This window comes from Oncorhynchus mykiss, chromosome 13, assembly GCF_057628025.1.
Source record: "Oncorhynchus mykiss isolate SJ-2025 chromosome 13, ASM5762802v1, whole genome shotgun sequence".
In the NCBI taxonomy this organism is placed as follows: Eukaryota; Metazoa; Chordata; class Actinopteri; order Salmoniformes; family Salmonidae; genus Oncorhynchus; species Oncorhynchus mykiss.
The window spans coordinates 27873671-27945759 of NC_143034.1; the positions used below are offsets into that span (position 1 = coordinate 27873671).

General features: G+C 43.6%; 3 long non-coding RNA genes and 1 pseudogene across 4 annotated transcripts in view; 1 reads left to right on the forward strand and 3 right to left on the reverse strand.

Annotated features, from left to right (window-relative positions):
- LOC110485832 (U3 small nucleolar RNA-associated protein 6 homolog) overlaps positions 1 to 11062 on the forward strand; it is a 16407-nt pseudogene extending 5345 nt beyond the window's left edge. Inside the window, exons 4-18 of the transcript XR_016485460.1 lie at positions 1472 to 1564; positions 1688 to 1735; positions 1825 to 1888; positions 2170 to 2210; positions 2621 to 2702; positions 2842 to 2923; positions 3015 to 3190; positions 5684 to 5763; positions 5935 to 6012; positions 6173 to 6329; positions 7989 to 8069; positions 8431 to 8540; positions 8745 to 8811; positions 10294 to 10366; positions 10696 to 11062. The product of XR_016485460.1 is annotated as a U3 small nucleolar RNA-associated protein 6 homolog (transcript). The remainder of the gene's footprint in view (positions 1 to 1471; positions 1565 to 1687; positions 1736 to 1824; positions 1889 to 2169; positions 2211 to 2620; positions 2703 to 2841; positions 2924 to 3014; positions 3191 to 5683; positions 5764 to 5934; positions 6013 to 6172; positions 6330 to 7988; positions 8070 to 8430; positions 8541 to 8744; positions 8812 to 10293; positions 10367 to 10695) is intronic.
- A 3642-nt stretch (positions 11063 to 14704) lies between these two features.
- Positions 14705 to 18944, reverse strand: LOC149978804 (uncharacterized). The gene is made up of 2 exons (XR_016485780.1): positions 18801 to 18944; positions 14705 to 18098 (listed from the first exon to the last, which is right to left on the reverse strand). It is a non-coding gene; the product is annotated as an uncharacterized LOC149978804 (long non-coding RNA).
- Positions 18945 to 50340: 31396 nt separating this feature from the next.
- LOC149978805 (uncharacterized) lies at positions 50341 to 52747 on the reverse strand. The gene is made up of 2 exons (XR_016485781.1): positions 52226 to 52747; positions 50341 to 50631 (listed from the first exon to the last, which is right to left on the reverse strand). It is a non-coding gene; the product is annotated as an uncharacterized LOC149978805 (long non-coding RNA).
- Positions 52748 to 56435: 3688 nt separating this feature from the next.
- Positions 56436 to 59344, reverse strand: LOC110485834 (uncharacterized). The gene is made up of 2 exons (XR_016485782.1): positions 59279 to 59344; positions 56436 to 57448 (listed from the first exon to the last, which is right to left on the reverse strand). It is a non-coding gene; the product is annotated as an uncharacterized LOC110485834 (long non-coding RNA).
- Between the last annotated feature and the right edge of the window lie 12745 nt (positions 59345 to 72089).

A 72089-nucleotide genomic window follows, 5' to 3' on the forward strand; every position in this document is an offset into this window, starting at 1 on the left:
CACAATTCCAGTGGGTCAGAAGTTAACATACACTAAGTTGACTGTGCAGCCGTCATACCACTCAGGAACGAGACGTGTTCTGTCTCCTAGAGATGAATGTACTTTAGTGCAAAAAGTGCAAATCAATCCCAGAACAACAGCAAAGGACCTTGTGAAGATGCTGGAGGAAACGGGTACAAAAGTATCTATATCCACAGTAAAACGAGTCCTATATTCCTCTGCAAGGAAGAAGCCACTGCTCCAAAACCGCCATAAAAAAGCCAGACTACGGTTTGCAACTGTACATGGGGACAAAGATCGTACTTTTTGGAGAAAAGTCCTCTAGTCTGATGAAACAAAAATTTAACTTTATGGTCGTAATGACCATCGTTATGTTTGGAGGAAAAAGGGGGAGGCTTGCAAGCCGAAGAACACCATCCCAACCGCGAAGCAGGGGGGTGGCAGCATCATGTTCTGGGGGTGCTTTGTTGCAGGAAGGACTGGTGCACTTCGCAAAATAGATGGCATCATGAGGAGGGAAATTACAGTTGAAGTCAGAAGTTTACATACACCTTAGCCAACTGCATTTAAAACTTCATTTTTCACAATTCCTGACATTTAATCCTAGTAAAAATTCCCTGTCTTAGGTCAGTTAGGATCACCACTTGATTTTAATAATGTGAAATGTCAGAATGATAGTAGAGTGATTTATTTAGGCTTTTATTTTTTTCATCACATTCCCAGTGGGTCAGATGTTTACATACACTAAATTAGTAATTGGTAGCATTGCCTTTAAATTGTTTAACTTGGGTCAAATCTTTGGGGTAGCCTTCCACAATAAGTTGGGTGAATTTTGGCCCATTCTTCCTGACAGAGCTGGTGTAACTGAGTCAGGTTTGTAGGCCTCCTTGCTCGCACACGGTTTTTCAGTTCTGCCCACAAATGTTCTATAGGTTTGAGGTCAGGGCCTTGTGTTGGCCACTCCAATACCTTGACTTTGTTGTCCTTAAGCCATTTTGCCACAACTTTGGAAGTATGCTTGGGGTCATTGTCGATTTGGAAGACCCATTTGCGACCAAGCTTTAACTTCCTGCTGACTGATGTCTTGAGATGTTGCTTCAATATATATAAAAAATATATTTTTACTAGGATTAAATGTCAGGAATTGTGAAACACCTTAGCCAAACACATTCAAACTCAGCTTATGTAAACTTCCGACTTCAACTGTATATCCAATCAACACTCACTGACACAAATTTTTTTTTAAATCTAAAATATGTACAAAATATACAGAGCTCTTTTAGGCTGCCTCACAGTGCCATGGCAACCACAGAATCCACTAATAATAATATCCACTTTCATTATCACGCTAGAGTTTACAACCAATGAATGACTGCAAGTCATTTGAAGTTCTATGAAATATGGAAATATTGAATATCTGTATCAGGAGTATTTTTTAAAATATTTGTTCCTCATCATGTTTAATTTATAGCGCATCGGCTATCAGTTCAAAAGAGAGGAGATTGAGTTTTCCATCATCTCGAGGATCAACAACATTTTCAGAAGGGCCACAACTAAATGGAAGGTACCATACAAGCCCTATATGACATAGCTATTAGCTACGGGATGTTGAATATTTCAAACAGCGCTATGCAGAAGGTACCAAAGAAGTCAATGGACAGGTCAATAATAAGTTATCTTTTTGCAGGATGATGTTCAGTTGTGGCTCTCTCACATTGCTTTTTGTAAGAAATGGGTAAGTTTAAGTTATCTTGGGTTCTACGTTGAATAAATGTTGTGTTTGGTTATTTTTTGAAACTGTTATTTTTTTGTCATCTCAAATAGAACACAAAGGGTGCAATCAGCAAGGTGTTCTCCTCCATGCTTGCCATTCATCCTGAGAAACCAGGTAGATTTATCATCATTATACTATGGTGACGTACCACGTCAATGGCATATGTCCTTGTAATAAACTCTGAGTGTACAAAACATTAAGGAACGCATTGTTGCACCCCCTTTTGCCCTCACACCAGCCTCAATTCGTCGGGGCATGGACTAATACAAGGTGTCAACTGGTCCACAGAGATGCTGGCCCATGTTGACTCCAATGCTTCCCACAGTTGTCAAGTTGGCTGGCTGTCCTTTGGGTGGGAACCATTCTTGATACACACAGGAAACTGTTGAGCGTAGAAAAACTCAGCAGTGGTGCAGTTCGTGACACACTCAAACCGGTACGCCTGGCACCTACTACCATACCCCGTTCAAAGGCACTTAAATATTTTGTCTTGCCCATTCACCCTCGGAATGGCACACACACACAGTCCATGTCTCAATTGTCTCCAGGCTTAAAAATCCTTCTTTAGCCTGTCTCCCCCACTTCATCTACACAGATTTTTGAAGTGGATTTAACTGGTGACATCAATAAGGGATCATAGCTTTCACCTGGCCAGTCTATGTCATGGAAAGAGCAGGTGTTCCTAATGTTTTGTACACTCGGTATATAATGTATGCCATTTAGCATTTATCCAAAGCAACTTAGTCATGCATGCATACATTTTACGTATGGTGAGTACACACACACACCTTTTTGAGTTTCTTCTTTTTCTGGACTGGGTCACTGATTGTCCTCTTCGCTCTACAGGGAGGGTACGAGTTCTCCCCTGAGATCGTGAGTGGCAAACTGGCCGAGGTGGTGTACAGAGATGCTACTGGGAAAATCCAAGGTGAGCTGTTTTCCATTGCGTTGTATTTATTCTATGCCATTTGTATTGCCTAACAGTTATCTGTATGTCTACTTTGGTTATTAAGAGAGTAGAGATAGTGTTTTGGAGATGTTAATGGATTTCTCTGTGCTGTCCACAGGAGCTGATTTCATCCTGTCTCTTTTGACCATCGCCACCATCTTTGACTTCACTAAAGATCTACAGGACACCATTATACAAGAGTACGGCTACATTTTGGGTTGCTGATCTCCCTGTGTTCATTTTTCAACATGACACAACACACACTGACCATGCTGAATGTCCTGTCCCCAGCCTGCAGAGCAAATACACAGACGACTCACTGACGTGGGACTTCATGGCCAGGCGGGAGCTGGAGGCGACGGTGGGGGAGGAGCTTCAGACAGCCAAGGGGCGGGCCTCTGACATCGCCAGGAGAGAGGAGCGCTGCTGCCAGGTCTACGAGCAGGGCCTCAACAGCCTCAACACAGGTACGTACACACAACCAACAGAAATGCACACCTCAACACAGGTACATACATACACACAACAAACAGAAATGCACACCTCAACACAGGTACATACACACAACAAACAGAAATGCACACACCAACACAGGTTAGACTGAAACGCAACACATTACAAGCACACGAAACTTAACGTAGGTAGACGCAACATAAGGCAAATAAAGACGTCAACACAGATGGACACGATACAATAGTGACGCGTTGGATGAAGTGTCACAGAAGAGGTTCGAGGACCACGCTCGTGATGGGTGACCTTGCCCGAGACCTGAAAAGTTGCATTTGCTTCCCAAACCTAGGCGGTCTAATGCCGTCATATGGGTCCAGGAGATACTGCTTCGAATCATGTTGGTCACAAACACCTAGGGATGGGCATTTGACCTCTTTTTTTTTTTGTTGTTGTCACTATCCTGTTGTTGTTGTTTTTCTGGTACTCGAGTATTCAAATAAATAAAACAATTTTTAGAACACAAGGTCCTGGAAATGTTTTTTTTGTTTTGCATTTGTCCGTATGCTAACCGTGCACAACACTGCCTGATTTATCATACAGATGAATCCTAATTGCTAAATTGCCCCATATATATCCAGTCAATAAAAGAACAAGTGCCATTTAAGATGTGGAAACCGTAATATCAACTGGTTGTATTATATTGTGGAACACAATGTTAAAAAGGGCAGTAACCTCAGCGGTGGCGCTCAGCGGTGGCGCTTGCTTGTAGAATCAAAAGGACTACGTTAAGATGGGTTGAGTAAATAAATATGAAATTGAAATGGCCCCATATCTATTCAGTCAATAAAAAAAAACAGGCCGTTTGAGAATCATTCATTGAAACAGTAATGAGCGGTGTTAACTGCTCTTTCGGGATCTCACCGGTGCTTTTCAGTGACAGTAGATGCGGTGCAAGATTGCTGCTGCTTGTCCCCCCTCCGAGAATGTTTCTTTGCGCTTGATAAGCACATGATTTCTCATGGCGATAGTTGTGCTATGACAGGAGAGCTTGATAATTGCATTGCAAACTATGCAATATACTTCCAACCCTTACTGCGTTTGGCCACCATGCTGATGGTGCCCTTTTCACGCTATGTGCCTGAACCCCCCCCCCCCTGAAAATGTATTTCAGAAGAACAGAATAGCATATTAGCAGCTGAAAAATCCTCTGCTTTTTGTGGCAACCAGCAAAACTCTGTTTTCACACTGGATTGCATATGGAAACGTCTGGGCTTTTTAAGAACTTTCACTCCACGCATCAACCACTGTTTGAGAAGCATCGTCTCGCTGCGTGACGGGTCATATTTCACTCAAACTGTATGCCATGGTGTCTCCAAACCTGTTTCCTGCCGCTACCCAGTGCTTAATTTGGGAAACCAAGTGAAATCTGTTCAGGAACATCAAGAATCGCGTTTTTCACAACAAAACATATTTCATTAAACTGCCGACGGCTCCTCTCTCTGCTCGCTGGAGAAAGGAATGAAGGAGAGAGGAGGAAATGGAAACGCACAGTGGTGAAATATTCTGTAGTGAAAGGTCATGTGTCTGCCTATTAATTATGAAAATATAAAAAATGCCATATTATTAGGTTATTCAAAATCCTAATAATATCAAATACAGATTCACTATATACTCTGTAAGCTGCTCTGCACAATCAATGAACCAACACATGGCCTCGGCCAGTGTTTCCCAACCGTGGTACCCGAGTACCCCAAACGGTACACATTTGTATTGTAACCCTGGACAAGCACACCTGATTCAGCTTGTCAGCTAATCATCAAGCCGTCAATGAGATGAATATATGGTGTGTTTGTCCATGTGTACTGTTGGGGTTACACAAGGACCAGGCTTGGGGAAACACTGGCCTCGGCCTATACGGTCTGGAGAGTTTGGAGTGTAGCGTAAGGTAACCAGTCCATCCAGTATGCATAATACTGCAGTCCACACTCAAAGGTGATTACTAGAGTTTGTAGCCTACACCAACTATGTACCAAGTACAGTTGAAGTCGGAATTTTACATACATTTAGGTTGTAGGCATTAAAACTCGTTTTTCAACCACTTCACAAATGTCTTGTTAAATGCTTCGAATTCATCACCTTGTTCATCACCTTCATCACCTTGTTTGGCTTTGCAACAAGATCCACCACGACCATGTTTTCCACTCCGTTTCAATCTGCTGTTGAACTTCTTCAAATTGATCGACCCCAGCGAGGTCGAACAACGTAGTATACATTTTGCATTCATGTCAGAGTGATTTAGAGGGACAATGGAGCGCTGAGTACCAGGCCATTGGCGTTCTGACATCGTTAACGAGTTGGGTACGACCAACACATCGGCGCCTTTTCATGCAGTGGGAGCATAGGAGGAGAGTACCGTCAACGTTCCCGTGGAATTTGACTGTGGTCATGACTCATGACTGCCGGTCACCGCAACAACCCTAGTGATGGGTGGTCTCTCTGCTGTGTTCCAGAGGACATGTGGGCGTGCTACGTGTCCTTCTGCCTGGAGAGGTTCAAGAGGAAAACTGACGTCCGGGAGCTGAAGGAGAAGGTTAACATTTCAAACCATGACAATCATTGCTGATGAGCACTTTTTTTTTTGTGAAGAATATTGATAGATTATTGATGATCAAGTGTTAATGTGACTAGTATATTAGTGAAATGAGTGTATGTTTTTCTAAGATTGAAATCTTACCTGTGTGTGTGTGTTGGCATCCCTCAGAGGCAGGAGAGGCTGCTGGCAGTGCTTCAGCGTGCCCACGACTCCTCACTGCTGAAGGAGGACTTCTACAAGAACTGGGTAAGATGATGTCTTATGGAAAGAGTAAATCTAGGACAGCAAGTGTATAAACATAGGCTTTCTAACGTACAAACACACAGCATAGAAACCAATAGGATGCACGAGGTTCACAAACATGTAACGGTTTGCTGTGCCTGTGTCCCTCCATCGGTCGGTTCAGCTGCAGGTCTTACTCTCATCGGAGACTCGGAGCAGACCGCTGCGGTTGCCATGGCAGCCACCCAGCGCTACAGACAATCTGTGGACGTGTGGTGCGTCTGGGGAGTGGCGCCACAGGCAAGCTATTCCAGGACGCCCTGACACATGTGAATCCCAAGGTACACACACACACAGTCACTATGGGCTGCTGTGAAAGTGGGGCAGCTCCAACTCTGTCCCAGATAATTTCCTACAGCATATTAACTTCCTCAAATGACTTCTATTCCCTGCTAGAAACCGGTTCCAATATGACTGGAAGGGCTCAATTCAATCAAACCCACAGTGCAGTATTTACATGGTAGTTCCTTTTCCTGTGGTCAAATGACATGATATAATGGCTTCAGGTACTGTTAAACCCCATTACTTATACCAGGGAGCGTTTCCTTACAGGTAAATTCTTCAGGTACTGTTAAACCCCATTACTTATACCAGGGAGCGTTTCCTTACAGGTAAATTCTTCAGGTACTGTTAAACCCCATTACTTATACCAGGGAGCGTTTCCTTACAGGTAAATTCTTCAGGTACTGTTAAACCCCATTACTTATACCAGGGAGCGTTTCCTTACAGGTAAATTCTTCAGGTACTGTTAAACCCCATTACTTATACCAGGGAGCGTTTCCTTACAGGTAAATTCTTCAGGTACTGTTAAACCCCATTACTTATACCAGGGAGCGTTTCCTTACAGGTAAATTCTTCAGGTACTGTTAAACCCCATTACTTATACCAGGGAGACTTTCCTTACAGGTAAATTCTTCAGGTACTTTTAAACCCCATTACTAATACCAGGGAGACTTTCCTTACAGTAAATTCTTCAGGTACTGTTAAACCACTTTACTTATACCAGGGAGACTTTCCTTACAGGTAAATTCTTCAGGTACTGTTAAACCCCATTACTTATACCAGGGAGACTTTCCTTACAGGTAAATTCTTCAGGTACTGTTAAACCCCATTACTAATACCAGGGAGACTTTCCTTACAGGTAAATTCTTCAGGTACTCTTAAACCCCATTACTAATACCAGGGAGACTTTCCTTACAGGTAAATTCTTCAGGTACTGTTAAACCCCATTACTAATACCAGGGAGACTCAAATTACTTTTAGTTGATTTCATGTTCGTAGGCGTTGAACTGACGTCTGTGCCCAGTGGGTAGTATATAGTGGAGCTGGGATGATAAACCAATCTATTATCGACACCAACCATACCGATCCCTTATCGCAGGCATTTTGCTGATATCGTCATGAAAAGTAGCCTATACTAGAGAAATGTGATAAGATAGTTTGCTAATGTGGGTGATTGTTTATGGGACAATTGATGGCTACAGTCAAACTAGTAGTAGTTCAAAGGAAGAAAAAAAACAAGTGGTGCACATCGTTATAAACGTATCCAATTTATTGTTATTTTATAAATTCAGGCAATTTATTGCAATATGGCTCTTGTAGATCGTCTTTCATTGTTATGACGGGTGTTGCGCAATATAAGGGGCAGCTCACGGGAAAGGGCTGACTGTGTGATGTAATTATGTAGTCACAAAGACATTGTTGATCCGGGGTGTGAGTTGCGAAATAATATGGGCCCAGTGGGATTGTCTCTGGAATGTAAAAAAACATTTTGACTAAGATTTATGGGGGGGGGTATCTTACAAAAATGTTTGGAGCATCAAAGAGTGCAAGCCGTACTTACCGGTAACACATTTTCCAGCCCAGCAACCCATGAATATATTTTATTTGTTAAGAGCATCTTACCTGATGTTAACCACCCTGGTCTTGTCTGTTGACAGTCGAGTTTGCCCCTGTGGCAGCTGCAGGTGGAGTGGAGCATGACATCACAGAGCCCAGAGGAAACTGAAGCACTGTTTCAGGTACAGAACCAAGCCCAACCTCTCAAAAATTACATTAGTTTATCACATTTGAATACAATACCAGTTTGCCTTTGTCATAATTCAAAGCTCTGTCCAGACAGTGCATTGACCAAGCTTTTTCTGGTTCTATGTCGTTCTTAGCCTCCATTGTGTCAGTGCAAAAGCAGTAGTGCCTCATAGGCTGCGTTTACATCGGCAGCCCAATTCTGATCTTTTGACCAATCACATCAGATCTTTTTCAGAGCTGTTCTGATTGGTCAAAATACCAATTTATGTAAACGCAGCCATATTTCCCTACATACAATGTTGTCTAGTTGGATTTGAATTAGTTGTAACAGTTTGTTTTTTCCTCTGCTCTCAGAGAGGTCTGCTGTCTGTGGTGCCTGCCGTTTCCATGGAGATAAAGGAGAAGTACCTTGACTGGTCCTACAGGGCCGGAGGCTACAAGAAAGCCAGGAAGACCTTCACAAGGTACTGAATATTAATAGTAATATTATATTATTCATTTCTCACCAGTTCTGCATTGTGAAGGCCAAATCAGTAAAATGACGATTGTAATTCACAGTACTTATTTTGTACAAGGTATCCTCGTTTAGATGACGACTTATTAATATGCATTTGAGTTCAGCATTTTGAAGAAGGAAAAACAACGTTGGACCTTCTCTTATTTCCCAGTTTGCATGAGAGCCGGCCCTTCTCCAAGGCCTTTTTCACCAGAATGATCCAGATGGAGAAAGATCAAGTGAGTCGAGTAACAATGTATGGGGAAACAAGAACAAATCAAAATCAAATGTATTTATAAAGCCCTTCTTACATCAGCTGATATCTCAAAGTGCTGTACAGAATCCCAGCCCAAAACCCCAAACATCAAGCAATGCAGGTGTAGAAGCACGGTGGCTAGGAAAAACTCCCTAGAAAGGCCAGAACCTAGGAAGAAACCTATAGAGGAACCAGGCTATGTGGGGTGGCCAGTCCTCTTCTGGCTGTGCCGGGTGGAGATTATGACAGAACATGGCCAAGATGTTCATAGGTGACCAGCAGGATCAAATAATAATAATCACAGTGGATGTCGAGGGTGCAACAGGTCAGCACCTCAGGAATAAAGGTCAGGTGGCTTTTCGTAGCCGATCACATTCAGAGTATCTGCCACTCCTGCTGTCTCTAGAGAGTTGAAAACAGCATGTCTGGAACAGGTCAGGATTCCATAGCCGCAGACAGAACAGTTGAAACTGGAGCAGCAGCACGGCCAGGTGGACTGGGGACAGCAAGGAGTCATCAGGCCAGGTAGTCCTGAGGCATGGTCCTCCGAGAGAGAGAGAAAGAGAGAGTTAGAGAGAGCATACTTAAATTCACACAGGACACTGGATAAGAGGAGAAATACTCCAGATATAACAGACTGGCCCTAGCCCCCCGACACAAACTACTGCAGCATAAATACTGGAGGCTGAGACAGGAGTGGTCGGGAGACACTATGGCTCCATCTGACGATACCCCCGGACAGGGCCAAACAGGCAGGATATAACCCCACCCACTTTGCCAAAGCACAACCCCCACACCACTAGAGGGATATCTTCAACCACCAACTTACCATCCTGAGACAAGGCTGAGTATAGCCCACAAAGATCTCTGCCACGACACAACGCAAGGGGGAGCGCCAACCCAGACAGGAAGATCACGTCAAGGACTCAACCCACTCAAGTGACGCACCCCTCCTAGGGACGGCATGGAAGAGCACCAGTAAGCCAGTGACTCAGCCCCTGTAATAGGGTTAGAGGCAGAGAATCCCATTGTGAGTCTTCAGTAAAGACTTAAAGGTTGAGACCGAGTCTGCGTCTCTCACATGGGTAGGCAGACATCTCATAAAAATGGAGCTCTATAGGAGAAAGCCCTGCCTCCAGCTGTTTGTTTAGAAATTCTAGGGACACTAAGAAGGCCTGCGTCTTGTGACCGTAGCGTTTGTGTAGTTATGTACGGCAGGACCGTGCTCAGACAAATATATGTTGCAACCAACCAAGGCATCGTCTCAAACTAGCCTGTTGTTCCAATATTGCCACACATTGTTGTGGCTTTATGTACAACATGTTGCATAAAGGGTTGAACTTTTCACACTAATGTTAGGATTTTTGTAAGTCTGTTCCCAGATCTGTTTGTGCTGCATAGCCAACGGGCTATGGTCATTGGCAAGGCTGTTCTACTAACTGGAATGGTGTGACTGTTCTTTTAGGAGACTCCCAAGATGAGCAACCTGAGGGACTTCTATGAGAGAGCCCTGAGGGAATTCGGCTCCACAGATGATGGTGAGATTCTGAAAAGCTCATTCGAAGCAGCCCATTTTCAAATAAGTCCCACAGGGATTTTTGCATGTCAGTTGCTACACTTAACAACTCAAAGACTTCCAATAGGCCAGTAGAAGAATGAACAAGACATACGTGGTTGGAACTACAGGTTTTGCAGGCTTTTATTCCAGCCCAGCATTAACACACCTGAATCAACAGCAACTTTGATTAGCTGATTTGAGGTGTTTTAGTATGGCATGAATATAAACCTTTACTTCCATGTAGTTTTCTGGGACAAAGTAAGTTGAGATGGGTCACTCAGGACTGTCTGTATGGCTTTTTCCCTCCAGATCTGTGGCTGGAGTACATCCGAGAGGAGCTTGGGCCCAGCGGCCAGCCAGAAAGCTGTGGGAAGATCCACTGGAGAGCCATGAAGCTGCTGGAGGGGGAGAGTGTGGAGAGATTCACTGCCCAGTACACCCTGCTGCAGACTGGACACATCTAGAACACACTTGATATGATCGAGTTCAATTTGTACTTTACATTTCCTTGCATTTTGTATCCGACGTGGTGTTTCATACAAGTTTACAATTTGAATCATTTTATTTTTTGAAGAGTTATGTTAATGTACACGTCAGTGAAAATAACATTTTATTACGTATTTACAAAACATGAATTGTGTTGCTGTTAACTTGAAATGAAAGCATCCCTACAGTCTCCTTGGTCAGGGTGTTTCTACAGTGTTCCATCTGTAGGTCAATATCACACATTGTAGCACATGGGATTATCGTTCTTCTGTTTCAATAACCAGTGCTCTGCAAACCTTTTCTTGATTAGTGTTAACAGATTCAGCTCTATACAAGACATGTATCTGCAGTCAGAACATTGCACTCTCCTGTACCTTAGTAACATTATTCAGACCCCTTGACTTTTTCCACATTTTGTTAGGTTACAGCCTTGTTCAAAAATGTAAATAGTTTTTTTCCTCATCAATCTACACACAATACCCCATAATGACAAATCAAAAACAGGTGTTTAGAAATGGTTGCTTATTTATACAAAATAAAAGTGAAATATCACATTTACATAAGTATTCAGACCCTTTACTCAGTACTTTTGTTGAAGCACCTTTGGCAGCGATTACAGACTTGAGTCTTCTTGGGTATGTTATTTGTCACATGCACCGAATACAACAGGTGTAGGTAGACGTTACAGTGAAATGCTTACTTTACAAGCCCCTAACCAACAATGCAGTTAAAAAAAATATGAATAAGAAATAAAAGGAACAAGTAATTAAAGAGCAGCAGTAAAATATGGGGAGTTTCTCCCATTCTTTTCTGCAGATCCTCTCAAGCTCTCATGTTGGATGGGGAGCGTTGCTGCACAGCTATTTTCAGGTCTCCAGAGATGCTCAATCGGGTTCTGGCTGGGACATTCAAGGACATTCAGACCTGAAGCCACTCCTGCGTTGTCTTTGCTGTGTGCTTAGGGTCGTTGTCTTGTTGGAAGTTGAACTTTCGCCACAGCCTGAGGTCCTGAGTACTCTGGAGCAGGTTTTCATTAAGGATTTCTCTGTACTTTGCTCTGTTCATCTTTGCCTCGATCCTGACTAGTCTCCCGGTCCCTGCCACTGAAAAACATCCCCACAGCATGATGCTACCACTACCATGCTTCACCGTAGGGATGGTGCCAGGTTTCCTCCAGATGTGAAACTTTGCATTCAGGCCAAAGAGTTCAATCTTGGTTTCATCAGACCAGAAGATTTTGTTTCTCATGGTCAGAGTTTTTGGGTGCCTTTTGGCACACTCCATGTGGGCTGTCATGTGCCTTTTACTGAGGAGTGGCTTCCGTCTGGCCACTCTACCACAAAGGCCTGCTTGGTGGAGTGCAACAGAGATGGTTGTCCTTCTGGAAAGTTCTCCCATCTCCACAGAGGAACCCTAGAGCTCTGGCAGAGTGACCATCGGGTTCTTGGTCACCTCCCTGACCAGGGCCCTTCTCCCCCGATTGCTCAGTTTGGCTGGGCAGCCAGCTCTAGGAAGAATCTTGGTGGTTCCAAACTTCTTCCATTTAAGAATGATGGAGGCCAGTGTGTTCTTGGGACTTTCAATGCTGTAGCATTTTTTTTGGTACCCTTCCCCAGATCTGTGCCTCGACACAATCTTGTCTCTGAGCTCTACGGACAATTCCTTTGACCTCATGGCTTGGTTTTTGCTCTGACAAGCACTGTCAACTGTGGGATGTTATATAGACAGGTGTGTGCCTTTCCAAATCATGTCCAATCAATTGAATTTACCAAAGGTGGACTACTACAAAATAATTTGTAGAAACATCAAGGATTATCAATGGAAACAGGATGCACCTGAGCTCAATTTTCGAGTCTCATAGCAAATGGACTGAATACTTACAGTGCCTTGCGAAAGTATTCGGCCCCCTTGAACTTTGCGACCTTTTGCCACATTTCAGGCTTCAAACATAAAGATATAAAACTGTATTTTTTTTGGGAAGAATCAACAACAAGTGGGACACAATCATGAAGTGGAACGACATTTATTGGATATTTCAAACTTTTTTAACAAATCAAAAACTGAAAAATTGGGCGTGCAAAATTATTCAGCCCCTTTACTTTCAGTGCAGCAAATTCTCTCCAGAAGTTCAGTGAGGATCTCTGAATGATCCAATGTTGACCTAAATGACTAATGATGATAAATACAATCCACCTGTGTGTAATCAAGTCTCCGTATAAATGCACCTGCACTGTAATAGTCTCAGAGGTCCGTTAAAAGCGCAGAGAGCATCATGAAGAACAAGGAACACACCAGGCAGGTCCGAGATAAGTTTAAAGCCGGATTTGGATACAAAAAGATTTCCCAAGCTTTAAACATCCCAAGGAGCACTGTGCAAGCGATAATATTGAAATGGAAGGAGTATCAGACCACTGCAAATCTACCAAGACCTGGCCGTCCCTCTAAACTTTCAGCTCATACAAGGAGAAGACTGATCAGAGATGCAGCCAAGAGGCCCATGATCACTCTGGATGAACTGCAGAGATCTACAGCTGAGGTGGGAGACTCTGTCCATAGGACAACAATCAGTCATATATTGCACAAACCTGGCCTTTATGGAAGAGTGGCAAGAAGAAAGCCATTTCTTAAATATATCCATAAAAAGTGTTGTTTAAAGTTTGCCACAAGCCACCTGGGAGACACACCAAACATGTGGAAGAAGGTGCTCTGGTCAGATGAAACCAAAATTGAACTTTTTGGCAACAATGCAAAACGTTATGTTTGGCGTAAAAGCAACACAGCTGAACACACCATCCCCACTGTCAAACATGGTGGTGGCAGCATCATGGTTTGGGCCTGCTTTTCTTCAGCAGGGACAGGGAAGATGGTTAAAATTGATGGGAAGATGGATGGAGCCAAATACAGGACCATTCTGGAAGAAAACCTGATGGAGTCTGCAAAAGACCTGAGACTGGGACGGAGATTTGTCTTCCAACAAGACAATGATCCAAAACATAAAGCAAAATCTACAATGGAATGGTTCAAAAATAAACATATCCAGGTGTTAGAATGGCCAAGTCAAAGTCCAGACCTGAATCCAATCGAGAATCTGTGGAAAGAACTGAAAACTGCTGTTCACAAATGCTCTCCATCCAACCTCACTGAGCTCGAGCTGTTTTGCAAGGAGGAATGGGAAAAAATGTCAGTCTCTCGATGTGCAAAACTGATAGAGACATACCCCAAGCAACTTACAGCTGTAATCGCAGCAAAAGGTGGCGCTACAAAGTATTAACTTAAGGGGGCTGAATGATTTTGCACACCCAATTTTTCAGTTTTTGATTTGTTAAAAAAGTTTGAATTATCCAATAAATGTCGTTCCACTTCATTATTGTGTCCCACTTGTTGTTGATTCTTCACAAAAAAATACAGTTTTACATCTTTATGTTTGAAGCCTGAAATGTGGCAAAAGGTCGCAAAGTTCAATGGGGCCGAATACTTTCGCAAGGCACTGTATGTAAATAAGGTATGTTTTTCATTTCTTTTTTTATTCGCGAAAAATACTAAGAACTTGTATTTGCTTTGTCATTCTGGGGTATTGTGAGTAGATTGCTGAGGAAATGTTTTTATTTAATCCATTTTAGAATAAGGCTGAAGGCACTGTACATTCACACAAAGATCCAGGAGATTATTAAATGTTGTATTGCCATGGAGGCCTTTGTCACATTTGATTTACCTGAAACATTTCACTGAGGCCCATTTTAGCAATCTGAACAAGATGATAGGGCAAACATTGTGTATTCGTCATATATTGTAGCAAGTGTACAATTTAAATGAATTATACAACATTCATGGCTTTTTTTTAAGGCCTACAATGTGTTTAATACCCTTTTAATGATGAGTGCAAGCATTACTGAAACCGAAGCATTTATAAACAATGTACCAAAACATTCAGGTTGATTCACATTTTACAGGTAAGGATGCCTCTAATGACTCTTTCCAGTGACGTAACCGTCACAGCTGTAGCCATGTTCAGCTAACGCCACGGAATGCCACTACAAAGTCTTGCATTACAAGACTATCTACAATTATTTATTTTAGTAATCAAATAAACATGCTTTAAAGTTGTTTTATCAAAGAACATGTACGGTACTAAATGGCATTCATGGCGACCAGTGTATTGACCTTTGAATGCTTCACAGAAACTCTCCTTCTCCTACAGAGGAATTCATAGAACCTTGAGGGAAGTTTTCGACGACAAATAAGGCTTCTTGAGAATACATTGTCCTTCCCATGATGTTCCACTCTCCCTCACTGGGTGATATCATAGTTAACGTCTAAGTGAACGCTTTCATCTTCATGACCAAGACCTCCAATTATAGACTGTTGGGCTGGCACCTCGTACAATCATGGTATTGAAGAGGGAATCCCCAGTTTACAGTTTTCCCATGCATCATACAGGCGGGATAAGCAATTAGAGCCAACATGAAAACCTATCTAACTAATACTGTTATTCCATCTGGGGAGTGAAACCACTTGAGGCATATTAAGGCAGGCAAACCAAATGATAGTTAGCATCCCTTTAGTGCGCTTTTAGATTACAGTCTGCAGGTTGAGGTATCTCTGTGGTTTTAGCATCCCCACATCCAGAGATGGGCAGTATTCCTGTTACATGTGTTTGAAATGTAAATTACTTTAGAATATTTTGTCATTTGCATTTCGAGACCTGTAATTTATATTTTCAAAATGCAAAATCATTTTCTATACTATTTTTTATTTTATAGCAGTTCAACATTTGGTGGCCCCCTTTCACCCTGCATCGGTATCAGAAGTCACGGCACTATGGTGTTATATGAGTGTCTGCTGAGTGAACATGTAAATGTAAAAATGTCCACCTGCAAAGCATGGTGGGTATTATTGATGAGCTCCACCCACAAAATGAGGCCAATAATAATACCCAGTGTGCTTTGCAATTGTTCATTTTTATATTTAGGTCATTTAGCAGACATTTATCCATAGCGACTCACAGTCAGTGCATTCAACCAAGGTAGATAAACAACCACATATTACAGTCATAGCAAGTTAAATGTTGTTGTTTTTGTTTCAGTTACTAAGACTATTGTTGTAGTGAAGGCGTGTACTTGCAAATGTATTTTGTATTAAAAAATAAATAATTCTAAATAGAATACTTTGCAAAAGTATTTTGTATTTTAGTTTGATACATTGGTCTTTAGAGTAGAGGCCCACCGATTTAATTAGGGCCAATTTCAAGTCTTCATAACAATTGGTAATCAGCATTTATGGACGCCGATGACATTGCAATCCACGAGGAAATTGTGTGTCAGGCTGACCACCTGTTACGCGTGTGCAGCAAGGAGCCAAGGTAAGTTGCTAGCTAGCATTAAACTTACCTTATAAAAAACAATCAATCTTCACATAATCACTAGTTAGCTACACATGGTTGATGATATTACTAGGTTAACGAGCTTGTTCTGCGCTGCATATAATCAATGTGGTGCCTGTTAATTTATCATCGAATCACAGCCTACTTCAACCACACCAAACGGGAGATGATTTAACAAAAGCTCATTGCCGAAAAAAGCACAATCTTTGCACAAATGTACCTAACCACAAGCATCAACGCCTTTCTTAAAATCAATACGCAGAAGTATATATTTTTAAACCTGCATATTTAGTTAAAAGAAATTCATGATAGCAGGCAATATTAACTAGGGAAACTTGTGTCACTTCTCTTGCGTTGTGCAAGCAAAGTCAGGGTATATGCAACAGTTTGGGCCGCCTGGCTCGTTGCAAACTAATTTGCCAGAATTTTACATAATTATGACATAACATTGAAGGTTGTGCAATGTAACAGCAATATTTAGACTTAAAATATGGAACGGATCCGTATTTCACTGAAAGAATAAACGTTTTGTTTTCGAAATGATAGTTTCTGGATTTGACCATATTAATGACCAAAGGCTTGTATTTCTGTGTTTATTATATTATAATTAAGTCTATGATTTGATATTTGATAGAGCAGTCTGACTGAGCGCTGGTAGGCAGCAGCAGGCTCGTAAGCATTCATTCAAACTTTGGAGGCACAGCGCTGTTTATGACTTCAAGCCTACTCCCGAGATTAGGCTGGCAATACTAAAGTGCCTATTAAAACATCCAATAGTCAAAGGTATATGAAATACAAATGGTATAGAGAGAAATAGTCTACGCGTCATAATTTCTATAATAACTACAACCAAAAACTTCTTAACTGGGAATATTGACCCACCAGCTTTCATATGTTCTGAGCAAGGAACTTAAACGTTAGTTTTTTTACATGGCACATACTGCACTTTTACTTTTTTCTCCAACACTGTGTTTTTGCATTATTTAAACCAAATTGAGCATGTTTCATTATTTATTTGAGACTAAATAGATTTTATTTATGTATTATATTAAGTTAAAATAAGTGTTCATTGTTCATTCAGTATTGTTGTAATTGTCATTATTACAAATATATATATATATATATATATAAAAATCGCCCGATTAATTGGTATTGGCTTTTATTGGTCCTCCAATAATCGGTATCGGCGTTGAAAAATCATAATCAGTCGACCTCTACTTTAAAGTAACTTGTATTTGTAAAAAGATACATTTTGATGCATCTTCTGCCCATGTCTTCTTCTTCCATTGGTGCAAAGCGAGTGAAACTATTGACTCACTGAGACACACAGTGTCCAGCAACACCTCCGCAGTAGAATGGTACAATTGGCAGTCGAGATAAAGATACAACTTTTCTAATAGCCAAAATCCCTTATTAATCATGTCCTGCTCCATCTTATCCATGTAGGTCTGGATGACTTTCCAGACCCACACTCTCAATGCTTCTGATCACTATGGTAATCCAGTGTTGTCCTCAAAACTTGCCTCCTGGGCCCTGCGTGGCTTCTCCTTCCTCACTCCCCCTCAGTGCTTCCTCAACAGTATGTAGGTGAAGAGCACCACCACTCCAGCGGTCAGCGCTGCGATGACACACTGGTGGATGGTGGTGACGGTCTCCAGCGTGTGGATGCGTTCCTCCATGGCGCTGGTGTGGATGTAGTCATAGACGGAGGCACCGATGCTCCACACTGCCCACACAGCGTCCACCAGTGCCTTCATAGTGGGGGAGACCATTGGGAGGCTGCAGGGCGCCGCTGAAGCTGGACCCCAGCCTCATCTGTCGCTCACGGGCCACTACACGGCCCTCACTGGGGGGGAAGGAGAGATAGGTACACACAGGGCACACTATGGTGACCTCTGACCCCTTACATTGAGGTAATATGGCTAGTTGGAAAGGGGAAACTGAAGTAGCACTACATACAGGCTCTTTGAGCTAGTTCTCCTGACAGGTGATATATCTGCGATTGTTCAGGCAACTTATCAATAGGATATTCATTCATCATCCACAACATGTTATGATTGCTGTTTTTTTTTTTAGAATAGGTATCATTCTCATCTTTGTCAGAATAACCAGCTGTTATGTAGCCTCCCAGACTAACACCAGCTGACTGACTGACATCAGCGCACAGGGATAGCCTGTTGGTCACTCCTGACAATCTTCATTTTAGTAAATATGGAACTTTGCGATGGAATAAAACGATGCACGGGAAAATCTCATTTGATTAGTGATGGGTTCCCCATGAGAAAACATTTCGAAACTGGGACCAGCCTATGTGCGAAAATCGAGGCGACATATTCCTAAATGGCTGCCAGTGGCATTTAGCAAATATATAACAGGACGGGACAAAGGAAGGAGATAAAATAATATTGATTGCGATAATTTACTTGGCCAAAACAAGTGCTTTTATAATTTAAAAAAACGCATCAACATCATCCTTCGGTCGAAACTCAAGCCAAAATTCGCCAGCGCGATATCATGCGACTATTACACACAAACGAATAATACTCACCAAGGAATTGGCAATGTTATGCAAATCGTTGTTGGAATAAGGATGAACATCCGTATCTGTGGTTTATGAAAATTATTATACAGTTTAGAATAAGTCGGTGTTGCAACTGTGACATTGCTCCTGCGTAAATGCGTCATTACGCACAGAAAGTAGGGCGTGCTCTACAGTCCTGTTCATTCTTGTTACGACAATAATCCTCAACTATTTGCCACGTGGAGTCGCACCACACCACCAAAAGAAGAAGGAGCGCAAGGGAAATTATGGGCCAATATAATAATCATATAAAATCGTAGTATTGGCTAGTGCCATGCTTACATACAATATAAAATGTCTCTTAATAACGGTCACTATGTATATTAGGGTATAATATGCCAATTTGATGACATTATTATGTGGGTTAAATACATGTATATAATTCGTATGAGAAAGAAACCACAGGAATGTATCCATTTTTCTTTAGTTGTATTGTCAATAGTGCGCCGACTTCTATGAATGTCTACTCCATCAATAAGTAGCCTATAACAATATCAGTCAAGTGCTGCGCCCAACCTTGGCAATGGAAACCTATAACTTGGAGACATGTCGAAGTGACGCGCTCAAAATAACCAGGTTACCACTTAGCAGAAGCCCATTTTGGGGAGGTCCCAGCACGAGGGCGCAACACCATATATCAAATCCTTTCAGCTCTTGGCGATGTCGTGGTCATATAGCCTACGACTGGGCAATAACATCAGCAAGTCCGTTTACAGAGAATGGATATTTTGAGGACCGTCGGCGGTGCGTAGCGCACCGGGGTCGCTCAGACTGGGAAACATCGCATTTATCCATGAAAAGAAGCTTAGGAGAATCACTGGCACCGTGGCACGAGTGCTACACTGTTGCGTTTTTCTTATTTAGGAGTAAACAACATTTCAAGTTATTTTGAAAGAAAATGGTGCAATTCGTCCCCAAGGATATTCTTTCTAAATTTGGGGATTGTGCAATACCAGCGCCACTGATCAAAAAGAGGGGCGGTGGTGGTGTGATGAGCAGCAGCGAACTTCAACTTCGCACACATCTCCAATCTCTCCCATACACTCCTCATCAAGCGAGGGTTTTGCGCGAAGTCATCTTGCTGTCCAAGGGATGCGGACGAGACATCACGGATTCTACCGTGTTGCGTGTTTATGCGGAACATGTTTGTGACATTGGAGAATATCAGGTAAAGACAACGTTAGCTCAGTCAAACAGTGAATATGAATAGCCTATTATGGTTCTGTAGACTTCCTTGAATTGATTGTTGCGCCTTCTTGTCTGGGTAGGAAGTAGTCGACAATATTGGGACAATTAATTTGTGCCAACTGCGTTTTTGAATAAGATATACTGAATGAATGCTAAACTACCAGGATTTCGGCTATTTTGTTCGTCATTATTCATCTTAATGCAATTATAAATCAAGGACAAGCCACAATTCATCACACAATTATAGAGTGCTCTGAAATCAGTGTGTGCCAGAGGCTGGGTCTTTGCGGGCAAGGTGAGTCCTCATTCATTCAACTGGCCTACAAAGTCCCAGTTTCTGACTCATGTGACCAACACGTTCAGAATATATTGCAAGTGAACTGACAACATATAGGTTCTGTACTTGTGAACAATTTCGCACTAATGCAATTTGGGGAGACGACATGCACTGAACATTTCCCTGAATATGGACTACCTAACCAAGTGTATAACTTTTGGAAAAACGCACAGGCCTTGTTTATGGCCCACACGGGGATTAATATCAAAATATCAATTATAACACACAATATATAGCCTATATTGTTCCTTATTCTAGAAGTGAAGGGTCAAATTGAGAGTGTTTGTTCATTGTTGCAATAAGATTGTCCTAAGACATGATGACAAGTCAGCCAAACAATTATTTAATACCCTTTTACAACGCCGATCTATAACTACTTTTAGATGACATCACATCAAGTCCATATCTTTTCTACATGTGACACGTGGGCTTAAATCTCTATGACAGGCCTTCATGTGTTCTTCTCAACATTTATCAGACCTACATCTTCGAAATAGTTTTGGCCCATAAAAAAAAACGTATTCGTGCAAAGATACAATAACTTTTATGACATCTCTTAACGGTCTACTTGAGAATAGTTTGTACGTCTAAGATAAGAGATAAATTCAACTGAGGGGGATAAAAAAAAGTCAATCTTCTAATAAGCTTAAAGTGTGTTAGTCATAAAAGTAGCAGTGAAGTCAGCTACCAAAATTAGTCTCAGACATATTTTCACCAGCGAATGCCATAGTCTACATACCCCACCAGGGAATTTAGCATCTAAACTCTAAATGCTTTACGTAATTAATATTAGGAATGCTGATGGTGACATCTACATACTCAAATGACACATAGGTAAGACATATGCTGAAGCATGTGTTTTATTTAAAGATGGATGCAATACTATCTAATTATTATATGTCGAAGTATAATGATCATTGCCATAGTGCTGTATTACAGCCTCTACTATTTAGGCCTACTATCTCACCATATGGCTAAAATGCATGGCATTAATACCTTTCTTTACGGTGCTGTTTTATAAAGTTTAAGTAGGCGGTGTTCTTCTCGTTCCTTGAACACAGACGTTGTTTATACAAGCCTGCCATTTTTAAGCTACAGTTGTGATAAAGCTGCGGCTGTCAGGTGGCAGCTCAGTTGAACTATTTTACACATCAGTGTACTTACTTTAACAGTTCATTTGTTTGTTATCATCAGTATAAGGACAAAACACAATAAACCTTGACGATTAGCATTTGTGAAACATTATCTTCTAACTGGAGAAATGCTATAGAAATTCTCCTCAAGAGTGAGCTGAGTTTCAAGTTTAGATCGATAAAAACATTTTTTTTTAAAAACGAATAAAAAAGATGACACCCTCAAACTAAGAAGTTATCATTAACTTTCATATTCTCTGTTTCAGGTCACTTTAAGATATATGTAGGCATATGCTGATTTACTTCCTACCACCATAAAGATGAGATGACTCACTCCAAAAACTAAACCAAAAACCCTGCATGACACAACTCCTCCTCAATACCAACCAGGTAAACAGCCAGTATGAATGAGTATGCGAGCATAGAGGGCCTAAGTAGGAAGGCTTGGGAGGCTGGTAAACACAGTCCTGGGCCTGGATTGAATAAGCACCATGACTATGCTAGATATCTCGGATATCCACCAAGAGTGCTGATTAAAGTTCGGATATAAACCGTGCTCGTTGCTACTGCCTAACAAGCCTTTCTCAATGGAATTTTACATTGGTCCAGGTCCAGTCACTCATCTCGCGACTTGCAATAGTCTTTGCAGTCACTTTAACTAGACCATATCAGTCTCTAACCCAGGCTGCAGCTGTAACTAGGCCTGGGCCTACACTACATGTGTGAGCGTATGCCAGGGAATGCTTGTTCAAGATATGTCAGGCCATTGGATTTGTTTGTTGAGTTTCCAACTTAAACACAGCAATTCCTAAAGCCATAACATATGTAATATATTGTCATTATGTTGTAATTGTGAATACAGCAAACTCCTCTAATTCAACTGGCCTAGGTTTTGTTTACCTTGTCTGCTGCAATAAAGCTGAAGAGCTAATGAACTAGACTAGGGACCCTCCTGAGAAAGACTGAAGCTCTGAACTTATTCAACCCCTTTTAAAACGCCTACGCTAATCCCAACAAAACTCAGCCATTATAAATATACAATTCATAAATTGCTTTGTGTGAAATATGCAGCCCTCTAGCCCCGTCCGTTTAAGCTCAAAAGTCTAATGTGTTGGCCTATCGACAGGCTGGTTGGTTCTTCTTTCGCCTCTGTTTGTTGTTCCGAACGATCCAGCCACGGTTCTGCTGATACCCAACTAATCCAAGCTGAGAACCCACTCCTCAGCCAGTCCACAAGCCAGTGAACGCTACGGTTCAATCTCAAAATAGTTGGATCAGACAGAGACAGAGGGAGAAAAAAAAGAGAGAGAGAGAGAGAGGGAGGGAGAACGAGAAAAAGGCAGCAAGAAAAGTGAGGGACTTTTAGGGGCAGCTGTGTTTTATTAACCCAGTCATAATGCCCCTAAAAATCCTTATTGCTCTTGCAATGGTCAACAGAATCTCCTATAAGAACAAGTCTCTGTGTTATGGGCCACGCACTCTTACGGACATGTTACAAGCTCTATGAAATCCATTGGTCACATGGTCAAGTCCCTGAAAGATGTTCAGACAAATCTTGAAACAAATTGGAGGGCATTGAAAATGGAATAGAAAATGCTTACTTATTATTCCCGACTGACGCATTTCGACATTGCGGCCGTCGTCGGGGTGTTTCCCTAACTTGTCAATTAATTAGTCAAACCAATCTAGTTAGATGCAACTCTAGGTAGATGCAACAGGCGTTCTTATCCAAAGTTCACGGCTCGTTCAAGGTGCTCCGTACAGCATCACGATACTTTAGATGAGTGGGATGATTCAAGATCACAGCACACCTTGCCCAGACATAACTATAGACATCTTCATCCTCACTAATGATAGCTGAGTACCCTGCAGGCTGGCCTTAGGATGTAATTATCTCACCGGTCTCCATTGTTTAACATGCAGACAAGTGAGCTATATGTCCTTCAGTTTCTTGACTTTGCGCCAAGGGCCAGACAGAGAGACGGGCGGAGGATTCTGATCTGATCCGGGTTGGGGTGTGGTGGGGTTGGAGAACTGTCTGAGAGGGGGAGGCTGGCTGGAGGAGGAGACGGAGAGGAGTGCTCCTCCGTGGGGGTGAGTCATCGCCTTCGGAAGCTATTCGGTGAGTTTCCTCTGGGAGGATCGTGAATCCTCGGTTGGTCGGTGAATCCGCCGTCCTACTCGCCACAGCCAGAGAGGGACTGGGAAGGAAAGTGTGGGGGCCTGGCTGGGCTGATGACTCAGGGCCACGCACCGCACAAGGAGTGAGGGAGGAGGGGGGAGGGAGGAATTACTCCGAGCATGTGGAATCTCATACAGCTATCACAGGACAGACACTGTGCTTCTACTAGGCTCCGAGGCTCTGTCGAAGTCTGTCCTTAGACACAGTGGTAATGGCAGTGGTAAGACGGCTAAGGGCCATTGGTTTCCATTGAAGAGGAACAGAACAGAGCAGTATATTCCTGTCCTCGCACCTTGAAGCAAAGTCATGCCCCCCTTCTTATTGAATGAATGACTTTCTAGCACAGCAAGTCGGTGCAGGTTTGACGCTCTGCAACTCCAGCAAAGGAATCAAGCATTGCATGCTGTCAAAATATTCCATTACAATAGTCTTGAAGATTTGGGAAGTGTCTCCAGTGACTGTCTAGATGGGAGGGGGAGGGGAGTTTATTGTCCAGTTCTTCCTGTTTCTTTCTTGAGTGATGATGCTCCTCCTCCAGCTCTGTCATTGGAGAAATCCTTTCGAATAACCAAGCTTAATTGAGTGATGATGACAAACATTTCCGGAAAAAGAAAGCGAGTGGTGCGAGAACTACCTGTATGACATGCACCATGGACTCTCTATGCGCCCCCTCTAGTGTGAGTCATCAGGCCTAACGACGCCGAGCTGTGAGTGGTGAATCAGGTGTTGATAAATGGCCAACGGTGGAGGGCTGGTCGAGAGACAGGTGGGGGCTGGTGTGTGTTGGATGCGTGTATTGTGTGCAGTGTGGGCATATATCATCATGTGCATGTCTTGTGTGATGTGAGTGTGGAGGGGGGTTATGGTGTGTGTGTCTCCATGAAGGGGGGGCTGATGTTGTGTGATGCATGACTCAACAGGAGAGAAGGCCACACCCATGGGACGAGCCCAGGCTCCCTTCAGTGGCGGCATGGGTCTAGATCTCACTGACTATGGGTGCCATGATTAAGGTGTCTTGCCCTAACGGATGGAGCTCAAACACTTGAAGAGCCACTCAAATCCTGCACAAACACACCGACACAAAGGCAGAGAGGTCGGGCGAGAAAGTGGAGCACCCCTTCACCCTCCGCCGTATCCCCCTTTATAAACAAACTCTTCCCACCTGATTTCAGCCAACCGGCTACTAAGTCTGAGACCTGGCCCCGTATTCACAAAGCATCTCATAGCAGTGCTGATCTAGGATCAGGTCCCGCCCTGTCCATACAATCATATTCATTATGATCTAAAAGGCAAAAAAAACTGAACCTAGATCTGCACTCCTACTCTGAGACACTTTATGATAGGGACAACCCAGAGTAAATAGAACGACTTAGCCATGGCTTAACCATGTGTTGCATCTCCATAATGGTAATTTCCTCCAGTAATTACTCATCATTAAATGTCTCTCTCTCCCAATCACCTGGTTAGTGTTTATAATACGGTCTGCCTTGGTAAATTCACATCATTCTGAAATAGCCTGATTGTGTTTAATTGGAGCGTTCACTAAACAGAGTCCACCCACCAGCATCAACAAATCCAATGTATTTTAACAGCAAGCAACAATTTAATCCGCTTCTATATATCACCATTGTAAACAAACAAGACGCAGAGCACAATGTTGCACAATGAGCCTGAGTTTAGGAGGAGGAGTTGAAAGGTCAGGTAAACAGTTGTCCCAGGCTTTCCCTGCCTTTTTAATCAGGACTCCTGTCCATTTTTTATCTTGGTTAGATCTCTTGACTTATGGCTGTGTACACTAATGCTGCACTCCATGGCTCTTTAACCCAATGTTTGGTTTGCTTCATATGGACTGGAATGTCAAGTTGCTATTTGGCGTGGAGGCTTGTGCGCTGAGTCGCCGACAAAGCATGGAATGAATCCTTTGTAGGCTAATGGGCGGGCCAACCTTTTCCAGTGTTTGTCATGGTGAGTTTGTTTGCCTATATGCATACCTCATATTCATATTCAGTGCTAACTTCAGTGCTTGTGTGTTTCCATCCTGTGAATATAGGACCTCAAAGCCCGAAGTGGTCCTGTCTGATGATGCTTTAGATATGGTTGTGGCCATTGAATGAAGCGTTCACAGTAAACTAATGATGGCAGGGGTCTGTATTGGCAAGAATGCACAAAATCCCTGTCATTCAGTAACTAACAGACCACTTTTACGCTAAAACAGACTTCACAGAGTAAGCCACAGATGCTCAACCGTTCAAATCTCTGCACAGCATGTTGGAAAGGACTAAGGGGAGACAACCTTGCTACCTCAATGGCCTCCTGCAGTCTTCAAGGACTGAGTAGGGCCAGTGAACTTAATGAGATTTTCATGGTTTCAACAGCACAGCATGAAAGGTTACATCTTGAAGACCCACAGTCTAGTCCTCCTTGTCCAGGCTGGCTCAGTTGATAGGACGACATGACCGTAAGGGGAAATCCATCTTCCTCAAAACCCCTCTAAAATTAGTCTTCCGCCCCTCTATCAAAACTGTCAATGGAGCTCCTTCAAATCACAGAGAAAACATGATTGTTCCTCTTTGGTCTTTCTGTTGGCAAACCCCCTTCATCTGAAGGAGAAGCTAAATCCATTTATAGTCCATTTCAGGGGGAAAATGTGTGTGTGGCACAACTGTTCTACAGGGCCGAACAAAGAGATGTTTTATGTTGGCACTAGATTGATGTCTGTGGATCACAATGTGACAAGGCAGACCTCAGAAGACCCTTGCCCAGCAGCTAGTGATGTGCCTTCTTATTCTTGGAGCCACTCTCTCATTCCAGGACATGGAAACCCTTGGCCTGGCCATCCATACAACTCCAAAACCAACAGTTCTGCCCATGTGTAAGCAAAGAGGGCAAGTGTTTTTTTCACGACACCTAAATGTCTTTTTATTTTGTGGACAACTGTCACACCCTGACTATAGTTTGCTTTGTATGTTTCTATGTTTTGTTTGGTCAGGGTGAGATCTGAATGGGCATTCTATGTTGTGTGTCTAGTTTGTCTGTTTCTGTGTTTGGCCTGATATGGTTCTCAATCATAGGCAGGTGTTAGTCATTGTCTCTGATTGGGAACCATATTTAGGTAGCCTGTTTGGTGTTGGGTTTTGTGGGTGATTGTCTCCTGTGTCAGTATTTGTACCACATGGGACTGTTTTGGGTTTTCATGGTTCTTGTTTTTGTAGTTTATTCATGTATAGTTTCTTTATTAAAGAACCATGAATTATAACCACGCTGCATTTTGGTCCACCTGTCCTTCCCAGGAAGAACCCCGTTACAACGTCTTTCGTTGCCCACTTTGCTTTTTGTTATTCCACAAGGCTTTGTCTTGGCCAGTTCCTGTGCACATAGCTCTGTGGGATCTGAGGCATCACACACTGTGGGGATGTTTTTTTTGGTCATGTGACGTCTAGAGTTGACACTGGTATTAATCCCCCACTAGGATCTTTTGACTTCCTTGACTTCCCTTTTAGTTTGTAGTGGAGTAAAGTGGCTTTACAGCGCTTCTACATCGCAACCCTGTTTGGAACGGTCATCAACAGGTCGATCTCCAAGGCATTCCTAGTCGATCGGCAAATATTCTGTAAAAAAAAACAACAATAAGCCTTGGGTTACGATTTTTTTTTTCTTGTCTCACTCTGTTGTTGGAAGGTGCACCCGATTCAGCTGCCCTGCATGCCAGGTATGCGATGTGTTCCCATTTTGTTTTTACACTGCTGCTACTCGCTGTTTATCTATGCATCGTCGCTTTACAAATTACCTCGACTAAACTGTACTCCCGCACATTGACACGGTACCGGTGTCCCCTGTATGTAGCCTCACCGATATGCAATTTTCTTATTTTTTTATTTTAATATTTTTTTAAACTTTAGTTTGTTTAGTACATATTTTCTTAACTCTATTTCTTGAACTGCATTGTTGCTTGTAAGTAAGAATTTCACTAAGGTCTACTACACCGGTTGTATTTGGTGCATGTGGCAAATAACATTGGATTTGAAGACTGTGTCCCTTTTTGGTCAGTGTCAGCGGAGGCCCCTCAGTCTGCTGCTCTCCCTCCGCTGAGACTGACCATCATATGCAGGCTACATCAGCCTAGTAAAAAAAAAAAGCTAATTATTTACATTTATGCTCATTCAGCTGTGCCTCACAATAATACAACAACTGGTATATTAATGGTGTGATCATATAGTCTACCTCAAATGTTGAAATATAATTGTAAAAAATGGTCTGAGAAGCAAAGCCAATATGCAGTGATAATTTATTGGGCTTATAGCCTATTGCACAAACCTCATTACTAGAGTACTGTTTTTAACAGGTTAATGTTGCCTAGGCTTACGTTTTAAGTCATGTAAAAAAAATAATAAGAATCTGAACGGTAGATCTCGGCTTGCATTTTCACTCAGAAAAGGTACGTGACCACTGCTTTAGATTATTCCGGGTGGTTCCTGCCTTTGTCTCTTATTATTCATTGTCTTCATCTTCTCAATAAATAGGTTTTATTCAGTAGCCAACTGTTGCATCAATGCATGCCACCATCTCTAGAATATGGCTGTAGATATCTTCTGAAGTAGGGGGATATTTATGATGTAACACACCACACAACTGCCATCTTTTGAAACTTTAGCAGCCTCCGCCACGGCCATTTTAGATATATAAAGTTAATAACGAAGTTGTATTGAGTAAACACTCGTCTCTGTTCCCAGAGGGAGAGAGAAGAGAATTCATGTAGTGCAGTAAATTTAACTCAACTTTGCCTCGTTCATGAACCCCCCCCTAAAAAGAACCTGTTCCAACAAGTGAAACACTTTCCAGCTAAGCTAACACAAAGGCCTTTTAACATAACATAAGATAATTGGTTTTCAATTATGAGATACCAATAAAAAAAAAAACAGGTTAACGCCTCTGTCAAAGGCTGAGAAATGCTTAGTGTCAGACATAACCATATAAAGGTGATTTCTCAAAATATTTCGATACATTGCTTTCAGAAAGTATTCACACCTCTTGACTTATTCCACATGTTGTTACAGCATGAATTTAAAATGGATTCATTTGAGATTTTGTGTCACTAGCCTACACACAATACCTCATGTCAAAGTGGATTTTTTTACAAATTTGTACAAATTAATAACAAATGAAAAGCTGAAATGTCTTTAGTCAAGTATTCAACTGCTTTGTTATGGCAAGCCTAAAGAAGTTCAGGAGTAAAAATGTGCTTAACAAGTCACATAATAATTTGTATGGACTCTGTGTGCAATAAGTGTTAAATTATTCCTCGTCTCTGTACCCCACACATACAAATGACCTGTAAGGTCACTCAGTCGAGCAATGAATTTCAAACACACAGATCGGGGAGGTTTTCTAATGCCTCACAAAGGCCATCTAAAAAGCATACATTGAATATCCCTTTGAACGTGGTGAAGTTATTAATTATACTTTGGATGGTGTATCAATACACCCAGTCACTACAAAGACACAGGGGTCATTCATAATGTAGTTGCCGGAGAGGAAGGAAACTGCTCCGGGACTTCACCATGAGGCCAATGGTGACATTAAAACAGTTAGAGTTGGCTGTGATAGGAGAACACTGAGGATGGTTCAACAACATTGTAGTTACTCCACAATACTAACATGAATGAAAAGAGTAAAAATAAGGAAGCCTGTACAGAACACAAATATTCCAAAACATGCATCTTGTTTGTAATAATGCACTAAAGTAAAACATGTAAGCAAAGAAATCATCTTTATGTCCTGAATACAAAGTGTTATGTTTGGGGTAAACAACATCACTGAGTACCACTCTTCATATTTTCAAGCATGGTGGCTGCATCATGTTATGAATATGATTGTCATCAGCAAGGACTAGGGAGTTTCTTCAGGATAAAAATAAACAGAATAGAGATAAGCACAGGCAAAATCCTAGTAGAAAACCTGGTTCAGTCTGCTTTACAAAAGACACTGGGAGACAAATTCACCTTTCAGCAGGACAATAACCTAAAACAAGGTCAAATATACACTGGAGTTGCTTACCAACACGACATTGAATGTTCCTGAGTGGCCTAGTTACATTTTTGACTTATGTTTTTTATTTGACCTTTATTTAACTAGGCAAGTCAGTTAATAACTTAAATCTGCTTGAGAATCTATAGCAAGACTTGAAAATGGCTGTCTAGCAATGACCAACAACCAACTTGACAGAGCTTGAAGAATTATTTTAATAATAATGTGCAAATATTACACAATCCAGGTGTGCAAAACTCTTAGACTTACACAAACATACTTACCACTGTAATTGCTGCCAACGGCAATTCTAACAGGTATTGACTCAGGGGTGTGAATACTTATGTAAATTAGATATTTCTTTATTTAATTTTCATTACATTTACAAACATTTCTAAAAACATGTTTTCACTTCATCATTATGGGATATTGTGTGTAGATGGGTGAGAATAAAATATATTTAATCCATTTTGAATTCAGGCTGTCACAACAAAATGTGGAAGGGTATATATGAATACTTTCTGAAGATACTGTATATCCGACAGAAAACACCTTCCCACACACACGCAAGTCAACCCTGGGTGTCTGCTGAGATGTTGACGGGGGATTGGCTGCCGAGGAACAGAGGCTGCAACCAATTAGCATACAGAGTAGTGATATGTGATGTATCCTCAAATGCCCCCCGGTTAACAGAGAGGATAGCATGAACACACCACACATTCTCTCTCTCTCTTAATCGCCGTTCCTTTTTCTCTCTCTTCCTCCTCTCTTTCTTTCTTCCTCCTCAGGTTCAGGCAGTCTAGAGGCCTTGTGATCCGACTGAGCCCCGGCTTTGTGGGATACACTAGGACGCCAGCATTAAGATAACGAGACAGTCACGGTGGGTCTAGTTCTCCAGGAAGTAGTGAGAATCTTTAAACTACTCTCAAGTCTCATTCAGAGAGAGAGAGAGAACCCTGTGGTGGGCGTAAGTAAGAGGATGGATGGTTAAATTGGGCGACGAGAATGAAATGGATTCATTTCTGGTTTGATTTAAAGGCGTAGTAATTAGAGGTGGGAACAGAGTAGTATTTAGCAGCAGAGGTGAGAGAGAAGTGAGGTGAATGCTCGATATTTCCCAATAGAAACTGCATCTAGGCGCGTCGTGTTAAATAGCCATCTGATTGGCTGACTGACTACGGTTGTCTGTTGTACTGTACAGAGCATTATGTAGTCATGAGCTTAGAGAATCAACCAGATGACCATCTCAGTGGGACTCGCCAGGTTAAATAAAGGATAGATCAAATAAATAAAGGTCGGGACTTTCCTCTCATGCAGGCTGCAGTTTGCAATGGTGTGGAGTGGGACATGGGAAGGGATGGCTGGGTGAGATTTATACTAGTAGATTCACAAGAGGCTGGAGTGAACTGGTGCTTTTCTCTGCTCTCCTCCCATTTTCTATGCAGCTGCCTGGTATGTGGGTCACACCATGATTTTGTGTGTGTGTTTTCACCCACCTGTGTGTGTGTGTGTGTGTACCTCGGCGTGCACCTGTGTGTGTGTGTGTGCGTGCGTTCCTTAATGTGAATGTATCTCTCGCCAGACAGAGGGAGATATTTAAGTGTGACACGATGCATGGCCTGTTTTGCCTTGCTCCCAGCTGTCAAGAGAAGTGTACACATCCCTCACCCAGGCCAGGGAGGAAGGATGTTTTTGATGAAGTGTTGGGCTGAATTTAGGCCCAGGCATTCTCAGTATCTGTCACCCTACTCCAATAGATCACCTTGCAGTGTGTTGCCCTGAGGAAGTGTGTGTCCATGTTGACTCCCTCCCTCCCAGCTTCAGGTTGCTTTGAGCTGAGCCCAGTAAATATACACAGTGCCTTCAGAAAGTATTCACACCCCATTATTTATAGCTGGAATTCAAAATGGATTAAATGGATGTTCTTTTCACCCATCCACACACAATATCCGAAATACTTCCGAAGTGAAAACATGTCTTTAGACATTTTAGCAAATTTAATGAAAATTAAAGGCTTGTTAGAATCACCTTTGGCAGCAAATACAGCTGTGACTTTTTCTGGGTAAGTCTCTAAGAACTTTGCACACCTGAATTGTACAATATTAGCACATTATTCTTTTTTAAATTCTTCAAGCACTGTCAAGCTGGTTGTTGATCATTTCTAGACAGCCATTTTCATGTCTTGGCATAGATTTACTGCCTTATTGCAAACAGGATGCTTCTTTTGGAATATTTGTATTCTGTACAGGCTTCCTTCTTTCATTCAGGTTAGTATTGCGGAGTAACTACAATGTTGTTGATCCATCCTCCGTTTTCTCCCATCACAGCCATTAAACTTTGTAACTGTTTTAAAGTCACCATTGGCCTCATGGTGAAATCCCTGAGTGGTTTCCTTCCACTCCAGTAACTGAGTTAGGAAGGATGCCTGTATCTATGTAGTGACTGGGTGTATTGATACACCCTCCAAAGTGTAATTAAAAACTTCACCATGCTCAAAGTCTGCTTTTTAAAGATGTATTTTTCATCTACCAATAGGTGCCCTTCTTTGGGAGACATTGGAAAACCTCCCTGGTCTTTGTGGTTGAATCTGGGTTTGAAATTCACTGCTCGACTGAGGGACCTTACAGATCATTGTATGTGTGGGGTACAGAGATAGTCAAGTCAAAAACATTGTTAAACACTATTATTGCACAGTGAGTCCATTCAACATGAGTTGTTAAGCATATTTTTACTCCTGAACTTATCTAGGCTTTCCATAAAAGGGCTTTTCATTTTTATTAATTTGTAAAAATGTAGAAAAACAATTCCACTTTGACATTGAGGTATCGTGTGTAGGCCAGTGACACAAAATCTCAATTGAATCCATTATAAATTCAGGCTGTAACACAACACAATGTGGAAAAACTAAAGGTGTGTCAATACTTTGAAGGCAATGTACACAGTGACACTTGCTTTCCCTTCCTAAAGTGTCCCCTACATTTACTTCCCTACTAAATTGGAGTACATCACTTTAAACTTTCCAGTATGTATTGAGATGTTTGGATGGACCTTAAAGTCCTCAGGTTGTGGTGGTCATGCGCTGTATCCTCGGTCGACTACAACGTATTTTGAATATGGTAGGGAAACCGACTGTGCTGTATGTATGTTTGAACAATGCCATAACAATGTCATCTGCCTTGTTTAGAGTGGTTTACCAGATGGCTTCCATGGAGTTTCTCAACCTCCACCAAATAGGGAATTGCCATTGACAGCAAGTAAACAGCCAGAACACCAACTGCCGCCAACGTAAACATCTTAAGGTAGCAAGCGTCTCTGCTACATTCAAAACCACTGCTGCAGTTGTCAGGTAAAAACAACATCCTCCTTACACTACCTCTCAAACGCTTTCACAACCCAGACTCAACTCTTACAATCTCTATCCCAAATGTTGAATTAACGTTGAATGAATGTATTCACTGTATACATATCTGTATAGGCTCGGTTAAAGGTCATAAAGCATCCAATGACGGGTGGAAATGAAGACCACACAGCTTGAAGAGATCAGGTTGAAGAGGGAGGACATATTTAACTTGTGGGTCATAGGTCAAACTCTCCCCCTTTCCATCTCCCCCGCTCTCTATCAAGGCACAAGGCGAGACCCAGATGCAGACACAGGAGGCAGATGGTTGGAGTCTTACAATGTTTAATAATACAAAGGGGTAGGCAAGAGAATGGACGTGGACAGGCAAAAAAGTAAAAACCAGATCAGAGTCCAGGAGGTACAGAGTGGCAGACAGGCTTGTGGTCAAGGCAGGCAGAATGGTCAGGCAGGCGGGTACAGAGTCCAGAAACATGCAAGGGTCAAAACCAGGAGGACTAGAAAAAGGAGAACGGGAAAAACACGCTGGTTGACTTGACTAAACATACTAAACGAACTGGCACAGAGAGACAGGAAACACAGGGATAAATACACTGGGGAAAATAAGCGACACCTGGAGGGGGTGGAGACAATCACAGGAACAGGTGAAACAGATCAGGGAGTGACAGTACATCAGACAGAGGGAGCCCAGTGACAAAGTCCAGAGATATGAGACCGGTAGTGACTGAAGGAGGCCAGAAGGAGCTTGCCGTGGAGTCTTGTTCTGAGCACACACTGTGCATGCGGCGACGAAGGCAGAGATGTCAGGGACCATTGTGGGCCACCTGAAACGTTGTCAGAGGAAGGCTAGTGTACGACGGGACCCTGGATGACAGGTCAGCCTGGAGGAATGAGCCCATTTCAGGACCGGACTGGATTAGGGACAAACAGCCGGTTAACTGGGCCACCTTCAGGTCCAGGCTGGGAGCGTTGTGGTTCTCAATACCCCAATCCACAGTGGCAGCAAGGCATGAGGTAGGAAGAAGGGTTTCAGAGGTCGAGGGTGTGGCAGAGGAACTGTATAGGCGGGAGAGGGCGTCAGGCTTCACATTTTTTGACCCTGGGCGGTAGGAGATGGTGAAGTTAAATCTGATGAACAGGAGGGCCCACCGGCCCTGCCTGGAGTTGAGGCACTTGGCTGTATGGAGATATTCCAGGTTTTTATTATCGGTCCATACCAGGAATGGCTGTTCTGCTCCTTCCAGCCAGTACTTCCACTCTTCCAACACCATCTTCACCACCAGGAGTTCTCGGTTGCTGACATTGTAGTTCCTTTCAGCAGGATTGAGATGGGACTGGACGGCACAGGGATGAAGCTTCTGGTCCTGGGCAGATCGCTGGGACAGGATGGCCCACACTCCAACATCCGAAACGTCCACTTCCACCACAAATTGACGCGAGGGGTCCGGATGGATGAGGATGGGTGCTGTTGTGAACCAATGCTTCAGGTCCACAAAGGCTTTGTCAACAGCTGGAGACCATTTGAACTGTACCTTGGGAGAGGTGAGTGCCAAGAGGGGGGCCGCCAGGGTGCTGTAGTCCCAAATGAAACGGTGGTAGAAGTTTGCAAACCCAAGAAACCGTTGCAACTGCACCCTGGACATTGGTTGAGGCCAATCCACCACTGCTGTCACCTTTCCAGGATCCATCTGAACATTGCCCTCAGCAATGACATATCCCAGAAAGGTTATTGTAGGGCGGTGGAACTCACACTTCTAAGCTTTCACAAACAGTTGGTTCTCCAGGAGGCGCTGAAGGAACAGTCTGACATGAAGAACATGTTCTTGTGCAGTTCGGGGGGGAAAAAAGAGGATGACATCAAAGTACGCGAACACAAACCGGTTTAGCATGTCCCGAAGCACATCATTGACCAAAGCCTGGAAAACAGCGGGGGCTTTGGTGAGTCTAAATTGCATGACCTGGTACTCATAATGTCCACTGGCTGTGTTGAAGTCTTCCACTTATCCCCCTCGCGTAGCCGAACCAGGTGGTAGGCATTTCGAAGGTCCAACTTGGAAAATATGGTGGCCCCCTGGAGAGGTTCAAATGTCGAGAATAGGTGGAGGGTGGGGGGAGGGGGGGATAACAATTCTTGACAGTAATGTCATTAAGTCCCCGGTAGTCAATGCATGGACGCAGGGTCTTGTCCTTTATCTCCACAAAGAAAAAGCATGCGCCGACAGGAGATGCAGACGGACGGACAGCCCCAGTAGCCAGAGAATCCTCTATAGCTTTGGTCTCTGGTCCAGACAGAGAATACAATCGACCCAGAGGTGGTGTAATGCCTGGGAGAAGATCAATGAGACAAGCATAAGGACAGTGCGGGGGGAAGGAAGTAGCACGTGCCTTGCTGAACACTTCCAGGAGGACATGGTATTCTGTGGGGATAGCAGAGGCATCCACAGTCTTGCGAACATTCAGAGGAAGATGACTTGAGGAAGGCTGGCAAAATGGGCTCCAACCCAGGATGGAGCTTGTGGTCCAATTCATTGGATTGTGCTTTTGAAGCCAGGAAAATGCCAAAACAACCGGAACATGGGGAGATGCAATGAGGAGGAACTGCATTGTCTCACTGTTATTACCAGAAACCCGTAATTGAACGGGCACAGTACTATGGGTGACTTCCCCTATAGAGCGGCCATCCAGTGCCCTAGCATCCGTGAGCACAGAGAGAGGCTGAGTGTGAATACCAAGCTCCGAAGCTATCGTGGCATCCATATGACTCTGGGGCTGATGAATGTCTGTAAGCACTCAGAGAGACTGAGATTGGTCTCCCCACAGCACAAGAGCAAAAAAGGTTGGGCGGGTGATGGGAAATTAGGGGACTCCCAGTCTGACTCACCATAGTACTGGTACCCACTAGAGACAAGGGTTTCCTAATAGGGCAGGTAGCTATAAAATGTCCTGCCCCTCCACAGTACAGACAACAGTTATTATTCATCCTTCGTGAGCTTTCCCCAACTGATAACCTAGCTCTTCCCAAATGCATAGGCTCAGGAGTATCCAACTCACCCGTCGTGGATTCCCGAGAGGGCTCGGGTGGCTTCCAATCCTCTCGTAAGAGCTGGCTTCGGAAACTTCCAGAATCCCTTGAAGGTGAACGCGCCATAGCGGGTACGCGAGTGTGCCTGAGACCAGACTGCCTCTCACTCTTGCAGTCCTTTAGGCGTCCATCAATTTTAATGGTAAGGGCAAGAAGAGAGTCGAGATCCATCTGCAATTCCCGAGCAGCTAGCTCATCCTTTACCGCATCGGCTCAATCTAGCAAGATGGCTCTAGCTCAGAAATAAGCGAGCACTGAGAAAGAAAACCCAGGCAGGTACCAGGATTCCCTGAATATCGCTCCAGAGGAGGTAAGCGGAGTTCTCGGGGAGCCGGGATGGGCTGTATAAACTCACCACAGATAGGTGAAGAATTACTGGGTGATTGGGGTTTGTCAGAGGTAGCCTCTGAGCCAACTCCCTCATTTGCTCCATAATAGCCTTTAACCCATTGTCGTGGCGTTCCGTCAAGGACCTGAGCCCTTCCAAAAGGCCCTGTAGAGACACCTCATGTCTCCTAATGGTGGCTCCCTGCAGGGAGACAGTCTGGTGGAGCTGGTCCAAGTCTGCTGGGTGACACCCACAAGGTGAGACCCAGATGCAGACACCGGAGGCAGATGGTTGAAGTCTTACAATGTTGAATCATCCAAAGGGGTTGGCAAGAGAATGGTCGTGGACAGGCAAAAAAGTCCAAATCAGAGTCCAGGAGGTACAGAGTGGAAGACAGGCTCGTGGTCAAGGCAGTCAGAATGGTCAGGCAAGCGGGTACAGAGTCCAGAAATAGGCAAGGGTCAAAACCAGGAGGACTAGAAAAAGGAGAATAGCAAAAAGGAGTATGGGAAAACCACACAGGTTGACTTGACTAAACATACACACACACCTCTTTCTTTCCCTCTACCCCGCTCTTTCTATCACCCCACCTCTCTCTTTCTTTACCTACATGTATACTCCTCTTTTCCTCTTCTGACCCCCTCTCTCTCTCCTTCATTCTCACCCTTTCTCTCTCTCAGCCTGGCTGTTATTTCTCCGTATGTTTTGACTGTGCTACCTGAGCTGGTCTGTGCTGTGGGCCTGTGGCAGGTCTCTGGCAGGCAGCAGTGTTGGAGGGAGGCTTGGTGGTCTGCGTGTGACATGGAGAAGGGCCCACCGGCACCGCAGCAGCCCCGCTGAGGCCAGATCTACAGCTGTCCCACCCTGCCAGGGCCTCTGCTTACAGTCACTGTGAGTTACAACCGTTGCACCTCACTCACACACACGCGATACACGCTGACAGGCGCACACACACACAGAGGCGAATGCCCCCCCCCCCCCCCCCCTACTAGCAGCCACACACACACTGCAGACACAAATGCTGAGGCAATATATATTCCTACCAGGAGCTTATGCCCTCTGAGAAAGCCCATTCCCACTGGGCTTGTTAAAGACAGGCCATGTAGAAAGAGCACATTTAAAGCCCACACATCAAATACAGGGGCAATGTAATGTGTAGCTAATAGCTCTCTGTGCATGCACACCTCCACACACACACACACACACACAGCGTACCAGAGGGCACACACACACACACACACACACACACAGCGTACCAGAGGGCACGCACACACACACACACCCAGTACCAGAGGGCTTGCATACACACACACGCTGTACCAGAGGGCACACACACACGCCGTACCAGAGGGCACACACACACACACACACATCCTGTACCAGAGGGCATGCACACACACACACACCCCCCGTACCAGAGGGCACGGACACACACGCCGTACCCGAGGGCACACACGCCGTACCAGAGGGCACACACACACACGCCGTACCAGAGGGCGCGCACACACACACACACACACAGCGTACCAGAGGGCACGCACACACACACACACCCAGTACCAGAGGGCTTGCATACACACACACGCTGTACCAGAGGGCACACACACACGCCGTACTAGAGGGCACACACACACACACACACCCCGTACCAGAGGGCACGCACACACACGCCGTACCCGAGGGCACACACGCCGTACCAGAGGGCGCGCACACACACACACACACACACACACACACACACAGCGTACCAGAGGGCACGCACACACACACACACACCCAGTACCAGAGGGCTTGCATACACACACACGCTGTACCAGAGGGCACACACACACGCCGTACTAGAGGGCACACACACACACACATCCTGTACCAGAGGGCATGCACACACACACACACACACACACCGTACCAGAGGGCACGCACACACACGCCGTACCCGAGGGCACACACGCCGTACCAGAGGGCACACACACACACCGTACCAGAGGGCGCGCACACACACACACACACACACAGCGTACCAGAGGGCACGCACACACACACACACACCCCGTACCAGAGGGCACACACACCCTGTACCAGAGGGCATGCACACGCACACACACACAATGAATAACCCCCGCCAGGGGCCAGACGCACACATAGACGAATGATCCTTAATAGAGGACACACACAAACTCCCAAAGCCCTCAATCACAGGCGTGTACAGGCCCAGCATACATGTTTATATCCACAGATCAATCCAGCTGATCCAGCAGCAGTCCGACCTTGACCTTACAGGTCAACAATGCTCTCTGTCTCTCCATTATTGGTGAGATGTTTGGACACAGCTTGTAGCAGGTTGATGAGGCCAGAACTGATATTGGATTTCATAACCCTATAATGCTATAGCCCAATCATTGAAATGCTACAATTTGTCTTGTTGTTTGTTCTACAGCAAGGATAACATCCCCTGAAGGTGCGTGTGTGTTTCTATCTAGTGTAGTCACGTGTGTGTGTGTGTTCATGTATGTATGTGTGTGTGTCTGAATGTAATACAGTATCTCATACAACAATCACAGGGTGGATTGCTCCTTGGTCCACAGGAGAGGATGGATGGAGAGAAGATGGATGGATGGATAGAGACTAGATATGGATGGAGAGCGGATGGATAGAGAATAGACTAGAGATGGATGGATAGAGAATAGGTATGGATGGAGAGAGGTTAGATAGAGGATAGACTAGAGATGGATGGAGAGAGGCATGGGTATGGATGAATGGTGAGTGGAGGACCTGCAGTACTAAAAGCCGGCAACCCAGACCACACACACTCACTCACAGGGACCGAACAGCACTCACAGATCTGCTCCTTGGTCCACTGCTACCACATGCTAAAACACTTAGATACAACACACACACAAAAAAATAGCAAAATGCTAAATGTGAAGTGCCAAGCACATTCAAAGTACATTCCCGAGACACAGACTGCCAGTCAGTCAGAGACATAAACACACGTTCTTGTGTGCGTTGTTGCCATGCGATGGTGATGAGCAGCACATGACATGAATGGGGCGTGGAGCCCAACCTCTTATCAGACAAAGGAGATACACAGAAAGGAGGGTAAGGGGGAGGAGGGTAAAGGGGGAGGAGGAGGGTAAGGGGGGGGGGAGGGAGGAGGAGGGTAAGGGGAGGGAGGAGGAGGGTAAGGGGGACGTGCCGCCCCAGACTGCAGTCATGAGGTCTCCATCCCGTTCGGCACGCCGGGTCCCATGGGTAAAAGGCCATAAAGAAAACTTTGTGCCAGAGCTAAAAATCCCCCTCACACAGTCAAGAGTCACAACACACACACAGGAACGGGACTGCGTAAATCAATGCCACTCGCCACCTGAGTACACCTCTGGCTTTGAGTTGAGGACGTCCAGACAAGCTATTTCACACACACGCTGTTCATGTGACCCCATAAATTCACTTCCTTTTCTGTATGTCTTGACCGAAAAGTTGTGTTTGTCAATAAAATGGATGATTTGCGAGTATATATGTTGTGTGGGAGTCATTATTGTGTTCACTTAGTGGGGGATTCATGCCCTTTCTATGCCATCCTCTCTATGCATATTCTGACCTTGAATTTAAGCATGAGGAAACGCATGACAGCCAGCTATTCATTTGGGCTGGAGATCATAGCTGGAGGTGTGTCTACAAATACGCCGTATTCTGCCCCTGACTCAATTCCCTCATAATTTGTGAGGAAACCATGAATAAGGCCGAGCACCTGTCGGTTCCAGGTGGAAAAACCTACTACTTCCGATGGAAATAACACCATTCTCCATGCACTATAATGTATAAATTGATAAGCGCTAGGTAAATGAGTAATCCGTTTGGAGAAGGGGATTGTCATTACCATTAGCAATTGCTTTAGATCGTTGTTCTTTATGATCGCTGGAGATGAATGTGAAACCAAGTCAAATGGAAGCAAACTGAAAATCATATTAACATGATCTGCATTTTGGCCCCTTTTCCACAGTGAAGAAGGCTATAAATAGCTGTGCCATTATTCCGAATTTTAATTGTATGTCCTCCTAATTTGCCGGGATGAAATTTGGAGGTCCAAGCTATACAGTTCTGTAGCGCCGAACCTACCGGGTTGATTTATGCGCTCTAGAATGTTTTAATTATATTGCCCGGCTTTTCTCAATTTAAAAACTATTGGTAGCCACCGTCAGTTATTTCCACAAACATTTAAAACGGTCACTTTAGTGTTTGTTTCCTTTAATATGTACATTTGGCATCATTCCTTTATATTCCATTCCGTTTACCTTTCTTTCCTCTGTCACGGCCGTGTAGTTGTTCCTGAGGGTTGCTAGCAATAGAATATCATATTAAGCTAATGCTGTACAATAATTTGAGATATGTAGCCTAAAGTGCATTCAGAAAGTATTCAGACCCCTTGACTTTTCACACATTTTGTTAAATTACAGGCTTATTCTAAAATGGATTATATTATTTTTTTTACCCCTCATCAATCTACACACAATACCCTATAATAACAAAGCAAAAGCAGGTTAGACATTTTTGCTAATTTATTAAAAATAAAAAACAGGCACATGACAGCCCGCTTGGAGACACCTAAAGGACTCTCAGACCATGAGAAACAAGACTCTCTGGTCTGATGAAACCAATATTGAACTCTTTGGCCTGAATGCCAAGCGTCACGTCTGGAGGAAACCTGGCACCATACCTACGGTGAAGCATGGTGGTGGCAGCTTTTTAAACCTGGAACCTGGTACACGGATCACGACAACTTGACCGTTGTCATTCCAGTTCCATGATTAGTGAGGAATAGATTATTTATAGGACTTTTGTTCAACCCCTATTGTACACTTTTCAATATTTCATGGTTTGAACAATTTGAATATGGCAACTTTCAAGATGAATCAAACCAATGTATTTTTTTATTCATCAATATATTTTGTTCGTAAAGGCTCTCCAAACCTGTTTTCTTTATGATTCATAAATTATTTCCTAATTCTAAATGATCTACAAGATCAGAGTATTTTTTTATCTACCAATTGGTGCAGAAATATGTCATTGATCCCTAACGTTCCCTCAATTATAATGAGTCTGTCGAGAAAATTATAATTTAAGTACACCATATTAGAAGAGTTGGCTTTAGATAAATGTACTGAAAGTCCCATTGAATGAAAACTCCATGAGGAAACTTGTTGGCCAGCAAGTGGGAGGGTTTTCAATGGTTTAATTAAATGTATTCCTCTCCCAAATAACTCCTTGCACACCTGCATAAGTTAAGTCTGAATACCAAATACTGTGAAGTGCTTAAATGAAAATGCATAGGAAAGCCATATAAAATCTGAACCAGGCCCTTTTTCTAACAGAGCTAAACTCTCAATCTCTTATCCTCTGTGTCAACCTTCTTCTATGTGTGTCTCAGTGAATGTGTTTACATGCACAGTAATTCGATATTAAAAAAGGTAGAGATGCAAGACTTCGCTCTCACGCGGTATCTGCGCATGATCACGGGTTTGCTTCACGCTCTTACCGAAGTTGAGCCTTGCGCTTCAGCGCTCTTGGTTGTGGAAATTGACCCGCTATGCTGTTTACTTTCTGCATCTACTTCGTATCACGGAGTCTACCTTTAAGCAAATTATGGCAAAACTCAGTTTGGCATAGGTTACTCTGATTATCTTAAACCTAAAGCAGATCTTTTTCTCCATATCAAATCATTTCTGAGTAACAATGAAGTACCTTACTGTGATTGTTTTCAATTAAAATAGTCCAAAAGAAACAAAAATAGCTCCTTAGCAAAGAGCGATTTTTGGGAGTGGGCAGGGGACTGAACTAGCTGTTATTGGCAGAGCAGTTTGGAACTCTCTTTTTATTGGTCTATTAACTCATTTACCACCTAGAGATGTCACCAGGCAGGCCAAAACTCCCCCACCAAAACAGGCTGAAATTTCAGGCGGTCTTTTCAAACAGCTCTGACACTAAACTGCACTGTAATTTTCACAGTATTGTGGTGAGGGAGGACGTCACTAAAACATGAACTAATTGCTCGCACTTGTGCTTGCTTGCAAGACTCTGCCCGGGACGCTGAGAAACTTTTAAGGCAGAGCCGAGAGCGCAGGCTGGTCTTGGCAGGGGAGCTGTGCTTTGATGAACGTTGGGGGATTGCAGACTGTAGCTCAGTGTGGGGGTGGGGGGGGGGGGGGGGGGGGGGAGAGTCTATGTCTCTATTATCACCTGTGGGACTCTGGACAGTGTGTAGGCTATTATGCCCCTGCAGTGAATTGCATGATTGTACAATTAAGCTTTTCATTGGGCTAAGCCCGGTTTGCAGTGAAGTAGTAGTAGATACTTCAGTTCTCCTTGAATGTGCAGTACCAGTCAAAAGTTTGGACACACCAACTCATTCCAGGGTTTTTCTTTATTTTGACTATTAAATGGTGATGGTCGGATTTGCGTTTATCGTCAAAGAAATTAGCGTTACACCGACGCCTGTACTCTGTAGCGGGATCTATTTGGAGGTGGAGGGTCCATCATGGTCTGGAGCGGTGTGTCACAGCATCATCGGACTGAACTTGTTGTCATTGCAGGAAATCTCAATGCTGTGTGTTACAGGGAAGACATCCTCCTCCCTCATGTGGTACCCTTCCTGCAGGCTCATCCTGACATGACCCTCCAGCATGACAATGCCACCAGCCATACTGCTCGTTCTGTGTGTTACAGGGAAGACATCCTCCTCCCTCATGTGGTACCCTTCCTGCAGGCTCATCCTGACATGACCCTCCAGCATGACAATGCCACCAGCCATACTGCTCGTTCTGTGTGTTACAGGGAAGACATCCTCCTCCCTCATGTGGTACCCTTCCTGCAGGCTCATCCTGACATGACCCTCCAGCATGACAATGCCACCAGCCATACTGCTCGTTCTGTGTGTTACAGGGAAGACATCCTCCTCCCTCATGTGGTACCCTTCCTGCAGGCTCATCCTGACATGACCCTCCAGCATGACAATGCCACCAGCCATACTGCTCGTTCTGTGTGTTACAGGGAAGACATCCTCCTCCCTCATGTGGTACCCTTCCTGCAGGCTCATCCTGACATGACCCTCCAGCATGACAATGCCACCAGCCATACTGCTCGTTCTGTGTGTTACAGGGAAGACATCCTCCTCCCTCATGTGGTACCCTTCCTGCAGGCTCATCCTGACATGACCCTCCAGCATGACAATGCCACCAGCCATACTGCTCGTTCTGTGTGTTACAGGGAAGACATCCTCCTCCCTCATGTGGTACCCTTCCTGCAGGCTCATCCTGACATGACCCTCCAGCATGACAATGCCACCAGCCATACTGCTTGTTCTGTGTGTTACAGGGAAGACATCCTCCTCCCTCATGTGGTACCCTTCCTGCAGGCTCATCCTGACATGACCCTCCAGCATGACAATGCCAAAAGCCATACTGCTCATTCTGTGCGGGATTTCCTGCAACACAGGAATGTCAGTGTTCTGCCATGGCCAGGGAAGAGTCCGGATCTCAATCCCATTGAGCACGTCTGAGGCCTGTTGGATCGGAGGGTGAGGGCTAGGGCCATTCCCCCAAGAAATGTCCGGGAACTTGCAAGTGCCTTGTTGGAAGAGTGGGGTAACATCTCACAGCAAGATCTGCCACACCAGATACTGACTGTTACTTTTGATTTTGACCCCCCTTTGTTCAGGGACACATTATTCCATTTCTGTTGGTCACATGTCTGTGGAACTTTTCAGTTTATGTCTCAGTTGTTTAATCTTGTTATGTTTATACAAATATTTACGCAAAAAAGTGTTGATTAAATAAAAATATACTTAATATGAGATTCTTCAAATAGCCACCCTTTGCCTTGATGACAGCTTTGCACACTATTGGTATTCTCTCAATCAGCTTCATGAGGTAATCATCTGGAATGCATTTCAATTAACAGGTGTGCCTTGTTAAAAGTACATTTGTGGAATTTCTTTCCTTCTTAATGTGTTTGAGCCAGTCAGTTGTGTTGTGACAGGGTAGGGGTGGTATACAGAAGATAGCCCTATTTGGTAAAAGACCAAGTCCATATTTTGGCAAGAACAGCTGAAATAAGCAAAGAGAAACGACAGTCAATACGGAACATTAAGAACTTTGAACTTTTCTTCAAGTGTGGTCGCAAAAACCAAGCGCTATGATGAAACTGGCTCTCATGAGGACCGCCACAGGAAAGGAAGATCCAGAGTGACTTCTGCTGCAGGGGATAAGTTCATTAGAGTTACCAGCCTCAGAAATTACAGCCCAAATAAATGCTTAAAAGTTCAAGTAACAGACAACATCTCAACATCAATTGTTCAGAGGAGATTGTGAATCAGGCCTTCATTTTTTTTTACCTTTATTTAACTAGGCAAGTCAGTTAAGAACAAATTCTTATTTTCAATGACAGCCTAGGAACAGTGGGTTAACTGCCTGTTCAGGGGCAGAATGAGATATTTGTACCTTGTCAGCTCAGGGGTTTGAATTTGCAACCTTCCGGTTACTAGTCCAACGCTCTAACCACTAGGCTACCCTGCCGCCCCATGGTTGACTTGCTGCAAAGAAACCACTACTAAAGGACACCAATAATGAGAAGAGACTTGCTTGGGCCAAGAAACGCGAGCAATGGACATTAGACCCGTGAAAATCTCTTCTTTGGTTTGAGATTTTTTATTTGAGATTTTTGGTTCCAACCGCTGTGTTTTTGTGAGACGCAGGTGAACGGATGGTCTCCGCATGTGTGGTTCCCACTGTGAAGCATGGGGGAGGTGGTATGATGGTACTTTGCTGCTGACACAGTCTGTGATTTTATTTAGAATTCAAGGTACACTTAACCAGCATGGCTACCATAGCATCTGCAGCGACACGCCTTCCCATCTGGTTTGCGCTTAGTGGGACTATCATTTGTTTTTCAACAGGACAATGATCCAACACACCTCCAGGCTGTGTATGGGCTATTTGACCAAGACAGAAAGTGATGGAGTGCTGCATCAGATGACCTGGCCTCCACAATCTCCCAACCTCAACCCAATTGAGATGGTTTGGGATGAGTTGGACTGCGGGGTGAAGGAAAAGTAGCCAACAAGTGCTCAGCATATGTGGGAACTCTTTCAAGACTGTTGGAAAAAGCATTCCAGGTGAAGCTGGTTGAGAGAATGCCAAGCGTGTGCAAAGCTATCATCAAGGCAAAGGGTGGCTACTTTGAAGAATCTAAAATATAACACACTTTTTTTTGCTTATTACATGATTCCATATGTGTTATTTCATAGTTTTGATGTCTTCACCATTCTATAATATAGTACAATATATAATAGTACAAATAAAGAAAAACCCTGGAATTAGTAGGTGTGTCAACTTTTGACTGGTACTGTATATCTCACTAGTGTGTGTGTGTGTGTATGTAGTGTAACTTCATAGCACGTTAGCACACTTAATAGCCTGTGTGCCTTACACCTTCAGGTCATTGCAGCCCTCCTGATTGGGTTACAGAGACTGCAGGAATTTAGTAGGTCACCTAGCATTTCATGCACGTCATCTTATGAAACGGTGTATTTAATAAAAGTTCAATGTTAGCTTTATGTGTGATGAGTTTTGGTGTGTCCTAACCTCCGCTGCCGGACCATACCGGTCAGACAAAGGGGGTGGCAGCCTCACGCTACTCTGCTCAATCCAGTTCTTGCTCCCTCTCTCAGGTGGTCAAGCAAACTTCATTACAGTATTATTCCAACCGCATAATGTGGAAATATATATAACACAGGTAAATTACATTTTTGGCGGCACTGGGCCTTTTATCGGGTCGGATAGGATAAACTGTCCATGTCAACCAGATTGTAAGGGAAATCAGTCTTCTTGCAAAGCATGTAAACATTTGAATCAAACTATTATTAAATCAGAGTATTCACAAAGATCATATTATCAAAATGCATGTACAAATGTACCCAATGAGAGGACATAGCCTACATCTCAGCATGTCCCAATGAGAGGAAATAGCCTACATCTCAGCATGTCTCAATGAGAGGACAGCCTACATCTCAGCATGTCTCAATGAGAGGACATAGCCTACATCTCAGCATGTCTCAATGAGAGGACAGCCTACATCTCAGCATGTCTCAATGAGAGGACATAGCCTACATCTCAGCATGTCTCAATGAGAGGACATAGCCTACATCTCAGCATGTCCCAATGAGAGGACATAGCCTACATCTCAGCATGTCCCAATGAGAGGACATAGCCTACATCTCAGCATGTCCCAATGAGAGGAAATAGCCTACATCTCAGCATGTCTCAATGAGAGGACATAGCCTACATCTCAGCATGTCTCAATGAGATGACTCAAAAGTCAACTACACAATATATTTTATGAATCACAAATACTAAATTATCTACAAGATCAGAGTCTTTTTAAATCTACCAATTGGTGCAGAAATGGAGGGGAATGTGCATATATTTAGATGGCTTCCTGTCATCGATCCCTAACCTTCTGAACCGTTCTCTCAATTAGAAGGGAAACCTTTCTTCTTGCAAAGCATGTCAACATTTGAATCAAACTATTATATTACAATCAGAGTATTCACAATGATCGCATTATCGAATGCATGTCAAATGTAACCATCCCAAAAGTCAACTACACACGTGACTGTCTTTATGAGTGTGTCTGGTATTGAATTAGCAGCAGGAATTTAAAAGAGGGTCAAATCAAATTGAGGGGAAGGGAAGTATACAGTGTTGGCTGGTTGATCACAAGGCATTGAGAGGAAAAGCCCCAGGCAGGCAACCCAAGCTGGCACCAGGCCAGCCACCCAGAGCCCTTTTATATTTAAGGAACACTTAAAGAAACTGTGTGGAGTACAGGGGACTGGGTTCACCAACAGACTGATATGAAAAAGGCCTGATTGCTTGTGTTGTAACTGTAAGAAATGGTATTTAACATGGTGGAATCACTATGGTAGCTTCGAGCCAGGTGACAGAAGCAGCTGTTGGGTGTGTTAATGTGTTGTTTTGACGCACTACGTGTCATGATGAAGTTAGCGAATAAAGATGTGTTAGAGTCGAGTGTGTACAAAGGTAAACGGCCTCGAGTGTCACGACTTGAGTTTTATGTTATGGGACAGACGCTTTGCTTTCACGGTAATGCATCTAGCCACTCTGCATGAGGTTCCTTGGGCGGCGCAAATTAAATGGGGGTAGGATTAGCTTATCGAGTTACCCCTTGCACCTCAACACGCACACACAGTAAGAATAAAATGACAGTCGTGGGGGATCTGTGAGGTTTAACAGGGGACGTGTGAAGAATCGCGTCTAGGTGATGATTCAGACACCTGCTTCAATGACACAAAACCTGAGATTTCAGCTGCTATGTAAAACCAATGACACTCCATTTCCCATGCAAATCAAATGAGAGAGAGTGAGAGACATCTAGGCTCTGAGGGGAAAAGCAATGTGCTAATCTTCTAACCTTGTTTACTTCCCCATCTCTTTGACTGGGTGACTTGTTCCCACTTATACAGACAAGAGGACACACACACACACACACACACACACACACACACACACACACACACACACACACACACACACACACACACAGTAAACACAAGTTACACACAGTTCAGGTGAATGCATTCAGTTGTACAATTGACTAGGTATCCCCCTTTCCCTTTCACACACACTCTGCTGATGAGTCACCAGCATACCAAGCATGACAAGCACGCTGCATTCTCCGACTACCAAAAGGTCTAACACTTCAGAGTGGAGTTGAAGTGGTGCATTAAGTCATGTTTAAATGCATTTCAGGCGACGCGCTTCAGCTGTTACCTTACAGAGTCATCTTCCTGGTTCACACAGAGGCCAAACCATCCATTGAGTCTCATTCGCTGTGCTGACTTAGCCTAACTTAGTGCAGTGATACAATGTGGTCTGTTGGTATTAACCATGTGGCCATGCTGAGTGTCCTATAGACTCACAGATTTTGTGATAAAACCTACAGTACTAATAACTCTTAGATGAGTGGGAGGCTGGCGAGGAGAGCCCCACCCTGGAGGACCATTCAGACAATCCATCAGCCCCACCCTGGTGGACCATTCAGACAGTCCTCAAGCCCCACCCTGGAGGACCATTCAGACAGTCCTCAAGCCCCACCCTGGAGGACCATTCACAGTCCACGAGCCCCACCCTGGAGGACCATTCAGACAGTCCTCAAGCCTCACCCTGGAGGACCATTCAGACAGTCCACGAGCCTCACCCTGGAGGACCATTCATACAGTCCTCAAGCCCCACCATGGAGGACCATTCAGACAATTCATCAGCCCCACCCTGGAGGACCATTCAGACAGTCCACCAGCCCCACCCTGGAGGACCATTCAGACAGTCCACCAGCCCCACCCTGGAGGACCATTCAGACAGTCCACCAGCCCCACCCTGGAGCTGCATCAGAAGGCCCACGCACACAGGCCAGTGGGACCAGCCCAGGATTGTCAACCATGCAGACACTCCTCATCTGTACTTCCCCTAGCACTACTGCCAGACACAGAGCAGGCCGGCCCCCAGAGAGCTGGAAGATAAAGCAGATAATCGGGGGGCTAAAACCGACGTGTATTCTAAAAACACAGCCTTTGGGACACAACACACTGCTCCATTGACATTAACATGTAGGTGGACAACAGGCTTGAGTCTCTCCCGGCTGCCTTCTCTTCTCCTCCTCTTCCCATGCGAATGCGTCCAGGATCTGTGTTTATTCTTGATAAGTACATACAGCTGTCAGCGTCCAGCGAACAATGTTGGCTGCTCCACATGTGCAACAACAGGCAGGGGACACATTACAGATCCTATTCTCAGAGGTACTACACTAGCTATCTACTCTACTCCATGTACAGACCAGTGTGTGTGTGTGTGTGACCTCCAAGCCACATTACAGTGTGTGTGTGTGTGTTCGGAGGGTTGAATTGATTCACAGCAATCATTCAATGGTCATATGATGTGTATCCAGCTCAACTCAATGCTACCTTTTGGTTAGATATGCACTGTAGAATGTAGATTGGCCTACAGATGTTTTGGTTAGATATGCACTGTAGAATGTATTGGCCTACAGATGTTTTGGTTAGATATGCACTGTAGAATGTATTGGACTACAGATGTTTTGGTTAGATATGCACTGTAGAATGTATTGGCCTACAGATGTTTTGGTTAGATATGCACTGTAGAATGTATTGGCCTACAGATGTTTTGGTTAGATATGCACTGTAGAATGTATTGGCCTACAGATGTTTTGGTTAGATATGCACTGTAGAATGTATTGGCCTACAGATGTTTTGGTTAGATATGCACTGTAGAATGTATTGGCCTACAGATGTTTTGGTTAGATATGCACTGTAGAATGTATTGGCCTACAGATGTTTTGGTTAGATATGCACTGTAGAATGTATTGGCCTACAGATGTTTTGGTTAGATATGCACTGTAGAATGTATTGGCCTACAGATGTTTTGGTTAGATATGCACTGTAGAATGTATTGGCCTACAGATGTTTTGGTTAGATATGCACTGTAGAATGTAGATTAACCTACATATGTTTTGGTTAGATATGCACTGTAGAATGTAGATTAACCTACAAATGTTTTGGTTAGATATGCACTGTAGAATGTAGATTAACCTACAAATGTTTTGGTTAGATATGCACTGTAGAATGTAGATTAACCTACAAATGTTTTGGTTAGATATGCACTGTAGAATGTAGATTGGCCTACAGATGTAGGATCTTGATTTAGAATAGAATAAAACTTTGTCCATCCATCCAGGTTGGATGTTGTTGTTCTTTGGCATCACCTTCCATTAAAAGGATCACATACAGTCTCATTTCATACACATTTAAACCAGTCAGTCCATCACATTGCATACACTAAAAACAAAAGAGGACATTTGATACATTCACTCACAACTGACCGCTGTCACAAACTGCACTGGATAAATAAGGACATATACTGACACAATTGACTTTGCATTTAGTAGTCCAACAGCACAAGGAACCAATAAATGTTCGAACACGTTCTTCTTGGCCATGGGCACCGGCCAGAGGGAAGTCTCTCAAACGGAGGGTGTAGAGGGTGGGAGGGGTCGGCGGTTTGCTACAGCAGAAAAATAACCCTGGAGCAACAGGAAATGTGAATTATTACGTGGATTATAATTAAATGGACATGTTTGCAGGGATTGATACATTTTTTCATGAGAGAAAATAAACATTTCAAAGTGGAAATTAAACTCCAGAAGCCTTTTTAAACCTCAAATACACACGTTTTAAATGTTCTGCATTGTGATCAAATTATGTTAGTTATATAGTATATGAAAATATATTCAAAATGGTCATCTAAACCCAATTAAGTATAAGAAAACAAACCAGTCATTATTACATTATTCCCACAAAACCTCCGCCTACTATCAATCTAGCCCGCCTTAAAGTAAACATTGTAATATTTTCAAATCCCACATAAATATTACGAGATTCTGTTATGTTCTGTTAATAGCTGACATGTTCCACTGCTGAACCAGTTGATCAGGAACAGAGAGAGGAGGCCTCAGTGTACATCCCAAATGGCACCCCATTCCCTATAGAGTGCACTACTTTTGACCAGGGCCCATAGGTCTCTGGCTAAAAGTAGTGCACTATATAGGGAATGGGGTGCCATTTGGGACGCAACCTCAGTGTGTACTCCACTTCACGGCATTTATGTCTACCTGGTAGGAAAGCAGACTGTAAATCAGACCGGAAAACGATAATGCATGTGATTGGTTCTTGTGAGGTTGGTGCCGACTGCTCGGCGCTAAATAAGCTGAGAAGTGAAGTTGTGGGGGTGATGATCTAGGCCTTGTCATGGTGCTATTTAAAGTGATACACCCTCAACTAGAGGTGGACTGATTAACCACCGATACCGATTTTTGGAGGACCAAAAAAAGCCAGAACCAATTAATCAGACGATCGATATATATATATTTGTAATATTGACAATTACAACAATACTGAATGAACAATTAACACTTATTTTAACTTAATATAATACATAAATAAAATCTATTTAGTCTCAAATAAATAATGAAACAAGCTGAATTTGGTTTAAATAATGCAAAAACACAGTGTTGGAGAAGAAAGTAAAAGTGTAACGGTTTTCTTCTGTAGACGAAGGATCGGACCAAAGCGCAGTATGGTTAGAGTTCAACATGTTTAATAAAGACTATAAACGTGAACACTACAAAATACCAAAACAACAAATGTGCAAAACCGAACCAGTCCTATCTGGTGCATAGACACAAAGACAAGACAAGAAACAATCACCCACAAAACCCAACACAAAACAGGCTACCTAAATATGGTTCCCAATCAGAGACAATGACTAACATCTGCCTCTGATTGAGAACCATATCAGGCCAAACATAGAAATGGGACAACTAGACACACAACATAGAATGCCCACTCAGCTCACGTCCTGACCAACACTAAAACAAAGAAAACACATTAGAACTATGGTCAGAACGTGACAAAGAGAGTAAAAGTGCAATATAAGAAAGTAAAAGTGCAATAAAATAACAGTGCAATATAATGCCATGTAAAAAAGCTAACATTTAAGTTCCTTGCTCAGAACATATGAAAGCTGGAGGGTCAATATTCCCAGTTCTTCAATATTCCCAGTTAAGAAGTTTTTGGTTGTAGTTTATAAAACAAGTTTAATGCCAGCTAGTAACTTACCTTGGCTCCTTGCTGCACTCGCGTAACAGATGATCAGCCTGACACACAATTTCCTTGTGGATTGCAATGTCATTGGCCACAATCGGTGTCCAAATATGACGATTACCGATTGTTATGATAACTTATGTAATGATAACTTGAAAATCTGATTAAATCGGTCGCCCTCTACCCTTAACTACATCTTATGTAGACGAAAAGGAAAGGACCTGTTTCACTGCCCGGCTACAATTGAGTGATTCAGGCATTGTGCCATATTTAATGTCAATGATGATGAAAGTGACAAGGCATAAACTATATTGCTCCATTACCCAGACAACTGTGAAAGGGACATCATTCTGGACATCACTGTTTTGCTACAGTAGGAGATCTAGAGTTCCAACACCAGCCCCCATTACCTAATGAAACACACAACTTCACCCCAAGACTTAACTGGGTCGCAATCTCCAATCACCCATCTCCTCTCCAATCACATGCGCACACACACAAACATGACACCCTACTCAACAGTCCTGTTTTTTCCGACGGCCACTGCATTGCACACGGAGAGCAGACAGACGGTTTTGCCATCCCTGCTCTTAAAATAGCGCAGTTAGCACACCGGGGTCAGATGGTTTTGAAATGCTGCTGGAGCTGGAGGGGCTGGAAGGACACGTGGAGGGCTTCGAGTGGTCCCGAGGCCTCAAGGAGGAGGTATCGCACTCCAATGACAATGAGAGAGAGACCAGAGAGAGAGAGGGAGGTACGGGGGGGGGCTCTATAAGCTGACGGAGGGAGGAGTGAGGCGAGAGAGGGGAGACTCGAGGAGAGGCTAAGAAAACACCTGTGGCTTTCTCCCTCAGGAGACACGAGGAGAGCACTCGAAGGTCCTCGACGGGAGTAAATATATGACCCACCAGTGGAAACAACATGGCCGCTGGTAGTCTGATAAAATGCATGTGGTGAGGGAGGGGGGGGGGACCCTGGCAGGTGGAGAGGGCATTCGCTTCATTGATTATTCATTAGCTTGTCCGATGACAGTGGAATACCTTTCATTTCTGCTTACGGATAAGATCAGGCAGACAACATCCGTAGATAAGTGCAGTGTTCTGAATGTGGTGTTCTAAATAAGGATCCTTCTGGACCTACATCACGCAATGGTGTTTGAGAAAATACTCTGAGAATTGCAGAGTATCACGTGACTAGCTACAGTATGTGCATATCAACTACAACTCACGCTGTGATAAGTCAATCGACAGTATCCAGGCAGTATTGACAGATCTGATGGGGAAAGCTGTTTGGTGAAATCTACTCTCACTTCATCATCATCCTAGGGACTGAGTTGGGCTATTGATTGGTCAGAAAGTAGGCCAACGCCTACCGTAGCAGGAGAACATGCAGTCTCCTAATGATTTGACCACATCAGTACCCTCCCCCTCCCTCTCCCCTCAGGGCAGCAGTTAGAAGAGAGTGAGTCATGGTAGAAACGGAACAAAAATAACCATTCAAAACACCCAGTAACACCAGATCAACTCTAGCCAAGAACTCTTAAACCACCCCTCCTCCTCCCTCTATCTCCAGGCAAAACCAGCTCACCAGACTGCTATGGCTGCGGTGAGACCCAGCCAATCCGGATGTCTCTGAGTAACTGTCTCCCCTCCGCCCTCACCATTTTGACTGTTCTTTCTAAAAACCACCATGGAGACAACCCTCCCCTGGAGTCCTGAACCACATCAGAGAAACTTCTGTTATGGCGTCCTGGCATTAGAGAGAGGAGAACCATACCAAATACCTTACCCAAATGCTGCTGAATCTTCTAATCTGGGATCAGTTTCCCCTCTCAGATCATATTGAATAAGATTGTGTGGGCAGGGAGGACCTGATCCTAGATCAGCACTAGATCAAAGAGGAGAAACATACCAGATCCATTACCCAATCAAACTGCAGTCTTGACAGTTTAATTTCTCCCAGTTGGAAGGTACTTCCAAATCCTTCCTTCCTAACCAACTAACTAGACCCTCGTCCCACGCATGCTGCCCTCAACGGGTTCCTATTGGTTCCCAGGCAGGCCCACTCTCCAGCTCCATCCACATTTGACAATTTCCCATGGTGACGGACGGCTGAGCGGTTCTGGACCGTAGCCGGACAAATCAGTCAGCTGGAATTTATAGGGATGCGTCACAAAAGGGCTCTGGCCTAAAGTAGTGTACATAGGGAATAGTGTGCCATTTGGGACGTATTGTTTGTTTATAGCAATAAACTGGACAAGGATTGACGTCATCTGGTAACACTGACACGTACGAGGATGTTCTTCAGAACACGTACACATCTACAGGCGCCACTTATTGCAATACATGTGTGTCTATGGTTGATAGGCATTAACTATAAAGACAGGTGCAGAGCCTGTTGTCTTGCAGGAACGCTCACGGCTCAAATCACATGTTTACTCCCACCGGAGACCCGGGTTCAATCCCCATGTCCTCCCTTCTCACCGTCTCTCCAACTCGACTGTCTCCCCCTTGTTCCATCTAAATAAAGTGCAAAACATACCTAAGGAGAGTTGAATTCCACAGGATAGCCAGTTTATTAGTCAACTTGACCCACAACCTCTAGGGCTCCTTCTTGTGATGATTGGAAGTATGCCTAGAGGGGCCTTCCGAGCGGCACAGCGGGCTAAGGCACTGTATCGCAGATCCGGGTTCGATCCCGGGCTGTGTCACAGCCGGCTGCGACTGGGAGACACATGAGCGGCGCACAATTGGCCCAGCATTGTCCGGGTTAGGGGAGGGTTTGGCCGGCCGGGATGGCCTTGTTCCATCGCGCTCTAGTGACTCCTGTGGTGGGCCGGGCCATGCACGCTAACGCGGTTGCCAGGTGCACAGTGTTTCCTCCGACACATTGGTGCGGCTGGCTTCCAAGCAGTGCGGCTTGGCAGGGTCGTGTTTCGGATGGCTCTCGGCCTTTGCCTCTCCCGAGTCCGTACGGGAGTTGCAGTGACGGGACAAGACTGTAACTACCAATTGGATACCACGAAATTGGGGAGAATTTTTTTTTTTTTTTAAGTCAAATAAATAAATAAATATAAAACAATAAAAAAGTATGCCTAGGTAGGCAGTGAAAGGACGGTTACTAAAGTCGTGAAAGAAATGAGTCAAGGAAAGGAGATAAGGAAAGGAAGCGATGCAGGACTACTAGAACCCAGTTGCCTGTGGGAGCTCCGTGAGTTGGATCCTTTCAGCGTGTGAATCCAATTCCCAGTCAAATAGGACTTCATTATTCAACACATTTGGCTTGGAAAACCTCAGCGAGGCTCAAGTGGGAATGAAACCCCAGGGAATATGTGAGGTTTCTGTGCGTTTGTATCTGGGAGCAATTATTCATGCTTGCAGTTATCACCCGACCCGTTCTACCTGTCAACAGGTAAAAAGCCTGCACGTCTTATTGTAAACGCTGCTAACCAATGAGATGTAGCCGACTATGCAAATAATTTTAAACGTACTGTACATAAAGGCCTTTGGGCCAACATCCTGACTTTGACACAAATCATGCATTCATGTCAATGTTAGCTTTGCATGGAAGTTTGGAATGAAAGGTTTGTTGTATTACCAATTTCAATAGACTCAGGTGTGTCTTCTTGCTACTCAGCTGGGGATAACTGATCCGCCTCTCTCTGTATACATGTGATGGGGGTTAGAATGACTGACATGTAACACTGTGCCTGTGTTTGGTAAGCGTTGTTTGAAGGTGTCTGGGGCACGGTGGGTGTGTGTGTGGGGGACGTGAGAGGGATGCTCAGGGGATGACTCACCCTCAACCCTCACGACCCAGACTACACACACCCCCGACGCAAGGGTGGAGTGGAAACCTGTCACATAGGCCTCCAGGAGAAGAGAGAGAGGGTGTGTACTGTACCCAGCCCGAACCCACCATACAGGACTAGTATCAAGAGAGCGAAGTCATATGAACATACAATTCCTCACCTCCATAACAGACATGCCTCTCTCACCAGCATCTCTGACTATTCTACTAACATCATAGTCCTTTCGTTCCTCAACGTGCAGTTAGCTACAGTTGAAGTCGAAAGTGTACATACACCTTTGCCAAATACATTTAAACTGAAGTTTTTCACAATCCCTGACATTTAATCCTTGTAAAAACTCCCTGTTTTAGGTCAGTTAGGATCACCACTTTATTTTAAGAATGTGAAATGTCAGAATAATAGTAGAGAGAACGATTTCTTTCAGCTTTTATTTCTTTCATTACATTCCCAGTGGGTCAGAAGTTTACATACACTCAATTAGTATTTCGTAGCATTGCCTTTAAATTGTTAAACTTGGGTCAAACGTTTCGGGTAGCCTTCCACAATAAGTTGGGTGAATTGTGGCCCATTCTTCCTGACAGAGTTGGTGTAACTGAGTCAGGTTTGTAAGGCCTCCTTGCTCGCACACGCTTTTTCAGTTCTGACCACAACTTTTCTATAGGATTGAGGTCAGGGCTTTGTGATGGTCACTCCAATACCTTGACTTTGTTGTCCTTAAGCTATTTTTCCACAACTTTGGAAGTATGCTGGCTTGCAAGCCTCCCCCTTAATCCTCCAAATATAACAATGGTCATTATTGCCAAACAGTTCTATTTTTGTTTCATCAGACCAGAGGACATTTCTCCAAAAAAGTACAATCTTTGACAGTTTGTGAGTAAGTAGACATTTAAACTAGGCCTGTCTAAATACAATGACAATACAGATGTTTAGTTTAATGACTAATTAGATAGACATAAGTCCTGAACGATTGACATATAGGAGCTCATACATAGGACAAATGGATTTAGTAGTCAATATAAACATTTCTGTAACAAAGACATGAGTCGGAGTCTCTGTCCCACTGACTATTTCACTGTCCCACTGTGAACGAGGTTTGGGAGTGAGACTGAAAAGTGATATGGGGGAGAAAACAAAATGGCCACCATCTGGGAGTGTTTGATGTTGCTTATCGGTGACTGTGTCATCTGTGGTATGAACTATGAAGGGGATCAAAACTAGGTGGGATGCAAAGTGTGAAAGGAGGAATTGGGGTGTGTGTGTGTGTGTGTGTGAGGGAACGGGCTGAGACGGCTGCAGAACTGCCGTTTGATGAGAGGCTCAGTCGCAGACTTCAAACGAGCTGTTGCTCTCTCCCGCTCTCTGTCTCTCACACAGGGAGTTCCAGCCGCGGTGAGGCCGCCATATTAAACACCTCCATTCCTGCAGTGCTGCACGTACATACACAAAGAGAGAGAGAGACAAAACATCACACACACACACACACACACACAGACAGAGTAAGTGACATACAGACATGGAATATACAGGAGGCTTTGGTTGACATACAGGATTACATGAGCCAAGTCAGTTCATCACGGACATCAATGTCGACGGTGCTGTGCATGTTCTCTTTTCCCTTGGAACATTTACAGAAACACACACACACACAAAATAAATATATTTTACATATACCGGACACGTGCAGTTAAACGTGTTGGCTTACAAGGTCAGCCATAGTCGTACGGCGGATCTAGAGCAAATTAGGGTTTAAGTGACTTGCTCACGGGCACAGACAGATTTTTAAAAACTTTGTCGGCTCAGGTATTCAAACCAGCAACCTTTCGGTTACCAACTCTCAACCAACTCTCTAACTCTCTAAAAATCCCTGCTCGGGAGAAATGCAGGTTTTAACTAATTAAACAACGAAGAATATGATCTACATGATCAGTCTCTGTGTGTGAAATTTAAAAAAGTGGTTCATGTGAACCTAACTCGCAGCTAAAACAATTTAAGAAAGCAATGTCCAATGTTATTTATTCCCTAGACTTTACTGTAAATGACACTCAAGTCTGGAGAAAAAAAACAATACACTAATATTGCAGTTAGCCATGACAGCCTTTATTATAGAACACCTGCGACCACACACACATCTAAATATTGAAAAAACATTTTTTTTTTAAGTAGAATAAGAATCTAACAAAACAGGCATTCTATTTTTGCTCTATTATAATTGCCAATAGTAGAAGTTGATCAAGTGCATAAGGCTACGTGTGCAAGAATAACGCTCAAGTCAAATTTCTACTAACACCCCCTTACTCACACACGTGTTACCGTCAAGTTCAACACAACAAAAACAATATTTTGTCTACACTGCACAGTATTACATACACTTCCTGCCTGTGGACATCTGTTCTACAATGTGCCAGCAGAACATGATGCCATTTGTTGGCATAATCGATCTCTTTCAGGCAGTGACACACCCCTTTTTACCCACTGTCTTGATAAAGTGAGAAGGTGTGTGGTGTTCCTACAGTGGCATCCAGCTTAAGCCAAAACCAGGCCCAGCTCCAGCTACACTGGATCCCTAAATCCACTTGTTTAACAAGCAACACCTCATTTCACCTAATGCTCTCATTCTGAAAAGTAACCACATACTGTAGAGGTTAAACATTAGTTCACAGATAGTAAGTAGTTCGTTAGCATTTCACACAGATTGCCAGGGTCAGTAAGCAACAAACTCGTTATAAAACGGCAAGGAGTCGTATACCTATATATATATTTTTTAACTTAATATTTATTCAACTAGGCAAGTCAGTTAAGAGAAGATTCTTATTTAAAATGACGGCCTAGGAACATTGGGTTAACTGCCTTGTTCAGGGGCAGAACGAAATATTTTTTTTACCTTGTCAGCATCGAGGATTTGATCTAGCAACATTTCGGTTACTGGCCCAACGCTCTAACCACCTGCCACCCCTATAGCGAATTGGTTAGGTTACTAACGTTAGCTCATCTGATGTAGCTGTCTGACTTTATTAGCCAGCTAATGTTCACACCATAAACTCAATTATTTCATCAGTTAAGTTGACTAATGTTGCTCAACATTTCTCACGGAGAATTCGATCCTGCTAGCAAGATACTTAATGCTAACAATACTTGTTCCACCATCCCTTCTCCCTCAACTCAAACTTTCCAAATGCCAGTTGATTTTTGGTTAAAGCTCATGAAGTACACTTAATTACCTTCTCACCCCCGTCTCTGTGGTCAGGCTTCTCACCTACCTCCTCATTATTGTCCAGGGGACGCGCTGATGTAGCTGGAACTGCCATTCCACTCTCCGCTGATACTGTAACTAGCAAATTGGTTGTCTCGTCTCTCTTCAGTCGCGTGCTGCATTCTGTTATGTGAACGATTGGCCCCAAACGTTTCTCATCGGATCTACATGAATCACGTAGGTCACCTATTTTGGATTCAAAACTGCGAATTTCGACAAAAGGTGACTGGTTTGCATCCCTGATTCAGACCCCTTGACCTCTTCCACATTTTGAAAGCCTTATTTTAAAATGGATTCAATTAAAATGGATTCAATGTTCCTCAATCTACACACAATACCCCATAATGACAAAGCAAAAACAGGGTTTTGGAAATATTTGCAAATGTTTTAAAAATAGAAAACAGAAATACTTACTTATATGTATTCAAGCCCTCTGCTATTAGACTCGAAATTGAGCTCAGGTGCATCCTGTTTCCATTGATTGGAGTCCACCTGTGGTAAATACTAATTGATTGGACATGATTTGGAAAGGCACACACCTGTCTATATAAGGTCCCACAGCAGACAGTGCATGTCAGAGCAAAAGCCAAGCCACGAGGTAGAAGGAATTGTCCGTAGAGCTCGACAGGATTGTGTCAAGGCACAGATCTGGGGAAGGGTACCAAAAAATGTCTGCAGCATTGAAGCATTGTTTTTCAGCGCCAGGGACTGGGAGACTAGTCAGGATTGAGGCAACGATGAACAGAGCAAAGTACAAAGGGATCCTTGATGAAAACCTACTCCAGAGCGCTCAGGACCTCAGATTGAGGCGAAGGTTCACCTTCCAACAGGACAAAGACACGTAGCACAGGACAACGCATGTCCTTGAGTGGCCCAGACAGAGTATATTTCAAAATTTTTATACATTTGAAAATATTTCTAAAAACCTGTTTTTGCTTTGTCATTATGGGGTATTGTATGTAGATTGAGGAGGGTGGGAAACAATTTTAATAATTTTTAGAATAATGCTGTAACATACTTTCTGAATGCACTGTAGATATGGCCACTGTGTAATGACACTATTGTTTATAACCATGAGAGGGATGTGACATGAGGGATGATACCTCGGAACAGAAAACAAAGAGAATGCAATTCCACAAGAACATCGTTGGCCAGCATATTGGGCTTGACGGATCTCAACAAAACCATCTTAAGGGATTTAGCCAACTACTACTACAGCCAATACATTAAACCCCACAGCCAAGAAACTTGTTATCTTCCCATTTAGACTATCTGTGTGGAAGCAGTCGGTTGAGTTACAAGATTTATACCTAAATTTGATGGTTCTGTCTAAATTTCTAATGAAAAACAAAAAAGGCTTGAGTGTATTCTAAGAAAGAAGGGTGCTGGATTCTTAAAGCAACTCAGGAGAATCCTGAGTAGAGAGCGAGGAAGGGGTGGGTGGGAGAGAGAGGTTTAGGAGAGAAAGTGATCCAGAGAGAGAGATACAGAGAGAGCGAGACAGAGAGAGCAAGAGCGAGAGAGCGAGATACAGAGAGAGCGAGATACAGAGAGAGCGAGAGAGTGAGATACAGAGAGAGCAAGAGAGCGAGATACAGAGAGAGCAAGAGAGCGAGATACAGAGAGAGCGAGAGACCGAGAGATACAGAGAGAGCGAGAAACCGAGAGATACAGAGAGAGCGAGAGACCGAGAGATACAGAGAGAGCGAGAGACCGAGAGATACAGAGAGAGCGAGAGACCGAGAGATACAGAGAGAGCGAGAGACCGAGAGATACAGAGAGAGCGAGAGACCGAGAGATACAGAGAGAGCGAGAGACCGAGAGATACAGAGAGAGCGAGAGACCGAGAGATACAGAGAGGGCGAGAGATACAGAGAGAGCGAGAGAGCGAGAGATACAGAGAGAGCGAGAGATACAGAGAGAGCGAGAGATACAGAGAGACCGAGAGATACAGAGAGACCGAGAGATACAGAGAGAGCGAGAGATAGAGAGAGCGAGAGATACAGAGAGAGCGAGAGATACAGAGAGAGCGAGACACAAATGAATGGGGTGACGGTGTTGTCCATGGAGGCCAGCAGGAGCTGGAGAGGCTATCAAAGCCAGAGATGCCAGGGCTAGCACTTTGACATACTAGTGTAGATCCTTGGTCGTGTTCTGTAGGATGAAAACGTTTTGAAACGGAGCTGATTTGACTATTTTATTGTTTTCATTTACAAATCGTTTTTCTACGACGTGCTCGACTGAACACGTCGTGAACTAGGCCACATTGGCATTGTAGTCCAGTGTAGCCCGGTTTGACCATGTAGACAAAAAATGTTGATACAAGACAACCAATCCACTTCTGTATCATTAATGGAAGTGCAACTGCATTGGATTTAAAGTCACCCAACTGGCTCACATCCAAAGTACACAAAACATGAACAGACTCACTTGCTGTACCAAATCTGCAAAGTAAACCCATTAGGAAGCTTTGAGGCTTCAGTACACATTTATGCTATTACTTATCAGATCTGGTTATCTGAGAAAGCTTTAGTCCCTATAATCCTAGAAGATTCTACCAAGGAATTCTCCCATCAAATTCAGTGTGTTTTCATCCTGCCCAGTGCTTTGGCAGGACGGCCTGCCGGGAGGCAAGCACATTTCTCTGAGTCATCAGAGAGAAGGGGAGGAGAGGAGGGGAGGACTGGAGTTCCCCTCTCTCTCTCCATTTCTTTCCCTCTCACACACGTGCAAACTCAACAAGCGCTACAACACACAAACACACACACACACACACAGTTAAGCTAACTAAATAAGAGCTGCAACCGACAACAAAGCTAAGCAAGCCAAACCCTATTGTTCCGGACCTCCCGAAGAAGTAAGACTTCCTGAAACACCACAAACAGTCGTTTGTAAGTGAGTGACTAGTGAGCACTCCCAACAGGAGGGTAGTACGCTACCTCAAAAAGATCCATGTTGGACCTGTTCATTGTCGGGGGGGGGGGGGGGGGGGATGGGGATACATACCGAAGGGCCGGGTCACATGACAATAAAAACAATCAATAACAAAATACATTTGTGAAATGTCAGATACGGAAGTGATGGTTTGGGGAAAATTGCATCGTTGTGTCCCAGTTAAAGCATAAGCCAGTAATTATGATCATTCCCTCCATTGAAACCAATCTGGATGATGGGATCTCCTTCTTCGCATTCGCGTTCTTCTAGTTCAACGTCGAGTGAAGATTTATAGGGGCCGAGCTCTTAATGATGTATAGCAGGGCATGATGTAAGAGAGAACTTAAGTCACAATGACAGACTTATCTTCTCGCTGCATCGGATTGGTTCGGGTATTCCGTCAAAGCAGGGGAAAAAAAGATGACGAGCCAGGATAAGTGAATCGTGAGACATACTGTAGTAGGAACCTCTCTTTGAAGTAAGAGACCCTGTTTGTGGAACATTATTATTTTGACTATTCTTTTTATTTTTTTTATGTGCGGGGGGGGGGGGGGCATTTTTGGACGGGGGACACTTGTCTATTTTCTCCACCTGGCTGGAAGCCGGAGGGAAGGAGGTGGGAGGTAGGGGGGAAACTCAAGACTGTGTTTCCTGCTTCCTGGAAACAGTAAAGCAAAGAGGTCCCCCTCCGGCCTGGTCTGTCCATCCATATACAGTGCCTTCGGAAAGTATTCAGACCCCTTAACTTTTCCCACATTTTTTAAGGTTACAGCCTTATTTTAAAATGTATTAAATTGTTTCCCCCCCTCCCTCAATCTACACACAATACCCCATTATGTTAAAGCAAAAACAGGGGTGAGAAAGTTTTGCAATAAAAATGAAATATCACATTTACATAAGTATTCAGACCCTTTACTCTGTACTTTGTTGAAGCACCTTTGGCAGTGATATCAGCCTTGAGTCTTCCATTTAAGAACGATGGAGGCCATTGTGTTCTTGGGGATCTTTTTTGGTACCCTTCCCCAGATCTGTGCCACGACAATTCTGTCTCTGAGCTTTACGGACAATTCCTTCGACCTCATGGCTTGGTTTTTGCTCTGACTGTCAACTATGGGACTATGGGACCTTATATAGACAGGTGTGTGCCTTTCCAAATCATGTCCAATCAATTGAATTTAGAAACATCTCAAGGATGATCAATGGAAATAGGATGCACCTGAGCTCCATATAAGTCTCATAGCAAAGGGTCTGAATACTTCTGTAAATACGGTTTCTGTTTTTAATACATTTGCAGAATAAAAAACATGAGCTGCCGCACACCCAGAAAAGTGTGTTTGTGTGTGTAGGTGCTGACGAAAGACAAATGTATTTTGATTGTTTTTAATACATTTGCAAACATTTCTAAAAACCTGTTTTCACTTTGTCATTATGGGGTATTGTGTGTAGATTGCTGAGGAAATTGTTTCATTTAATACATTTTAGAATAAGGCTGTAATGTAAGATCATTTGGAAAAAGTCAAGGGGTCTGAATACTTTCAGAAAGGCACTGTATCTATATCGAGAGAGGCATTCAGGAGAGAGCGAGAGTGTGTTAGTGTCAGAAAAGGAGAGCCAGAGCACGAGTCGGTGAGATAGCCATAGCCCATGCCCACGGAGATCAGTTACCAGTGGCCCCGCTGACCTCTCGGATGATGAGGAGGTGTGAAGGCCAAACCTCTCAGGTGAACCTACGTTACACAGTCACACTGACCACATTCCTCACAGCAACACATGAGACCTGGGTTCAAATACTATTCAAAATCTTTAACATACTTTAAGCATTTGTTCTAGCCTGGACTGTTCTGGGAAGAATCGAATTGGCCCACTAAGCCAGGCAAGCTCAAACGAGCACAAATAAACTATTTGAAATGATTTCGAATAGTATTTGAACCCAGGTGTGTAATTGATACGTGGGGTCTCAAAGAGCATCGGGAGAGAAAAGCATCCGGTGTGTTTCCGAATACCCAAGTATCCCAAGCTTAATCGCGCTAGTGACTCGATAGCTCAGAATTAAGATGGAGGCAGTTATGTAAGGACGGAGAGAAAGGGCTAGAATGTTCCTCAGATATCCTTACAGGCAGATGGTGTGAAGTAGTGTCAGACTGAACACTAACTCATGTACACTGCCACCAGCACATACACACTGTGTGTGTAGATAAAACACCCAGTAACGGAGGCCAGAAGGAGAGGAGTGTGGGAGTTTCACTGGTGGTGCCAGGACCTGATGATACAGTAGAGAGAGAGAGGGGTGGGGGTCAGTTGGTCAGGCAGACAGGGAGAGAGGAGACAGGAAGACATACACAGAGAAAGAGCTACATATAACTTCCTCCCTTCCCAGTCAGTGAACATCCTTCCCTCCAACCAGCCTCCCATCTGGCCTTCATTGAGGACGCTTGTCCTTTTCTCTCTCTCACACACACACACACACACACACACACCAAAGTGCCTGCCTGGCAAAAGGCAAATACAGTACATTTCAGTGGAAGAAGCAGCCCTGCGATCCCGACTCAGATTTACACGCTGCTACGCACAAGGACTCCAACCAATTTAGGTCTGTCACGACTCCGTTTTATGTCTCAATGCAGTCATTGTGTGGCAGCGAGTGATGTACAAAGGTACTCTAGAGGGCTGAATGGCTGCTTCAAGATGAAATGGAAGTCATAAATAAACACAGGGTGTCACTTTCATGCTGGGCAGTGGGGCGATGGTCCATTCTTTTCAGAGGTGGTACAGTACTGGAGAGAAATCTGCCAATCTCTTGAAGAGTCTGGGTGGGTTGGGGTAGTGTGTGTAGGCCAACAAAGTGTGTGTGCGTGTGTGAGAGAGAGCTAGTGTGTGCGTAAGTGTACCAGAGGGAGAGAGAAACTGGGACAGACACCAGTGATTTGAGCTCTTCGCTGCGTCTCCTGCCTTTCCTTTGTTGCAGATCGAGCGAACGAGGTCACCCACTCCTAAGAGCACTCAATCAGCCACCAGCGACCTTGTCTGTCCCGGATATACATACACTTTACATTTTAGTCACTTAGCAGACGCTTGTATCCAGAGTGACTTACAGGAACAATTAGGGTTAAGTGCCTTGCTCAAAAGCACGCCGACAGATTTTTCACCTAGTCGGCTCAGGGATTCGAACCAGCGACCTTTCGGTTACGCTCTTAGCCGCTAGGCTACCTGCCACACACACAGGGCTCTATTTTAACAAACCTATCGCAATGGTAAATTGAAGCACAGGCGGTAGCGCCATAGGTTCAAGCTATTTTCACTATTACAATTATCGGCACACTTACTGGCGTTGGCGCGAAAGGGGTGGGTCTTGATGAATCAACAAGTTGTGGGTGTGTCCAGGCTTGGCCCCTCACTGGCCAATCAGAATGTGTTCCATGGCGAAATATGTGATTGCTTCAAGTTGTGTATTTCTGGTCTGATGTATAGACTTGACATCAACACCAATTCCAATGTTAGTCTGTTATAGTTGTTAAATGGTTTACAAAAACCAAATAACAAAATGTAGACCTATCTTTGCTAAATACGTTCACTTGAACCCATTTGCAGTCCACATTGCTCCAAGTAATTGCGTGGCTTCAACAGCATTCACACGGATATAGGGGCTAGGCCTACTGTAAATTACATTATGGCTGAGCATGGACATACCAAACATTGTCAATAATCAAGATTCAATTATTAATAAAGCTTAAAAAGAGAACAAATAATTCTAAACAAAACAAAAACTTGTTTTAAATATAAGCCGTCTCACCCTAATTTCTCCCTGCGGGCATATAATATTAAAACAACACAGGCTATGGAGGGTTTTACGCACATCCTAACTAGTAGCTGGACAAAGATCCAATATAAAGAGAAAGGGAGAATGTCCACTCACCTTTTATACTGCTCCCAAATAGACTTATGTTTTATGATCAATAAAATCAGAACCATCTTACAGATCAAATAGCTTTCACACATCTCCAGAGGTTGCATTGCAAGCGTCATCATTCTAATAGGGTTGGTTGTATTTACATTAGCTGAATATAAATTGATAAAAGTCACCTTGTTTGAGAGAGATTTACAAAACGTCACACCAGGGTAAGCCTACACGAAACACAGCCCTTATTTTAAGTGTTTCTAAAATCCCTTATGGGAAAAATGAATGGTGGAAAAACGATTGGAACCAATTCCCTGTTTGATCGCTAGGTTTTATGGGTATTATGACACATCAACTCTGGGACTCAATAACCAGCTGGGTTACCACTAAAACTAGCTTTGGTTGGTCTTAAATATTCCTATCAGCGCAGCCTGAAATGAGCACTTTGGATCATGTTTTTAAGGACACCTCCAATATTTCCACCCTGTCCATCTGAGCGCAAGCGAGCTTATATAAGACAGGTAAATAGCCGAACCTGGCGTTAGGGCTGGAAAATGCTAATGCGCCAGTTTTTACATAACTAAATTGCAAACTAACGTGCATTAATGACAGCCTACAGCGTCAGACACACACCTGTGTGCATGCCAGGCTCGTGCAGTCAGTGTGTGCCAAATCACAACAAATCACAATCACAACGCTACCGGCACAGAGGTACCATTCTGCCTGCCTTGTGCCAACTACCACCTTTGCTTCCAAAATCTGCCACCTGCCAAAGGCCAGGATAGAAGATACAGTGACACATGAAACGTCCATGTTTATGTTTGCTAGAGCACTGGTGTTCAATAGACTAGGTGACTTTACTAACATAGTTGACCCGTTATTGTACTATACGTAGGGCAAGTCATTTTTCCTGGTCACAGTGTGTCAGAGTAGGAGTGCTGATCAAAAGTAACATTGAAAAATAGTCATCAATATTTAGAAAACACAGAATCGCAAACACAATGGTCATAAATCTGAGTGTTGTGTGGTGTGATTTTGTCGTGACCTCCCTGTATGTGTACATTTCCTTCATCGTTTCAGGTCTCATTATTAATGGAGGGGGCAAAAATGATCCTAGATCAGCAATCAATACGGGCACAGGTCACATAACCAGGCTAGGTAAAATTCCTAGCCCTGATTACAGTGGAATATATCAAAGTGAAAGCTAGGATTTTTTTCCAGACCACACGACCTAAGCAGGAAAAACTATGGGCCCCGATTGACAACAGTCCATCAGTAAACTTCCGGCGCCGACAGAGATGGCCGCTTCGCGTTCTTAGGCAATTATGCAGTATTTTTTTAATGTATTATTTCTTACACTGTTACCCCAGGAAATCTTAAGTCTCATTACATACAGCCGCGAGGAACTATTGGATATCAGAGCAACGTCAACTTAACATTATGACCAGGAATACGACTTTCCCGAAGTGGATCCTCTGTTTGGTCCACCACCCAGGACAATGGATCGGATCCCAGCAGGTGACCCAAAACAAAGGTGCCGCAGAAGGGGCAGATGGAGCAGTTTTCTGGTCAGGCTCCGTAGTCGGGCACTTCGCCCACCACTCCTGAGTATTCTACTCGCCAATGTCCAGTCTCTTGACAACAAGGTCGACGAAAACCGAGCAAGGGTTGCCTTCCAGAGAGACATCAGAGATTGTAACATTCTCTGTTTCACAGAAACATGGCTCACTCGGGATACATTATCAGAGTCGGTACAGCCACCTGGTTTCTTCACGCATCGCACCGACAGAAACAAACATCTCTCTGGTAAGAAGAAGGGCGGGGGTGTATGCCTTATGATTAACGAGTCGTGGTGTGATCATAACAACATTACAGGAATTCAAGTCCTTTTGTTCACCTGACCTAGAATTCCTTACAATCAAATGCCAACCGCATTATCTACCAAGAGAATTATCTTAGATTATAATCACAGTCGTGTACATCCCTCCCAAGTAGACACCTCGACGTCCCTGAAAGAACTTCATTGGACTATGTGAACTGGAAACCACATATCCTGAGGCTGCATTTATTGTAGCTGGGGATTCTGAAACAAGGCTCCCTAAGTTTTATCAGCATATCGAATGTGCGACCCGGGCTGGGAAAACTCTGGATCATTGTTACTCTAACTTCCACGATACATACAAAGCCACCCCTCGCCCTCCTTTCGGCAAATCTGACCACAACTCCATTTTGTTGCTCCCAGCCTATAGACAGAAACTAAAAACAGGAAACGCCCGTGCTCAGGTTTGTTCAACGCTGGTCCGACCAATCTGATTCCACGCTTCAAGATTGCTTCGATCACGTGGACTGGGATATGTTCCAGAACATTGATGTATACGCTGATTTGGTGAGCGAATTTACTAGCAACTGCATCGGTGATGTTGTACCAAAAGCAACTATTAAAACCTTCACAAACAAGAAACCGTGGATTGATGGCAGCATTCGCACAAAACTGAAAGCGTGAACCACTGCTTTTAATCAGGGCAAGGCGACCGGAAACATGACCGAATACAAACAGTGTAGCTATTCCCTCCGCAAGGCAATCAAACAAGCTAAGTGTCAGTATAGAGACAAAGTAGAGTAGCAATTCAACGGCTCAGACACGAGAGGAAGGTGGCAGGGTCTACAGTCGATCGACTACAAAAAGAAAACTAGCCCCGTCACGGACCACGATGTCTTGCTCCCAGACAAACTAAACAACTTCTTCGCTCGCTTTGAGGACAATACAGTGCCACCGACACGGCCCGCTACCAAAACCTGCGGACTCTCCTTCACCGCAGCCAACGTGAGTAAAACATTTAAACGTGTTAACCCTCACAAGGCTGCCGGCCCAGACGGCAGCACTAGCCGCGTCCTCAGAGCATGCGCAGACCAGCTGGATGGTGAGTTTACGGACATATTCAATCAATCCCTATCCTAGTCTGCTGTTCCCACATGCTTCAAGAGGGCCACCATTGTTCCTGTTCCCAAGAAAGTTAAGCTACGTTAAACGACTATCGCCCCGTAGCACACTGGAAAGTTAAGTTCCTTGGCGTACACATCACGGACAAACTGAAATTGTCCACCCACACAGACAGAGTGGTGGCTGAAGAAATTTGGCTTGTCACCAAAAACCCTCACAAACTTTTACAGATGCACAATCGAGAGCATCCTGTCGAGCTGTATCACTGCCTGGTACGGCAACTGCTCCGCCCATAACCGTAAGGCTCTCCAGAGTAGAGGTCGACCGATTAATCGGAATGGCCGATTAATTAGGGCCGATTTCAAGTTTTCATAACAATCGGAAATCTGTATTTTTGGGCGCCAATTTCCGATTATTAAAAAAATAAAAATAAATTTGTTTTGTTTTTTTATACCTTTCATTTAACTAGGCAAGTCAGTTAAGAACACATTCTTATTTTCAATGACTGCCTAGGAACTGTGGGTAAACTGCCTTGTTCAGGGGCAGAATGACAGATTTTCACCTTGTCAGCTCAGGGGTTTCAATCTTGCAACCGCACAGTTAACTAGTCCAACGCTCTAACCATTGCACTCCACGAGTAGCCTGCCTGTTACGCGAATATAGTAGAAGCCAAGGTAAATCGCTAGCTAGCATTAAACTTATCTTGTAAAAAACAAATCAATCATAATCACTAGTTATAACTACTAATCCAGTTTAGCAGGCAATATTAACCAGGTGAAATTGTCATTTCTGTTGCGTTCATTGCACGCAGAGTCAGGGTATATGCAACAGTTTGGGCTGCCTGGCTCATTGCGAACTAATTTGCCAGAATTTTACATAATTATGACATACATTGAAGGTTGTGCAATGTAACAAGAATATTTAGACTTAGGGATGCCACCCGTTAAATTAAAAAAAAAACAGAACGGTTCCGTATTTCACTGAAATAATAAACGTTTTGTTTTCGAAATTATAGTTTCCTGATTCGTTCATCTTAATGACCAAAGTCTCGTATTTCTGTGTGTTATTATGTTATAATTAAGTCTGATTTGATAGAGCAGTCTGACTGAGCAGCAGCAGGCCCGTAATCATTCATTCAAACAGCACTTTTGTGCGTTTTGTCAGCAGCTCTTCGCAAGCACAGCGCTGTTTATGACTTCAAGCCTATCAGCCTAATGGCTGGTGTAACCAATGTGAAATGGCTAGCTAGTTAGCTGGGTGTGCGCTAATACCGTTTCAAACGTCACTCGCTTTTAGATTTGGAGTAGTTATTCCCCTTGCAAGGGCCGCGGCTTTTGTGGAGCAATGGGTAACGGTGCTTTGAGTGTGGCTGTTGTCGATGTGTTCCTGGTTTGAGCCCATGTAGGGGCGAGGAGGGGGATGGAAGCTATACTGTTACACTGGCAATACTATAGTGCCTATAAGAACATCCAATAGTCAAAGGTATATGAAATACAAATGGTAGAGAGAGAAATAGTCCTATAAATACTATATTAACTACAACCTAAAACCTCTTACCTTGGAATATTGAAGTCTCATGTTAAAAGGAACCACCAACTTTCATATGTTCTCATGTTCTCAGCAAGGAACTTAAACTTTAGCTTTTTTACATGGCACATATTTTACATGGCACATATTACTTTCTTCTCCAACACTTTGTTTTTGCATTATTTAAACCAAATTGAACATGTTTCATTATTTATTTGAGGCTTAATTGATTTTATTGATGTTTTATATTAAGTTAAAATAAGTGTTAATTCAGTATTGTTGTAATTGTCATTGTTACAAACAAAAAAAAAAGATAAAAAAATAATAAATCGGCCGATTAATCGGTATTGGCTTTTTTGGTCCTCAAATAATCGGTATCGGCGTTGAAAAATCATAAAAGAGTCGACCTCCAGAGAGTAGTGAGGTTTGCACAACGCATCACCGGGGGCAAACTACCTGCCCTCCAAGACACCTACACCACCCGATGTCACAGGAAGGCCAAAAAGATCATCAAGGACAACAACCACCCAAGCCACTGCCTGTTCACCCCACTATCATCCATAAGGCAAGGTCAGTACAGGTGCATCAAAGCTGGGACCGAGAGACTGAAAAACAGCTTCTATCTCAAGGCCATCAGACTGTTAAACAGCCATCACTAACATTGAGTGGCTGATGCCAACATACTGACTCATCTCTAGCCACTTTAATAATTACAAATTGGATGTAATAAATGTATCACTAGTCACTTTAAATAATGCCACTTTATATAATGTTTACATACCCTACACAACTCATCTCATATGTATATACTGTACTCTATAGAGGTCGACCGATTAATCGGAATGGCCGATTAATTAGGGCCGATTTTCAAGTTTTCATAACAATCGGTAATCAGCATTTTTGGACACTGATCATTGCACTTCACGAGGAGACTGCGTGGCAGGCTGACTACCTGTTATGTGAGTGCAGCAAGGAGGCAAGGTAAGGTGCTAGCTAGCATTAAACGTATCTTATAAAAAACAATCAATCTTAACATAATCACGAGTTAACTACACATGGTTGATATTACTAGTTTATCTAGCTTGTCCTGCGTTGCGTATAATAGATGCGGTGCCTGTTAATGTATCATTGAATCATAGCCTACTTCGCCAAACGGGTGATTTAACAAACGCATTCGCGAAAAAAGCACTGTCGTTGCACCAATGTGTACCTAACCATAAACATCAACGGCTTTCTTAAAATCAATACACAAGTACATATTTTTAAACCTGCATATTTAGTTGATATTGCCTGCAACATTAATTTATTTTAACTCAGGATATTGTGTGTCACTTCTCTTGCGTTCTGTGCAACAGAGTCAGGGTATATGCAGCAGTTTGGGCCGCCTGGCTCGTTGCGAACTGTGTGAAGACTATTTGTTCCTAACAAAAACAGCCAACTTCGCCAAACGGGGGATGATTTAACAAAAGCGAATTTGCAAAAAAAGCACAATCGTTGCACGAATGTACCTAACCATAAGCA